Consider the following 65,660-nt stretch of genomic DNA (forward strand, 5'->3'; position numbering starts at 1 on the left):
TGAACCAATATTTTAATGGTACCTATTTAAAATCTTCCAAAACCTCGAGGCTCTAAATCCAATTATAATTAAGAATGATAATGACCTGGCTTTTAAATGACACCACTAATAATATTGTTAATGTCCTGGTTCTGGCAATCTATTCATCCTTTCTTGGCAAAGTGGCTATCTATTATCGATGGCTTTTTAGAAGTTCCCACAAACAACGCCATTGATTATGTCTATTTATATCTTATGGGCTTGAAGGCCAAGTTGAGGCCTTAGATAATATTGTTAATGTCCTGGTTCTAGCAATCTATTCATCATTCCTTGGCAAAACGGCTAGTAGATCATGCTTATTACATGTAAAATGTCATTTTTTATATATTTAGGCACTCTTCAACAATTAAATTAATGTCAGTTCAGAGGGAGATCAATTATACTTTTGAGAAAATAATTGTTTAAGATAGATCTACCATTGTAAAATAGAGAGAAGAAAATTGAACTTGCATAGAGATTATCTTCTTCTTTTTTTATAGCCCTTGAGGTCTTTTTCCCTGTTCTAGGGGAAATGGTTGGTGTATTAGCAAAATATATATGTCCTATCAAGATAAAGAATCTCTTACAAATCAAGATAAGATATCCTTGTCTTGTTAGGAAAAAAATATCCCTGACTTATCATGATAAATATCTTTGACCTACGGTCTTATTGGGGAGTTTGAGATTCTTTTGGAGTTAAAGAAAGCATAGGACTAGCATTGGTGAATCTGGTAGATTGTCAAACTCATAGACATTGGAAGATGGTGAGTCTGGTAGCTCACTAGACCCACGTGTGTCTAGGCTCAGCGCTTGGCTAAGCTTAGAGATAATGGGTTTGGCAACTCACCAAACTTATACACGCCTAGACTCAATGATTGACTGAGCCCAGAGATAATGAGTCTGACAACTCACTAGACCCTTGCATATTTAAGCTTAATGCTTGTCCATGCCTAGAGATGGTGGTTCATAACCCTCTCTTTAGCCATACTTCTGAAAGACAGTCCCACATAAACAAAAAACAATAAATATTGATCCATCACACACCTATAAAATATAAATTCTTTGCACAATACACACATACTCTCTAGTGTTGAATTCATGTGGGCTTTGAGTTATGAGATTTGTTCATGTTCTTTAGTTTTGGAACATATGGTGTAGATTTGGGATTTTAAACTAATTAGTTTTGGAATATCAAGAGATTTGACATTTTAAATTTTTGTTTTTTTATTTGATCAAAGATTAAGAGACTATAAAAAAAAGATTAGTGGAATTTAATTACTCAATTATTTGTTATTGGCAAGGAGATAAACTAGAAATAATATAGGTGGTTGTAGAGTTGGTTCAACTCATCTCTTCTCATTAAAAAAAAAAAAACCATAAAGAAAAAAAATAAGGACCTCATGAATTTATTAAATATTAATGAAAAAAAGGTAGATTTTATCATTTGAATTTTTTGAAAAAAAAATTATGTAAATGGATAAATAGGTGGCGTCAACAACACGTTTCTAAAAGAAAAGGAACGATAAAATAAAAGGATTTATTTCCCATCTTTTATGGCATTTTACAACAACAAAAAAATTATGTTCCACTTGGGGTAACTTTGTAAACCACGTGATAGTTTTCACCTAGAAAATAATAATAATAACCCCTAAACCAAACCAAAATAAAAGGCAAATAAAAGTAAGAACTGAAACTTGGAGGGTGGCGTCACACTATCAAATATTGCATAGTTAAGCTCAAGGAGAGGGGCTGTATCAATCAAAAGAGTGCAAACTCCTAGATAAATCCAAGGTTTGCCTAAATTGTGATATGCTGGACAAACTTGCAAGAGTCTGTGAAGGATTAAGACATCAATATTTTTTATTTTTTTTTGTATTTTGATATATTGATATTAAAAATAACAAATACAAAATCTGAAAAACAAATCATAAAAAATACTTTTAAAAAACTTGTACTCTAATACCAAACATACAAGCAAAGATTGCATGTGGACTCTAGGTCGCATGAAATCTGCCTCAAGAGATTTCAAATTAACAACGGAAATTGTTCGGCTAATTGAAAATAAATGACAAGAAGTTTGTTTGTGCTTCAAAAACTTGGGGAAGTCCGTGGAAGAAAGAATATAACAGTAACATTTAGTACCTGCATGCCACACATCTTTTGTACAAGCCATTTAACAAATAGAATCAATACTGGTAACAATAAGGAACTTTGTTGAATTTCTTATGGAACAACTGAGAAAGCACATTTTTGAATAGTTTAAAACGGGGGTAGCCTGCTGTTCAAGGACAACTGAGAAACCATGCAAACTAGGAAGAGCAGCAGCCAGTGTTCTGGTTAACAGGCTGTCCACGTATCTGCACGGTGGGTGGCCTCGCATTGTTCGCTGCAGGTTGACTTGCCATCCTGTGGAAGTAGAGGAAATTATGAGGAAAGGAAACTTGCAAAGAAACGTACTTGTTTCTTTACCGCTCAACAACAACTTTTTCTCCGTGCATCTGCTCACTTTAAATCTATGTTCTAGTATTTCACAAATATATATATATATATCACCAATTCATTTAAAAAGGTACCTGTTCTTGATGTCAGCAGCCATGGCCATAAAGGCTTGCTCCACATTGATGGCATTTTTTGCACTTGTTTCCATGAAGGGAATACCAATTTCATCTGCAAATGCCTTTTGAAAGCCAGATAAACAGTAGGAAAACAAGCATACTTTAGTAATCAGTAGTTCAGAAGCAACTATGGCGATAGATGATAGCAAGGGAGATCAGTTTTACCTTAGCTGTTTCATATGAAACAACTTTGTTGGCAGTGAGGTCAGACTTGTTCCCAACCAGAAGCTTATTAACATTTTCACTTGCATATCGATCAATTTCATTTAACCATTGCTTAACATTGTTGAAACTCTCTTGGTCTGTCACGTCATAAACTATCTGCGACATGATGCAGCATTAACAAAAACAAATTTAGGGATACAAGAGGTAAAATGCCAAAAATATAAAATGTATGCCAAACTCACTATAATGCCATGTGCCCCACGGTAGTAGCTGCTAGTGATTGTCCTGAACCGCTCTTGCCCTGCAGTGTCCCACTGGAAAAGGACACAAGGCAGACATAACCAGCAAACAGAAGAAAATTTGACATGAACATTGTTGTTATCCATTTTTGGCCACCCACATAAACAAAAAATCAGAAAAAAACAAAAAAACAAAAACAATTGAAAAAATGTTGGAAGAAAATAAAAAATATATCAATGAGAAGAATATACTAGAACACCCAGGAAATTGCCAAAAACTAATTGAGACTAATAAAAGATTAGGAAATTTGACAGTGTATTTTCAAGGGATTAAGGCTCTATTGGCAAAGAAAAACTCAATTTGAGAAAGGAAATTCAAAATTGAATGTTTAAGGACTCAATTGGAATCTTTCAAGGTCTAATTGAATTTATTGAGGGATTAATAGCATGAAAAATTGATTTTTTGAAGTCAATTTAAGCATTAATTAGAAGAAATTAGAGTCTGGGGGTTGAATTGCAATTTTTAAGAGTTATTTTAGTCAAATTAGGACCTTAATTACATAAATATTGAAGTTTGATGAGCAATTAGGGACATGATTGAAGAAATCCAAAATTAAAGATCAAACTGAAAAAGACGCGTGAATGTAAGGGCTGAAATTGATTATATCAAGGGTCAAATTGAATAAATTGAAAGTTTGTTGGTCAATTGAGGATCAGAATACACAAATTCAGAACCAAGAACTAAAATGAAAATAGCGATCAACTTTGGGGTTGCCAATTGATTTTGGCAAAGGTGAAATTGCATAAAATTAAAAGTCTGGAAGCAATTACGGATACAATTCAAAGCAATTGGAAGAATAGAAACTCAATTGAAATTTGTAACGACGTATCGTTCAGACTTAATGAAGAGAAGATGAATGGCACATCGTTTGTCACCTTGCACCTTTGTTTTGCTAATTTTGGCCGATCGAGTTGGAAACTTCAAACGCATGAATGTAGAGTTACAGACATCTAAAATGAGCGAGGTTGGATCTAAATGAAAGGTGTGCACGGTGCACCCCTTCTATCAATTTCAGGTGGTCTTAGGCAATGATAACATCAGAATTGCTCCAACATGGCCTCGAAAGTGGGCAACTCAGCCAACACCAACAGTGCAACTATCATGCAAAAACCGATTTGGTTTTCGCATGTTCACACACAAAGGCTCCTTGATGGGCTCTTATCAAAGGGTTTACAACACTTCTCTTAACACCAAGAGGTCAGAAATGGATTCAAGACCTCCTAAAACCCTAGAAAAAACCTATAAATACCCCTTTCAAGATCAAGAAAAAGGGCGGAAAAACGTAAAGAGAGGAAAAAGAAAAAAAATATTGACAAGGAAGCTAAGTGTGAAGGTTTGAGAGGCTAACACAAAATTTTCTCAAGTTTCTTAATCTTAGCAAGTTTGTGAGAGGCAAAACTTTCCAAATAAAAGAAAAGAGAGAGAATAGCTATTCTAGGTATATCATCTGATCCAAAAGCAAGCCTTTGTGGCCTACTTCAGGTGTTTTTTTATTTGTTTTGTTTTATATTAATGTTTACAAGTATAGAAAAGAGGTTTAGAATGTTTAACAAATGATGTTACATTCACCTCTTTGTTGCTGTGATATTTATTTAATGAAGTTATTTTGATATTTTTGATACATTAAAGTTTCTGTTTAAGTTTGTTTTTGATATCTATTAAAATTTCTGGGCTTGACAGTGGCTGCCCTTGCTAGAGATTTTCTGGGTTTTCTGGGTATGTTCTTCATGTTTTTTGAAAGAACATTGCCTTGACCCCTAGATTCGGACCATGTTTGGTCCATTTCTTTGCACAAACACCTTCATTATGCATAATTAGGAGATAATTTAGTGTTTATTTGCATCAATAACATGTTTTTTTTATAGGTTTTAATCCTAGGGTTTCGATTTTGAACCGAAACCCATTTTGAAAAAAATCATGATGTTTTAGTGATAATCGAAGAAAATGGATACAAGATTATTGGTCCTTGCATAATTTCCAACATGTATGTGCCTTTATTTTGACCAATTCTGGTCTTTTTGGAACCCATGTTGTAGGGTTCATGTTCGATGTTCTTGGTGTTCCATCTTTTTTGTGTGTTTGATCTATTTTGTTCAAGAATTTTTTTAGTTTGTGTTTTTTTGGGTGTTTAATCTATTTTTTGGCTTTAGTTTTGTTTTTGGGTTGTTTTCAGATCAAACCAGAATTTTTTGTTCGGTTTATGGTTGAATAAAAAATTTCGGATCAACCCCATCGGGTCGTATAAAAAAAAAATGGGTCAAAGGGTGTTTGGTTTGCCATAAATTTTTTTAAAGGGTTTTAATACCCACATGATATCGGGTAGTAGATCAAAGCAATCAAGTCACAAATACAACTAAAATTTGAAAATCAGAGGATCGCAATACTATTCATTATACCAGACGCACGAGGAGTTGAAGACACAAAAAAGTTAGTATAATAGAAACAGGAGACAAACATAAAATAAGTCTCGAACAATTCTCAAAATGATGTTATTGGGAGCTACCCTATTAAAACTTGAGGTGTTAACGGTAATAAGTTTCCCCTGAATACTAAACAAACAATATCTCAGAATATGAAAAGAGCATCTTACAATTTGAAGTTTAATGGTTTTTCCATCTTGCTCCACAGTGCGAATTTTCTGCAGAACAGAAAATCAAATTTATCAGTCGCATTCTCAAATCAAACCAACATTTGCGCAAGTCAATAACTCTCTAGATGCTTACGAAGTCAACTCCAATTGTGCTGATGTAACTTTCCAGATAGGAATCATCCTGCATTGAAAAGATTAAAAAAAAGCAAGTTCAACGCATCAAACCTTCACAATCTAATGAGCTTGCAATGACTGCAATCAGCAAAAAGAGAAGACAAGAGGCCAAAAAAATTTAATCTTACAGCAAATCTCAAAAGCAGACATGATTTGCCAACACCAGAATCCCCAATTAGCAAAAGCTTAAACAAATAATCACTGCCACCAAAACAAAATTATTCAATTTAATTACAACCCATATCATAAAACTGAAGCACACACAAAACCCACAAACCAGAACCAATGAATCACCCTTATTACTACAGATCCAATTAACCCCCTAAAATATTTTCACATATCCCAACAAAATCCAATTCTTTATACGAAAAGTTACAAAAAAAAGTCGAGATCTTTGTAACTTACTATTCAGGTGTCATGGCTGTTAGTAAATTCGACCGGGAATTGAACCGGTCTGGAGAGTAACGAATCTGAAATCTGACAGGCAAAGGTAAAAACTAAGAGAAAGACAGTTATGAGCGACGATAAAAATGGAAAACCAAGAAGTTTTGTTTATGTATGTATATAAATAAATATATATGGGACCGTCAGCTTGGGGGCTTTAAATAGTTAATATAACATAGGACCAGCCCGAGTGGCAGACTGATTGCTAATATATGGACCGTTCAACTTCAATACTAAAAAGGGAACAACCCGAAACTTACAAAGCCCAACAGACATTAAGAACACTTGTGTGTGATTACGTACTGTTTGTTTTTATATTTTAAAAGTATTTAAAAAAAATTAAATTTTTTTTTATATTTTAAATTAATATTTTTTAATATTTTTAGATTATTTTAATATACTATATTAAAAATAATTTTTAACTCACATAGTGGCATTACCTTCAACATCTTGAATGCAGCTGCTTGAGGGGACGTTAAAAGGAAGAAACCTTAGATAAATTTTAAGAGTCTCGAGCCATGGCTTCCTATGATTTTTGGCTCAGCTTCATGTTGGCAAAGTAGAATTGTTTTAAACATCTTGAATGCAGCTCAAGGGGATGCCAAAAGTAGGGGTGAGCAAAAAAACCGAAAAACTGAGAAAACCGGAAAAAAAATAACCGAGAAAACCGAACCGAAAAAAAAAACCAAATTAACCGATTAAAAAATCACAAAAAAAATCCGGTTCGGTTCGGTTTCGGTTTTCAAAGTCTGAAACCGATTGAACCGAACCAGTTCAACCAAGCCACCACTTAAAAATAAAACAAGTATAAATAGAAAGTTTTATAACCCTAAACCTACATTCAGCCGCCGCCCCCCCTCCCTCCCTTCCTTTGCTCTCTGTCTCTTCATCTCTCTCCCTCCCTTCCTTTGCTCTCTACATCTCCCCCTCATCTCTCCTCTCTTATTTTTCTTCATGCTCAGCTCCACGATTGTTACTCATTAGTTGTTAAACTCCTGCTCCATGCTCCTTTGCTTAAGCTCCATCTCCTTCAGCCGCCCCCTCTCCCTGTTCTTTGTCTCTCATCTCTCAACTGATTTGAGTTAAATATGTTTTATTCTCTTCCATGCTCTTTATCTCTGTTTCTCATCTCTCGGATCTGCATGTTCTTGGCCCAAATATTGTGGTTTTGTGGTGCTTGACAGTTTTATAATTGCTTTTGAAAATGCTTCTGGTTGAATCCAGTAATCATGGACTCGATCTAATCTTTGGTGACCTCAATATGATGAGATTTGGGTGCATGCATGATGCTGGGAATTGCTTTAATGCTTTCTATTTGTTTGCAATTCGTAGGCCTTGTAACATTCCCTCGAGAAGGAGTGGATTGAATCTGAAATTAGCTTGAGCATCATAATTTCGGTTTGAACCGGTTTGGAAGGGAAAAAAACCAAACCGAACCGAACCGAAATTAATCGGTTTAACTGGTTTTCGGTTCGGTTCGGTTCAAAAACTAAAAAAAAAAATTCGGTTTGGTTATTTATTTTGGTTCAAAACCGGACCGAACCGAAAATGCTCAGCCCTAGCCAAAAGGAAGAAACTTTAGACAAATTTTGAGCTTTACATGAGTCTCCGAGTCATGGCTTTCAATGATTTTTGGCTCAGCTTCATGGTGGCAGAGTGCAAAACCAGGAACATCTATAGTCATAATTTTTTTGCCTTCAATTTTATTTATTTTTTATTTATTTTGAAACAAAAGTATGTCCGAACAAAATTGAATTCAATTTTCAGCTCATAATATTGTGTCCAAACTCTATTAAAATAAACTATAGTGTCAAAACCATAGTTTGTAGACCCGGTTCAATGGCCGGCTCGGTCCAAGACCCGGGTATCGGGTTTTGACCGGGTCACCGGATCGTCCGGGTCAATTCTTAAAAAAAATCAAAATGACGTCATCAAAACAAAAGTCAACGGGTTGCAACCGAGTTTTTGACCGGGTCTTACTGGGTCGCCAGGTCACACCGGGATTTTTCTTTTCCTGTTTTTTCTTCAACCCGGCCCGGTTCCAGGCCCAGATCGGCCGGGTCACGAGTCAACCCGCCGGACTGGACCGGATTTTAAAACTACCGTCAAAACTGAAAACATATTTTATTTGTCGAATCAGATTGTACCTTGACCCAACCCAACTATGGACATCTTGTTTTTTACCTTGGTACAATTACAAGCAAGGCCTATCGTACATAATCAGCTTTTAACAGTAACTGACTTGAGCCCAATTACAAGCGCAAAATTGATTTGGCTTTTCTTGAAAAATGTCCAAATTAAGTTAAGAAAAACTAAAAGTTTTGGGGTTTTTGAACCGTACACTTACATTTTAGCGACGGTTACACATTATTGTCGTGGATTATAATAATGATTTTTATTTTATTTTTTCATCAAACTTTATTTTATTTTATTCTAGTATTGTGTTTTCTTTTGACGGTTTTTATCCTTTACATTTTCTTAAGATGTGAAGGTTTTGATAAAACTTTAGAGATTAAATGCTAGTGAATTTAATTATTTATTGTTTTAATTTGAAGCATTATGTTACGGTTAAAAAATAAGGAATACACTAAGAAATAAGAAAAAACTAGGGTGGCCTATCTCAAATTCATTTGGAAAAGCTAACTTAGTCCCCATATTTTATTGTGGCTTTGCTTTAGGTCCTTTTAGTTTTTGATATAAAAATTTATTTTATTTACGTTTTAGTTTGTGGATTGAGAAAGAGAGAAAAAGACACCGAAAAACAAGAAAGCAGAGAAAAAATTATTAGTTAACCACGTTTCGACAATGAAAAGAGTTGTTTTTAGTATCAGTGAGTTTTATTTGATGAGAGAAGTTTCATTAAACTATTTTTTACTCTTTTTCTTGCTGAAAAAGGCAAATCAAGTTTGAAAAAGCCTTTTTTTTTTATTTATTAAGAAAAACTAAACGGTTTGGGTTTTTTAAATAGTGCATGTGCACTATAACGTCTCTCACAAATCATCATGGACTACAATAGTTATTTTTTTTTCATTTTAAACCAAATATTTTTCTTTATTTTTTCCTTTTATTTTATGTTTCTGTATTTTTTAAATTGACAATTTCTAGTTTTTTGCATTTTCTTGAGATGTAAAGGTTTCAATAAGGTTTTAGAGCTTGATTGTAGGTCAATTTAAATAGGTGTTTTTTTTTTAATTTATAGCATCACGACATAATTAAAAGACTAAGAACCAAACAGAGAAAAAAAACTAGGGTGATCTATCTCAATCTCATGTGGAAAAGTTATCTTTACTCCTTACATTTTGTATTGGCATCGGTTTTGGTCCTTTAATTTTGAAATAATTTTTTATACAAAACTTAATTTTGTTTACTTTTTAGTTTTTGAGTTTAAGAGAAAATAGAGAAAGTTACCAAATAAAGAAGAAAAAAAAGAAAATTATGGTTGACCGCATTTCATAACTAAAAAAGTCGTTATTGGCAGGGGTGATAAAAAAACCAAACAACTTATTAAAATGAAAAAATCAAAAAATAAATTAACTGAAAAAATTGAATTGAAAAAAAAAATTCAAATTAACCGATTAAAAACATCATTATCTAAATATATATTAAAAAAAAGGTGAAACAATGGTGTATTGACAATATTTATCTTTAGTTATCGATTATATTAATCAAACACAGGTGTTAATTTTTCAATTCACAAAATAAATTTTTCTTGGTTTAAAAAAAAAGAGGTTAAAAGTACGCATATATTTTTTTTACGTTAGAAATTATTTTTTATCCAGTTTAGTCACAAAATGTATGGGTTGTACTCTTGGCATAGAACATTTGATCTTAGGATATTTTTAACAGTAAAACCAAATAATAATGAAGATAGAGTTATTAATATTAGGTTTAAGACAATGATGCATCCATTGAAATTGGGATTCCGAATTCCTTCTACCATCGGGCACCGATCAAACGGTGGAGGGAATTCGGAGATCCCAATTTTGGTGGACTGATCACAATTTTTAGATTTAACAAATTTGGTGAAATGAACTCCAAATTTGGAGGAATCTATTCAACTGCACAAAATGTAGGAGCATGCGGATACATTGCAATAGCATTTAGAACCGGGCATCTTCTTTCATTCTCAATAAAGAAAGCACAAAACTTTAATGAACATCACAAGATTTGCATACTTGCGAAGGCCCTCGATGATCATGTTAATTCCCAAATGCAAATTAATTAAAAAGAAAAAAAAAACCAGCAGGAATTATTTCCATGTCTAGAATATCAAAATCTTCAAAACAAGTAGCTAGCTTGCTAGGTAATCTCAATATAAAAATGTTTGCATACATCGAAAATAATTTTTCATCAGAACATTATTATGCATGCGCACCGAGTTCATCAATTTAGTGTCATAACAAACATTGAAAAATAAATAAAAACTCGAGATGGAAGGAAGTTCAAGAAATAAAACAACATCCTATATATTCTAAGAATTGCACTGCTAAAGAAAATGAAGATCAGTTTTGATCATTTTTCTGAGACTTTTGTGATGTTTTGTTTGTTTTGGCATGCCCGAATCTCCCTGATCGAGTGGTAGAAACCCTGTTTGCGTACCGTCACTATCAGTATCAATGTCTCCTTCAATTGTCAATCCTTCAATCCTTGCAGCTATGGAATCCATATTTCTAACTCCCACATTCACGTCTGCCAAAAATGTAAAAAGGAATTAAAAATCCACGAGGGACGAATTCTACGAGCTAGCAAGATTCATCCAATGATATCAATAAGAAGGAACTGATGTCAATCAAACTATAAACTCATTGGCCATATAATTTAATATACAGTCATTTGGATCATGTCTGTCATGCTCTAAACCCTATTATTACCTGGATTGGAAAAGAACCATAAAACAAGGCCACAAAGAAGCAGCACGAACGGAATAATATGGACAGCATTTTCTGCAAACTTCGCACGTGACTTCTCCTTCATAGCCAATTCCACCATTGGATCATAGGCTGGCAGCTGATTCAATTCTATGGACGATGACATTCTCATCCCTTGAGTTCCCTCATTGGGCGACGAGTGCATATAGTACTGATCAGCCATCCTGTGCTTGAAGTAATCGTCGTCGGCAACCCGGTTCCAGCTTGCTGATCTATGCATTTTTTGTGTTTGTTTGGCAAGAACAATGACAAGAAAAAAAAAAAAACGGAATGAAGAAGAAGGAGAAAGGGTATATATATATATATGGACAAAAATGGAAGTGTATTTTTTATGATGGTTCTTCGTTAATGAATTCAAGGAAAACGGCTTGGATTTGGGAGAATCTGTTTTTTTGGCTGTCCTCTTTTTCTATGTAAGAGGGTTTGTTAAGGTGAATTAGTCTTTGTTAGCTATTATTACAACCTAGTCATTAAATACAAGGAAATGTGTTCAAGGACGGACTTCTTTTTTGAGAAAATTATCAAATTATCTCATCATTTATTTTTAAGAAAACTATCCAAACTTGTCATAATTACATCCCATCTTAATCTATCATCTAATGAAAATTAAGAGTAGAGAAGGCCAAAGCCCCAACTCTATAAACCCACTAGACCTGGGTGGGTAATAACAGAGAAACATGGAAAAAGAGCAGAAGACCAAACCAGCACGGTTGACTCTAAACCAAAAGAACCAACCTGCTAAAATAAACTATGATCACCAAGAACTAATTAATACATAATCCTGACAACAAGCCAAGTAAAATAGCTATTTCATTTGCTACTTTGTTTCAACCCTGGATTGGTGAAAAAAAGAACACACTGTAGAGACAGAAGTTGCATCTAGGCCTTGATCTTTAGTTTATCGATGAAGTTCTTTCCTTCTGCGATGTCATTCTTGCATAGAAAATCCAGGAAATCTCTGAAGCTGCTCTCTTTATAGTTCTTAGGGTGTTGATCATCCACAAGCTCCTCTGCAGTCCCCATTTTCTCATCCATACCCATACTATGTAGGCTAGCGATTGAGATTCTAGTCCTTTCAGAATTCAGTATGGCCCTATGCACAACACTTTTGTACAAGCCATTGCTTAGTACCTCAAGATGGTCCCCTATGTGGACCTGAAGAGCACCATGAACTTCCGGGATTAGCTTCCACTTGCCTTCTCTTTTATCTATTACTTCAAGGCCAGCCGAGTTCTGGAGGACAATGCTTAAGCAAGTGTAGTCCGAATGCGGTGGCAATCCTAGTGCGAGTTCAGGGTTTGGGCATGGAGGGTAGCAATTAACTGCCATGACTTGCATTCCATCCTCCATCTGGTTGCTCAAGTAACCTGGACCCAGCCCAAGGCTCTCATTGATGGCTCCCATTACCTCCAAGGCTAGTTTCCTAACTTCTTTGCAATATTTTCCCATGTTTTCCCTGAAGTACAAAAATTCCTATATATGAGAAAATCTAGGAATTTGTTAAGAAAAGACAAGCAGAGATTTATGCAATTTGACCCCGAATTAATGAGATTCATCAATTATAAGCTGCTTTCCATTTGCATTGTTTTGCTGAGACAATTAATATAATTGGCATATAGTAAATTAAAATGCCAACTTGGGATTGAACCATGTATTTAGTTCAGTGGTATGCAGGGATGGAGTGAATGCAAGTGTACGGCAGTTGTTTTTATTTAAAAATATATTAAAATAATATTTTTTAAAAATTATTGTTGATATCAATATATTTTGAAAACATAAAAAAAAATTAATTTGAAGTAGATAAATAACTACATGTAATATCAAGTTTGAAGCATATTAAATATCAAGTTCTGCCTTTATGGCCTTAAGAATGAGAAGAAAAAAACAAGTGAAGATAAAAATAACTACCTGTAATGAGGTGGATTTTTTGGCCATAGATGAATCCAGTCAGATAAAGGATGTGCATAATGCTTGAGGAAAACCCTCCAAAACTGGAACTTGTCATCTCCATCTTTGAGGCTCGTCCCATACCTTACTGGCTTCTTTACATCATTAGACATGAACTTCACCTTCTCTTCGGTAGGTAATTTGAAAAAATCCGACGCCACAGAAAGTGCTCCATCCAATATTGATTGGCAAATTCCATGATTGACAATCTGTGTGATCAATATATAAGCAGAAAATAAAATAAAAAATGAATGCTGTCGAGTTCCATAAATTTATGCTGTACGCTTGTTACGCTAGTCCAAGCAATAGAGATCGATATCCCATTACCTGTACATGTTGAACAGCCATTATATATAACTTGAAAAAGCTTGTGTAAAATATTGCGATACTTACTTGAAAGAATCCCACTTGGTGACAAGCATTTCCAATTTCTTTAATGGCATTAGCCCTTTGTGTAGCATCCTGCCTCAACCTAGAAAAATCAATAACAGGCACATTGGCAGTCTCTGGAGTCAAACTCGGACGATTTGAAGATGGAATTACATAACAATCTGGCACGTATGACCAGCTTCTCTCTTGTGCACTGTTGCCAATTGTAAATGAACTTGAGCTATCCTTTTTTTCCATCTCAAAACCTCAACCAAAAAATGTCTCAAAAAAGGCTCAAAATAGTACCAAAATATGAGTAGAAGGATAAGCAGGTAAAATAAAAATTTGACGGTTTTTGGTAGAGTATCTAAGAGTGGGGTTTATAAAGGAGAGTTTTGAGTGTCAAAAGTAAGTTTGTTAGCACTTTGGAAACGCAGACCAGTTTCAAGAGTAAAAGCTGCAACGTTTTCCTGCTATTCTGATGTAGACATTATGTCAAAACTGGAAAAAATCATCTGTTCTCTCTATCCCATCCAGCAATTGATAAAAGCTAGAAAACAAAAACGAACTTTTTGCAGGAAAGTCATGGGAAGTTGTGGATTTATGTAGCCAGTTGATTGAATTGAACTTGCCATGCAACGCACCTTTAAAACCAACTAGGCTAAAGGGGGTCTCTCTGTTGAACATGTGTTAAGCCACAAGCCCACTTGCATTGTCGCCTCCTCAAAACTGCTGGTATTGAGGCCCGTTGTTTTTCAGATGAGGATAGAGCATCCTAATTATGACCAGCTTGATTCAATCACACACATGCAAAGCCTGTTTAATATATCTTTCTTGCAAGCAGCCAGGCCCTATCTCTATGGCTGCGTCATGAATATTATAACCAGAAATTGAGTATAGCCATAAGATTTTATTATTTATCTGGATACCCAGGAAAAGTTTGTTTTGAGCCAACAAATTTTGAAAGACACCATCCATTTTTTCCCACATCATGATCATGAAAAAGATTATAGTAGTTAAAAAGCATTAATCGTATTCAGTGAACAATTCGTGCACTCTTCCTAGAGACTGGAAAATTCCATCAGCATGTGTGTATATGACCGATGTCCAGAATTGACCCAGTGCATGTTGTCTTCAGACGGATTTATATATTTCGTTTTGATTATTTCCTCCATATTCTTGAAAATAAGGCTTAGACTGGTATGCTTACAGTACTGTGCATATTCGCATGCAAGAACGTGCATCTAAACCATTCGGATGTGTTGAAAAGCTGCCGCCCTCAACTTTCATGTAATTTCTTTTGGCTTTATAACGTTGGTCCAACGGTTTGGTGCGTAGACGCCATCCCTAAAATAATCCAAAGTGCAAATCCTAATCAGCTCCCATCTCCTGTTCTTCAAGCAATCATTCCAATGTGTTATTTGATTTGCTAGTGGACATGGAAATCAGTAAAATTGCTCAAGTCAAAAACTAAGAATTTGGAGTTGGAAGGGGGTTCAACTTCCTCATAGCAGGCAAGCCTTTTCTTCTCACCCACCTCACCAACTATAAAGAAAATGAATAGAACTTGCGACACAATATATAAAGGACGATGGTTCGACCACCCACGTCGGCTGATAAACTATACTGACCATATCTTGCCCCAATCCATCCACCACGTGACAAAAATGTTAAATTAGTGGATGTTATGGAGGTTAAACTACACATGTAGTCCCTCAATTCTTACATTTCAGTCATTTTAACCCCTCCACTACGAATTTCAGCTCAGCAACCCTTATATATACTTTCCATTTGTGTTTTTTCATGTCCTCATTTTCACTTAATTATAAGTTTATCTGTGGAAACACATGACATCCATATAATGACCATAATTTGTATTAAGGACTGAAACAACAATGAATTGAAAGTATAAGGGTTAGTGTGCCTAAAACTTTATTAAAGGGATTAAGATGACCAAAATAAAAAACATGGAGGACCACCTAAAAAAGTAATTTACCCTGTTTTTGATAGGTGGAGACCGCACCACAATTTCAATAAAGCTTGAGCACCGCAATCCCAATATTCACTTTGGACCGATGCTTTAATATGATTTAGATGAAGGAAAATGCTCCTTTCATGATGAATTGATGTTCGAAACAAGAATGTCTTTTGACAATTTTTTTTAGTCTTGAATCCCTTAAATTTGTAGTAGATATGTATATTGAAAAGATAATATTGATTTAAGGGTGGATAGTGAAGTTTATTCCTTCTCGATTTTTCAAACAAACCATGTTGTATAAAATAAACTCAATAAAAAAAAACACGAAACAAACACAAGTATCGCAAATTTGAAGTTAGGTCATCTAATCTTAATCAACCTTCATATATATATATACAAGCTGTGCCTAATCATCTTCTTCTCGTGTTTGCCATCACTATTCACATATCAATGGCTAAGCTGGTTTTGGTCTATTCTCTGGTTGTTCTTGGCCTAGCATTAACATGCAATGCAGCAACTTACATGGTAGGTGATAACTCTGGCTGGGACATAAGTACTGACCTTGATACATGGGCACAGAGCAAGACATTTGTCGTTGGGGATCTTCTATGTTAGTACTTCTACGTTATGGTCATAATTTAATGTTTCAATCACTAGAAAAAAAAAATTGAATGGCAACAGGACTGATCTCTCTCTCTCTCTGTTTTTTTTTTTTTTCCTGTCAATCGTTGTAGCGTTTCAATACTCATCATCCCACAGTCTTGAGGAGGTGAAGAAAGAAGATTTCGACAGCTGCAACACCACTAATGTTGCAAGAACATTCACAAATGGGAACACAACCGTGCCTTTGACAGAACCTGGGACGAGATACTTTGTTTGTGGTAACCAGTTACATTGTCTAGGAGGAATGAAGCTTCAGGTAAATGTAGAAGACAACCAAGCAAATCCACCGATTGGGGCGCCACAAGCACAGCCAGCAGGGGGTACTCTTACACAACCTTCTTCTAAGAGCAACAATCCTGCCTCTGTTATTCCAACTTCAGCGGGGTCTGTCTATGGGGGAAGGGATTGTATTGTGATGGCTTTTCTTGGTTTTGTGGCTACCATGTTCTGGGTGGTGCGAGTTTGATTAGTAAATGTTTGTAATCTTGTTTGTTTATTTATTTATTTATTATTATTTTATTAACATGAATATTCATGTCAGCTTGCGTATACTTCGACTAATTTCACGAACCTTGAAGTTAACGATTATATAAACCTCCAATAACTTTAAAGAAATTAAAACTTGTGAAGAAACAAATTCGAGACCCGATTAATTAAGTTACTACTCGGAGTTATTTTTTTATTTATTTTTCATGTATAGTGAGGTTGATCTTATTTTTTAATATGACAAATTGACAATTTCTTGTTCTTATAATTTTCTGATACGATGAAAAAAAATCTCAACTTTTTTTTTTTTGTGTGGTAATAGTCGAAAGAATCTCAAGCTTGTTTGTTGTATATACCAGTTGTATAACACCAGCTGTATATCACAAGAACTCAGCTTATTTAGCTGAGTTTAAGGAGACCATGTTAGCCAAGTTTTAGGCGGTTAGCTAGCAATTTCAATACAATATCTGTATCATATACGAGCAAAGTTTTAGGAGATTAGAAAAGTTTTAGGAATCCTTGTATATGTTTTCACACATGCATTACAGAATGGATGAGCAATATTTCTCTCCAACCTTTTTTTATCTTTTCTAATTTGGTATTGGAGCACCTGAAATGGCCTCGCCCTCAAGCCTCTAGCCTTACTCCGAATCCTGTATTTCCAAATGCCTTTCCTTCTACTCTAACTCATGCTCAAGATTCTCTCTACCAAAATCACCCTTGGAAATTTTCTGATCTGGAAGACTCAATTCACTCCCGTTCGTAATTGCTATAGATTGAATGGGCACACTAACTGCACCATTCCAGTACCACCAAAGCATATTTTCAATTCTGAAATCAATTCCCTTTGATGAAAATCCAGAATACAACAAATAGTTTCAGAGAGATCAACTGCTCCTTGGCTGGATCGTCTCCTCACTCACAGAGGAAGTCATTCCTTACGTAGTAGGGTTGGATAATTCTTATGATGTATGGCAAGCTCTTCTTCATGCTTTTGGTTCGGGTTCCAGTGCTAGACAAGTGCAAATCCACCTAGCTCTGCAAGAGCTCACCTTTGCAGACAAAATTATGGCTCAGTTTCTCAAGGAAGCTAAATTGATCTCTAATGAATTAGCAGCTGCCGGAACTCCTCTTGGTAAGGCTGAATTTAATGCAAATATATTCAGATTACTTCCCACTGAATATCATCCCCTTATTGCTGATGTCTCTGCAAGAAACGATCGCCTCTCTTTCCATGAGCTGTTAGGGAAATTAATTGCGCATGAAATATTACTTCAGAGTTCCAGACGCTTGATCACTGCTACTGTAAACATGACAAGTCACTCAACCTTTCATTATATCAATAATGGTAACAATAAGAGGAATAACAACTCCTCTAATCAGCAGCAAGGACAAAGAGGAAACAGGAGGTTCTTTAAAACACCATGTCAAAAATGTGGTTTGCGAAACGACTCTGCAAAGTGGTGTCGAAATCTTTATGAGAAGAACACTGGCACACCAACTACAAATATGATTGTCAAACAGTCCAGCAAGCCTTTCAGACTGGTTCCCAGACACTGCTACATCTCACCGCATGGCTCCAGACTTGGCTACCCTGAAAATTTCTGAAGAGTACAAAGGTAAAGACAAAATTCTAGTTGGTAATGGAAATGGCTTATCAATTAAACAAGTTGGACAGGCTAGCTTAAATTCCAATTCTCAGTAGTTCAAACTTAATCATAAAACACGTCCCTCGTATGCAAATACAATCACTATCTGTCAATAAATTTACAAAAGAAAATAATTGTTTCTTTCAATTCCATTCTAACCATTTTGTTGTGGAGGACGAGAAACACAGAAACCTTTGCGAGAAACACAGAAACCTTTGCTCCAAGGACCGACTGAAGATGGACTATACAGACTTCCTGGGGTTGCCTTGCAGTCACTACGCCAAGGAGCACAAGCATTCATCAGTGAAAAAGTCAGCGTGGAGGATTGGCATGCACACTTGGGACATCTTCATTATCCTTTTGTGGTTTCAGTTATTAATAACTTTCAATTGCCTGTTCTTCCCCTTCAATAAAAGTACTTGAACCAAGATGTTCTTCTTGTTACTTATGGAAGTTAACTGGAGTCACTCTGCCTAGATTCTATTACCAAGGTAGCTTTTGTAGATTTAGAAGTAGAAGCAAGTTAAAGACTAGGAAGCAAGGTGTCTATCAAAATTGTGGCAAGTTCTATCATTTCATAAGAAACTGCATAGGTCTATGAAAAACCGAGGGTAATTTTATAAATGTTGCTATTGAAGAGGTACATGAAGACTTGATTCTTGTTGTTTACAGTTTATTAGTTGATTGGGCTCTTGACTCAGATGCTTCATTCCATACTTCTCCACCCCAATGAATCTTGTAGAATTGTGCTGTCGATGATTATGGTGTGGACTGTGGTGTACCTAACTGATAGAGAACCATTGAATATTGTGGGCGTTAAAGATGCAAAAATCAAATTTTTGAATTGTTCTATATGGTATTTGTAAGTGGTGGGGCATGTTCCTGAACTTAAAAAGAACTCGATCTATGTAAAATCAGTAACGATAATTATTAATATCATTAGGCTACTGCCCCGCGCTATCTTGCGGGTTAGACCAAGTTTTTTTAATACAAAACCAAAAACTAGATGGCAAAAAAAAATATCCAAGAAACGTAGATTCAAAAATATTTAACACGACAACGCATTGAATTTTTCGAGTTTTGAATTTTTCAAGTTTTGAGGCAGTAATAACTCTTTAAAAAATAAATTAAAATCAATTAATCTGATTGAAATCAAAACAAAACATATAACAAGGACTGATTCATAATATTTTTAAAAAATTATTAAGATAATAATATATTAGATCAAATTGTATTCATGATTTAACTTGCTAAACTTGTGACTTGGATTAAATAATATAATTTTTTAAAATTTATTTTTTACCTATATAGTATAACAAAGATAGAGAATATTTTTTTAAAAAAATTAAAAGATGAAATTAAAAGAAACAATTAAATAGAAAAAAAAGTGACAACATATTGGATCGACCTGAATTTCATGATTTAATTTGTCAAACTTGTAACCTAAATCTTAAAATTCATTAAGTTTATTTTTTAAAATTTACTTTTCAGCTAAAGATATGATAACAAAAATAATGGAATTGTTCTTTTAAAAAGTTAAAGGATGTAATTGAAAGGAAAAAAATTGAAGGATAAAAAAAATTAAAAAAAAGTTCAGGCATATAGACCTTGTCTAAATGGCCTAATATGTATGGATCTTAAAAAAAGCCCAACCATATAGGCCTTTAGCCCAGACCCATGAACCTAAATCTTTTTTTTTTTTAAAGGGTAACAACATGTCATTCAAATTTTTTTTTTTAAAAAATAATACAACTGACATGTTGTTTACTCCTACTCAAATTTTGACAATTAATGGTGGCTTAAAAATCATGTGCTGATTTTTTGGGTCAAAAACCTAATTTTTACCTATTTTTACTTAAAACACCTAAATAACACCCTTGCAACATAAAAATAATAATTTATCAAGCTAAAAAATTCAAAAAATAATACAATAACACATATCAAATCAGGTAAGAATTGTTTTTCTCGGCTTTGAATTTTTTTTTTCCAGACAATAATAAGATTGAAAATAGCCACTATTAAATTTGTTTTGTCGAATAAAACTTATTGCCATCAAAATCAACCTTTTTAGTTACTGGAATCAATGAAAACCGACAAATCCTTTTCTCCTCGCCAAAATTTAGTGATTTTCTTTTTTATTTCAAACTCAAGAACTAAAACATAAGAAAATAAATTTTTGGATAAAAAATAATTTTTAAAAACTAAAAAGAATTTGAAAGTTAAGAAGAGAAAGTAGGAGGATACACATGAAATATTGAATTAAAATTTAGATTTTAAATTGGTAATGAAATTTCTCTATAGTTTGCACTAATTTATACCTTGGTCACCTATGTTTTAATTTGCTCAAAACTTAATAAATTATATCTCGATTTGGGTATAGAAGTACGCAATAAAAAAGAATTGAAGACAAAAAAAAAATACTAAAGTAAATGTCCTATAGTATATGCTATAATAATAATAATAATAATAATAATCATATTTGTATTTGTCAGAGATGGGTTAATCGGGGGGCTAGGACTAGGATACACATCCTCTCTTGAAAGAAGAAGAGACAGCTAGAGGCCTGTAGTTGACAATCGTCAATATATACATATACTTGAGGTATGGGCATGTTTTTGACAGGGCAAATACCAACCCATCTTCGACATAAATGACTCCTCCCTTACAATCTTAAATGGGCCCTTTTCTCTTTGAGATCTAAACTGAACAGTCACAATACCATGAAACCGGAAATGTTAACCTTTTTCTGTCATGAAGATCGACGGCAACTACCGTCCAAAGACGGGATCTAGAGGCCTTGAGTTTGACAGAATGAACAATGCTGTTCCAATAATGTTGACAGGGCTTCGACACCATTGTTGAATGTCAAACTAAATAATTGCTGCCATGGTTTGGAAAATTTACCTCCATCAGTAGTGTTTGTCAAGACCCTGTACGTAGAATCCAGCCAGAAATTAAAGGGGCGGTGAGTGTCATACGTGCATAAATAAACTAAGATGGGAATGAACCATATAGGAATTGATGTCAAATGTTTGATTTAAAAAATATTTTTACATAAAATATTTTATATGTAAATAAATTTCAATGAGATAATGATGGAGGTATGATATAGTAGTAATTGTAATCATGACACTGGTGAAATGGTAATGGTTGTGAGGTGATGGTGAGGGGAAAATGATGGTGGCAAAGTGAAACTTATCATAGAAAAGGTGGTGGTGAACCTGATGGAGATGAAGAAAACAAATGGTGACATAGCGGCGATAATGATGAAGGAGGTGGTGGTGCGGTGATCATCATAATGGTAATTGTAAGATAATGATAGTGGTAATATAAAAGATGGTGGTAAGGTGATTATGATTATAAGATGAAAATGATAGATGAAATAATTAGATGATAATATAATTGAATTATTATTTATAAAATATTTTATAAAATTTTATGAGCTGATAATATTTAACTAAATTTGAGAATTAACCATAAATTGATTAATTTTTTTATAAAATATTTTACAGAAACAAGTACAAACAAAATATTTTCCGCGAAACAGAGGTACCTTTGGACACATCTCTAACAGGGGGGGGGGGGGAATGCTTTATCCGATCAAATTATGTTAGCACCAAATTAATCATGTTTTAAACGCAACCTAAATAAAACAATGATTGGACTGACCGACTAATAACCTAAGAATAGAAAAAGTAAACAAGACAAGAGCTTAACCATCTCAATTAAATGTGAGGGTGCATATATCTCTTTATATTATCTGGTAAAAGATTACATTAACTGGCTTTAATTAAAATGGTTTGTTTTGTAATGGAAAAAATATATTTTCCATTCTTCAATTTCTCTATAACTAGAGTGTGAGCACGGTTCATTGGGGAATCTTATTACGACCTTATTGCCAAATATTAATTTCAAAGAAACTTTGTTTATTCTCAGTACATTTTCCTTGTTATTTTATTATATTCATCCTGATAATAATTCTTCTGCAAAACTTTCTATAAGAAGACATCATCAGTGATGGTATAGGACGACCAAGAATTTAATGGAAAGCGATTTTATAATTATAGTTCTGAAATATACATTTGGAAAACATTATATATAATCCCATGGCTTTGACTTTGTTAAAAAAATAAAAAAAATCTTGACCTTTTCCTCGTTGCTCTTGTTAATTAGAAAGCTTCACATGCATGTCTGCAATAATGAATTCTTTTCTAATTGAAACCCAGGTGATCTCCGTGGATTTTGCTCACCTGTCATGAGTGGATTTTTGCCCAGATTTCCCCAAATTAAGGCCTAGATCGTGTTTGACAGTGTGGTTGCGGGTGCTTTTCAAATAACTTTTTGTGTCAAAATACATACCAATGATATTTTTTTTCATTTTTTAAAAATTATTTTTGACATCAGCACATCAAAACGATCCAAAACGTACAAATCATATTAAATTTTAATAAAAAAAAATTAAATTTTTTGGGAACGCAGCCGCAACCACGTTCCCTTAGTCTTGCTGTACCCTTTGAACAATATTGTATATCTTTCCAAGGTACGTACTTCTCTTAAGATAAGCATTAAATATCCTTGCCTATATATGCTGGATCGATGCTTTAGGTCAAATATATATTTTGACAATTCTCTTAGTATATGTTAATTAATCAATCAAATTACTTGGGCCCTCAGTTGTAAGAACTCGTGTTCATTCAATTCACACATCTCTCTCATTTTCAGGAGAATTGCATGTATCCTTCTTGTACTGAGACCTGCTTCCATTTCAAGATCTCTTTCCACACACCTTTCCATGTTTCTTCTCGTAAGCTAAATATCTTACCTAAACAGCTAAACTAACTGGTTACTTACCATATATATATATATATGTGTTTGGTCCCACAAGAAAGACCCATCAATGTGCTTACTCAAAATTAACTTTCTTTCCCAGCCAATTAAAATGATGCCGTACAAAATCGAACAAAACCCTTGGAGGTCATGAAATTCAATATGAATCTTGGACACGTGATGCGTAGTTTCGTACTGTTGAAAGGAATTGTGCTGTCTCTGTTTAACTCGTTTTCTCCCCTACTTTTTTTTCTTTTCCACTCTGGCCATCCTAACTCGTCAGAGTGTTCCTATCAGGTGCGTACAGTCGGGCTAGAAAGAGCATGGCCTCTCCCTCCCTCCTTGGGAGGAGAAACTCCAGCTATCCGGCCGTCGCTCAATATTCCATCTATTTTTTTCTTACCTTAATTTCCCCGCCCTTGACATAACCACAGATACACATACAACGAATATTTGTAGAAAATCGTTGCCGATGAATATTAAAAATATTGCACAACACTTTGAAATAAATGTTACAATACAGGCATGTATACGTATGACACTAAAAATTTGTTGAAAAAGTTCAATCAAATAATATTGCAATCCTATTGAATTACATCAACCATATTAAATAATTTTTTTTTCTCTGGCCATGCTACAGAAACCATATTTTAATTAGTCGGGCCAAAAGGCATATTGGTAGAAGACGGCTTCTTGTTTATTTTTCGAACTGGTTAAGTTTTGTTTTTTTAAATAAAACTATAAAAGCATTTTAGAAGCCATCAAGGAATTGCTAAAGTTGTTTTTTTTGCATCAATATATATATAATTATACAAGATTAATTCCGTGAGTGAAGAAAACTCCCCAACCTATCATTTGCCATGCCCATGTTCCAGTTTCTTGTCCTTTAGTGAATGCACATCACAGGGAAAATATTAAAAAAAATTTAAAAAGGATGAAAATGGGAACATGCCTGATCAAGTTGTGCTTCAAGCCGCCAACAACGTGAAAGAATCAAGCTAAACATATGCTAATAGCATTTTTTAATGTTTACTTTGTAAGAAGTTCTGATTATTGGCTGCCGACGAGCCCTATGTTTTTGAATGGAATATGATAGAAAAATATATTAGGTTACTTTTTAAATCATAGACTTCAAAATTTTATCATGAACCACGTGCATGGGGATTAATATATATAGGTTTAACTAGTTTTTTTTCCGGGTATAAATAATTATTTGAAATTTATATTAAACTTAGTCTAAGTAATAAGTCTCGGAATATTATGATCTGACTTCTTGTATAATTTAAATTTAATATTAAACAGCGTGAGAGTTATTTCATTATAACCCCTTCAACTTGATCGATTCAAAGATAACCCGATCGGTCGATAAAAAAATTTTAAGGATAAAATTAAGATAAAAATAGGAAGAGATTGCCATAAAAAAAACCTTATGAATCAATTTTTTATCTAACTCGGGTTTAAAATTAAATCATGTGGAAATTACTCTAATGTGATCTAGTCAACTTGATCGGTTTAGAGGCAACCTGCCCTTCGGATAAAAAAGAAGAAGTCTAATTATGAAACTGAGAAAAAAAATATGAAATTAATAGGGAAAAAAACCTATCAACCTAATTCTTTGTTTAACCCGAGTTTAAAATTAAATCATATTAGGGTTGCCTTTAATATGATCTAATTGATTTGGTTAGTTCAAAATCAATCCTAACGATTGTTTAAAAAAAATCTGATGACATATAAAATTGAAAATAAAATAATGAGATTAAAATTAAAAAAAAGAGAAATGAAAAAAAATGAAGTGCATGAATTGAAAAACAAATAATTTTTTTTTATTGTTTATATGAATATGAAGTTCCATAAAAATTCTCAAAATTCTAAGTTGTTTTAGTATAGAAAAAAATTGATAAAGAATCCTATCATTTACATTGACTCGTGGAATGAGAGCACTCTATAATATTATACAATAAATTGATAGGTTTTAAAATGGTTCCCTCCTCACGTTTCATTAAAATTTGAGTTTTGTGAGATCCCAAATTAAATAATGCACTTAACAATTAAAATTAACTTCAAAGATAAATAAAAGAAAGCGTATAAAACACAAAAAGATAGTCATGGTAAAATATATTTATTTATGTGCATCTATTTTTTTTTCTTATAAAAAATAATTTTTTTATTTTTATTTTTAATTAGCATTCAATCAGGGGCGGAAGGAAGGGGAGCAAGCAGGGGTTCGGGCCCCCTATATATATATATATTGGGTAATTAAGTGTGAAGGAGGTTTTTTATTCTAAAAAGGAGGTTTTTTATTCTAAACAGGTGTGTTTTCTTACCGTAATTAAGTGCGATTTTTCAATTTGATTTTCTTTGAATTATTTTGCGTAGCACTAATATGAATCCTATAAATATAAAATCATTACTTTCCACAATAAATCCTGCAGCCGGTCAAAAATATAAATATAAATATAAATATAAATCACAAGTAAAATTTTTTAACAGAAAGATTGAAGCAGAGCCACCAATTAATTTATTTTTCATCAAACAAAATAAGGTAACTTAAATTTAAAATCTATTTTTGTTTTGTTTTGAGATGTTTGTTAATAATTTGGTGAGATTTTTTTTTATATAATTCTACCATTTTTGCTTAATTTTTTTCTCAGATCTGCTAGTTTTACCAATTGTTTTTTGAATTCTTATTATAGTGCTTTTTTTTTCTAATTAATTAGATATATTTATTGGTTTGTTTTGATTATACTTGGATTTTTTTTAATGTTTTGTTTTTAGCAGAGCCACCAAAATTATCAATTTTTTCTCACGATATATGTTTTGATTTTAGGTTGAACCGTGAACAAAATCAGAAGAATTTGATTTTTTTTTGAAAAAAAAATTGATAACTCGCAGCTTAGTGAACCAACTCTAATGTGTAATGTTAAAGTTATGGTTGAGCAACTCCAATGCGCTTAAGTTTACAAAGAACCCGCATTGATTAGTGAGAATTATTTTTTATTATTTTTTGCTTTATTTCAAAGTTTATCGAACATAAATAATGCTTCGCTTTAGCTAATGTTTTTTTATATACTTTGTATGTTTATAATTGATAGGTATAAAGAATAACAACATTAAAGTGATGAATATATTATGAAGATGAAATTAATTTCGTTGCTTTGACTTAATTTGGTGTTATTTCAAACCTTTTATCTTATATAAATGTTATTATATGTTTGAAGTAAGTTATTTGAATAAAACTAAATTATACAGGTTTTTTTTTACAACTCATGTACATTAAATTAAAATAAATATTATATCTTATTATATTATTTTGGCCCCTCCTAACAAATAATCCTAGCTCCATACACATTTTATGATTTATCAATCTATATACTTTTCAGTTTATTTTACTAAATATAAATATATTTTTTTTATTCTTCAATTGTAAAATATTACGATAACATCATAATGACGACGATGTCTTCTTTTCTTGAATCAAAGATTAATTTGGAATCTTATTGGCCATGTGGGTACGTACACTCGCCCATATATTGCTATATATATTTCATCCCATATATATTATATAATAGATACACACAAACCAACAAAGTTTATATAATTATTTCTTGAGATAAACCTTGTATTTCATAAAAATCTGATGATATATGAAATTGAAAATAAAATAATGAAATTAAAATTAAACAAACAGCTGGAGAAATGAAAAAAAATAAAGGAGATGAATTAAAAATAAATAAAAATGAGTTTCATTGTTTATATAAATAATAAAGCTCTATAAAAATCAAACAAGAAAGTTTTAGTAGTTATTTTTAGTAGTTATTTTCAGAGAAAAGTTAACAGATGCACTTAATTATCACATTAATTAAGGGCTAGCTAGTCAATTGGTGTTAGTATTGTTTAAATGCTAGCTGTAATAATTAACGGATTTTGAATTTAAAATTTTTTAATGTAATCACGATTGTTTTGTGATGTGAGTAAATAAAAAGTTTAAAACTCAAAATTAACTAATCATTATCACATTTAAATATTAATTAACCATCAAAAACTAACACTGGGCCAATAAGTAATCTCTTAATGAGCATCTTAATTAAAATTAAATACTAGTTAACGAAATCCTTATATTAAAAGGATTGACTCATTGTTTATTTTCTATATATCATTTATCATGTAGGGTTAATCTCATAATTAAATGTATTGGTGTCTAAAAACCGAATGGAAAGAAACTTGATTAATTTAATACAAGAAAGTTGATGTTTAAGCGATTAACTTTACTTGTTACTCTCGTTACCATTCCAATATCTATAACCAGATTGATGTGTAAAACCATAGAAGCCCATTTTGTCAAACAACCCCGAATTGTTTGCACAGATTTTTCAAAACGATCACATCAAGATATTTTCGTCGTCCTTTCTCTAATTTAAAAATCTCTATATGAAGACAAAAGAATTAAATTATGTTGAAAAATTCAAAATCATAAATAAATAATTGCATTCTTTAAGCTGTCAAAGCCGAGGACCTTGACCAAAACCTCTCCTCAAAGTGTATAAGAAGGTTATATAACAAGCATCATCAAATAATGAAGTAAACATTGAGAGGAAGGGAAATGGAGTTGGATAGGTTGAGTGCTAGTTCAAAAGACGTTGAAGAAGATGATGACATCCTGCTCCCAGGGTTTCGATTCCATCCAACCGATGAAGAACTTGTAGGATTTTATCTTAAAAAGAAAGTAGAGAAGAAGCCTATCAGGATTGACCTCATCAAACACGTTGATGTCTACAAATATGAGCCATGGGATCTTCCAAGTATGCATGCTCTTGCACTATTGCTCCTTTGTTCATCGATTCAAATATATTATAATGTTAATATATGTAGTTATAACTATGTGCAGGAAATACAAAAATGTTATCTAAACACCTTCAAAGTAATTAGTAGAACTATAATTTTCTTTTTTTATCACAGAGATTTACATAAAATCTACTATATAAAACTAGGACGAATTATAAGGGAAAAAAAATTCTTTAATTAAGTTGTTCTTAACTCTCTCAGGTTTACCATACCATTCTGTACAAGTGTTGCAGAAGACAAGAAATTCATGTCATTAAACTGCAAGAAAATTTCCTTTATCAATTTTATTTATTGCCTTTTTTTTTGTACAGAAGAAGCAAGTTGTAGTGCTGGAGAAAGGGAGTGGTACTTCTTCTGTAGAAGAGGAAGAAAGTACAAGAACAGCATCAGACCTAATAGGGTCACAAGATCTGGATTTTGGAAAGCTACAGGCATTGACAAGCCAATATATTCTGTTGGGAAAATCCATTACTGCATTGGCCTGAAAAAATCGTTAGTTTATTACCGAGGAAGTGCTGGAAAAGGCACGAAAACAGACTGGATGATGCACGAATTTCGCCTTCCTGCTTGTGAAAATACTGCTAGCCTCACCAATCCTGACGGCTGTGATATTCACGAAGCTGTAAGATTCGTCCATTCTTGTATTTTTTTTTTTTACTGAAAACTTGGGATGCTTAGTCCATTCGGTTTTTGATAGTTTTTATTTCTGTTTTTTAATGTTACAGGAAGTTTGGACACTTTGTCGAATATTCCAGAGAGAAGCTCCCTTTAACAAAAAATACCTCTCTTCCAAACAACAGTGTGTTAGTACTGATTCAAGTGCTAGCCCTTGTGAATCAGACAATCGTAGACATAACGATGAAAGCTTCGAAGTTTCAGCTAATAATAAGGTGATTGAAAGCCAAGCTACCACTGATCATTTCTATGGAAATAATAACCAGTCGTTTGCAGCCCAGATGAGCTTAACGAGTCAAGTTCCGTTTACAACATCATATCTAAGCTTTTTGAATCAAAATGGAGACCAACTTTTTGGAGATGAGAACTGGGATGAGCTTAGACCAATGGTTGAGTTTGCTCTTGATCCTTCAGAGATATATTGTATTAGATAAATGGAGGGCAGATGATGTTGCCGGTATCTTTTTCTCTAGTAAAGAAAAGTAGTCCGTCTAAACGTGATGGGGACGGGGTGGCATGGAATTCAAATAACAAATAGTTGCTCACTAGAGGGTGTAATTGTATTAGGCTTCTTGTTTTATGCAACTATTCTACACGTGTAATTTCACTTACGTTTTCTTAATTCCCCGCCACACCCTCATTGCTACTTTTTTAACCAGGACTTGTACCCCCACTATCACGGGTTGAATTGGATTTTCATTTATAATTCTATTTAATTTAATTTTTGATATTTTATAAATTTCAATTTAAATTCATTCAAATTATTTTAGATTCAAGCATGTTAAATATATAAATTAGACTAATTTTATGTGCATATTATAGATATTTATGAATTAAACTTATATTATTAATTTTCATGAGCTGAGCTGTGAAACTTGAAAGAGTTTCATGTTGGGAGGAATATTTACAACTCGAAAGAACCTAACAACTAAAAATATTTCAAAAGTTTTATATAATCTAAGTGTCTGAAGCACGAATTATTAAGAAATGATCGAGCACCAGGACAATGAGTAAGCTCCATCAACAATAACTTATGCTAAGATAATTATCATCTAAGCATTTGGTTATATCCAGCAACAGCTATATAAATCACTTCATAAAAGACTTATCCAGTCCTATTATGCTACTCAAGAAATGAGGGACAAGAGTCACGAATTTCCCAGAAGCAGAGAATACCATGCAAGGAATATATAAGGGATTGGAATGAACAAAAATAGCAACATAAAAACTAAGCTTCAAAGTAAGGTAAGTTTTGGTGTTTAAAATAATTGGTGTAAGGTGGTGAGTAAGGAAGAAAGAGAGTATCTGTACCAAGTAAGTTCTATGGGATATATGAAAAAAGTTGGATCGATTAAATTTCAAAAATCTTAACTTATCACCTGACTTATAATGTCTATTTCTTAATTAGGGTGTTTTTACGACTAGTATACATAATATCCACATTAATTGAGATTAGGTCGAGTCAGATAATATATATATATATATATATATATATATATATATATATATATATATATATATATATATATATAAATTGATTTTTTTTAACACTCTTACCAACTAATAGGAAAAAACTAAAGTTGCACTACCAGAAAATTATCAAATATAAATGGAAATACCGTCAGTAAATTATAGTGACATTTACTAACAAAATATTACCTCGCTACTTTCATAGGTATTCATATATGAAAATTGTTCATCAATGATTATAGAGGGAATTATAGTTGGAAATGAAAAAATAAATAAAATAGAGAAGGAAAAATAACGTTTTATTATTACATATAGAATTACCGAGGAAACATGTCCGTTGCTATTACCTGTCTATGAATACGTCAATAACATTAAGTTATAACCTAATAGATGACCTCCCCCTCCCCCTTCCCATTTCTTCTTCTTCCTTTTTAATACCCCATAAAACTTCACACAACACCCTCTTATTTTGTCACAAATCAAGCTCTCATCATCACAAATTTAGCCACCTCAACACTCAATCTAACAATATCCCTCTTATAGTTCAATTTTTTCTTAAGATTTGTTTCATCAAGTAAGACAAACTACCTATTTTTTGTTATAACCTATTTTTAAAATTTGACTTTATGGTATTTTGATGTAGTATATGTAGTTTGTTTATGTGTTTACTCCTTTTATAGCTTTTTCTCATAGAACTTTGTTATATGAATGTATGATTTGTACATGTTAGGGTTTGTTTAAGATTTTGAAAAACTGTATTTATTTTTTATTTAATGAAATTGAGTTTGATTTTGTAACTTAGGTGTTTTATAATGAACTAAATAATGGTTTATTTAATGGATACACTTCAAAATTTTTTTAATTTTATTGTTAAGTTAAAAATTTCAGTAAATTTGGAGGGATTTGAATTTTTATAGAAAATTGATAATGATTTAAAGGTACTATTAAAATAGATTGAATAATTTTGAGTTAAACCAATAATAGCTAATTAGTTGGATATCGATAATTTGTTTAGTTTACATTATTAATTAGTACATGTTGTCATCAATATTCTATATAGGTTTCATATAAATAATGGATGATCGTTCTTGGATATATCTAGTTTCACCTGAAGGGTCGTACAAGATGGATTATTTTAATAGAGCTGATGGTTTTATTAATTACGCACTATCTAATTTGAAAAATATTAGTGGAGGTGTTATTAGATGTCTATGTAAGGGGTGTAAAAATAAAAAGTTTGTCGATTAAGATGTTGTTATGATGTATCTTCTATAAAAAGAATTCATAGAGAAATACTTATGTTGATTTACACACAGATAATCATATATTTCTTATGAGACCATGGTAGAAAAAATGGTTGGGTCAACTTTTAGTTCTAGCAACATGCATGGAGTTGTAGATGATAATAGTAATCGTCATAGGAGTATTGTTATGGATTCAATGGGAATGAATCAGAGTGATGCAGGTGAATGTTCGATCATAGATGAAAAATCAAATACAAACTCAACCAACTTTTTAATCTTTTGAAAGATTCTAACTAACCATTACGGGACGAGTGAATAAAATCACAGTAAATTATCGTCTGTTACACATGTATTTGTCATAAAGTCAAATCATAAGCTAAACGAGACCAATTACGAGAAAATCATTGAATGAGAAAAAACATTGTACTTAAAAAGAATAAGCTGAAAGATAATTTTTATATTGTTAAATCCATGATGAAACTCTTTGGCCTAAGATATTAAAAAATTGACAAGTGTTCAAACTTATGCATGTTGTACTACCTAGAAAATACATATTTGACCGAGTAAAAAACTTATGGGCATGCTCGGTATAAACTCAAAACTAGCAAGGGAAGGACTTTTATCGCACATAGAAAATAAGATACTTTCCAATCACTTCTAGACTGTAAAAGGTTATTTATGTCTCCAAAAACTACTGAGCACATGATATGACATCATTCATTTGATGTAGTGGATGAAGTCATGATGCGCTCATGGTGTGCCCTTCCAATAGTGAAGCCTGAAAACAATTTAATAAGGTGTATCCTTAATTTTCAATGGAATCATGGAACGTACATGTTATGTTATGTACAAACAATTCAATTCATTCAAGTCATTTGTTGCACCATATTCTTGTTGGTTGGTGATACTCATGATGTGGTCTTGTAGTATGAGAGCATCGTGTTTGGTTTTTTATCTAGTAAGTAGAAGTTTCCTGGTTTTGTTGTGACCCACAACTGAGTTAAGCGAAGTATTTTTTAGGAGCTTCCTTATTAGAAGACTAATATCTTCCGTCATAATTTTGATGTCATGAATATCGAAAAAAATATGTTTGAAAATATTTTTAACACAGTGATGGATGTAAAAAGAAAGACAAAGGGCAAAATAAAGGTTAGAATGTATATACTTTTGTTTTGTCATCATAAAAATATGGAGTTGGTTTATGATGGGTCATGGATCGCAAAGCCTAAAGCCAACTTCACCTTCGACAATAATGCACAATTACTTATCTACCAATGACTTAAAAGTTTGTGCTTTCTTGATTAATATGCTTGGAACATATCTAGATTGGTGAATTTGGAGGATGACAAATTATATAGAATGAAGAGTCATGACTACCACATATTTATGCAAACACTCATTCCACTTGTTTACCGATATTTATTGCTAAAAAGAATATGAGATGCACTCACGGAGATCAATTATTTTTTTAGAGATATATGCTTTAACAAGTTATATACACAACACATGGAGAAGTTTTAAATGAATATCATCTAAACAATCTACAAACTTAAGATGATATTCCCTCTATTTGTTTTTACTCATTGGAGCATTTAACCATACATTTATCATTTGAGATAAAATTTTGAGGCCTTGTCTAATACAGATGGATGTATCCATTCGAGAAGTTATGGATTGTACATGTATTCTAATTACAATTATATTATCTTTTTTAAAAATTAAAATATTTATTTAATTTCATGTAGATACTTATTTAACCTAAAAAAAGAGATTAAAAACAGGATGTATGTTGAGGTTTCGATATGCGAGGCTTATATTGTTGTGGAGATCTCAACATTTATCTTGTACTATTTTGAGCTTCACTTGAAAACAAGAATCAACCGCATTCCAAGACACAATGACAGTGGGAGAGTGCATTTGAGCGAGCATTTGTCAATATTTTCTCATCCTAGATGACCTTTACCAAAAAATACAGTGAGGGAAAGATACTTGACAAAAATCGAATCCAGACATGCACATAATTATATGTTATTTAACTACGATGAATCGAGATTTTTTATTCAGGAAGTACAATATTAGCATGTTGTTATTTTTAAATAATTTTTTTCTTGTACTGTTATAAATTGATAGATTGAAAAAATTTTCGTAGGCAACATCGTCAATTTTTACTTTCTCAAAATTCACATATGATTGAATCTTAAATTTTTCAATTGCAAGATGAACAATTTTCCATGTGGTTCAGAACACATGTAAGCATTACTTAATAATTCTTATCTCTCATAATATTTAATTTCACTAAACCTTTCTCTTTAACTGTTAATGATTGTAATCTTGTACTAGGTTTATCAATTGGGAGGGAATGTTAGTGGTGGTTTTAATGTACTATGTTTTGGTTCTTAAAGAAATGTTAAGTGCTGTAATGAGTATTTCATCAATGAATATGTTTTTCATACTGAAGAATATAGTCAAGGTAGAAGACATATAATAATGGAGTTTGTGTTGAGGGATCAACTTCTAATGAGTTTGAAGTTGATTATTATGGAAAGTTAGAAGAGGTGATCGAACTGCAATATCATAACGAGCTTAATAAAGTCTTTTTATTCAAATGTTATTGGTATGATACCACCGATAGAGAAATCAAAGTAGATCCTCATTATGGTTTGGTCGAAATTAATATAAAGGCTACACTTCATAACATCGACAATATCTTTATTTTTGTTAAGCAATGCACACAAGTTTATTACATATACACTCTTTTATTTAGAAAGAATCGTTCAATGGTTGATTAGTTATCCATAGTGAAATCAAACCTAGAGATCGTGTCCAAATTATTCAGGAACAATGATCCTCGTCTTCTCGTCTTTATTCATCCCCCTAAAGATGCATCAGACTTGCAAATCGTTAATTGCCAACGATGAAAGGCTTGTTTAGGAGCGTGATAAAAATTATTTTTAAAAGTTTTTTTTACTCAAAAATATATTAAAATAATATATATTTTTTATTTTTTAAATTCTATTTTAATATTAACCTATCAAAAAAATCAAAAAAATATTAAAAATAATTTTAAAACTAAATTTTTTAAAAAATACAATTGTACTGGAATGTTAAACTAGCCGAAAACCTAGAAGTTGAGCGCTACTTGCAAGGAGCTTGATTCATGGAAATTACACGGATGTTATAAATCGCATATCTTCCATGTGCCAAATTACAAAGAGACCTGATATATGTGCGGCTGCGGCTGCGGCTGCGGCTGCGGGAAAGCATAAAGAGAGTCCTCGTAAATTAAATTTTCTTTCTGACTCAGGCACTATCAAGTTACTATACAAAATAAAAATAAATAAGGGGATAGGAAGGAAAATTCAGTCACTCATTTGCTTAGACAAAACAGTAGTAAACAAAAATCAGCTCCTAACAAAGCAAACTGGGGCCAGCTAAGATAAAGGTAAATCTACAACCTAAAACCATTGACAAACCCGGTTCTTCTCTGCTCCATAATACAAGAAAATATTTGCTTAAAGCACTAGTCTGTTATTCTCCAGAACTTCATGCTTTCTTGGTCCAAGTTAGTGACGTCCTTCCTCTTTTTGGATAACTTGGCTGGATTCTGGAAACCATTTTGCTCCTCGGTAAATTGTGCTGCCAGCCGTGCGAGGCTGCGAGCCCGTAATTCTTCCAAGCTCTCACCTTCCTTCGCTCTCTCCAGAACCTGAAAAATAGAGCATTGGTTATAAACGTTTAGTCCTATTGATTGGATAATAAGCATGGTTTAGAAATTTTCTGAAATAAAATAATCACCTGGCCAAATGGGCTAAATAGTTGTGTGAGATCTTTCTCTGTTGCCTCAAAAGCTACATTTCTCACAAGTAGTTTTGTAGAACTCTTATCCTTCCCAGCCTTTTTCACTGCATGTTCATCCTTCTGGGCATGGCAAAGTTGCAAAATATGAGCATGGCCATCCAAAACAGTTCCCTGAACAAAAGATTGGAAAAATAAGGTGAGCAAAAACAGCAGCAGATTTCAACAACTATACACAATGTCTGGATTTGTAATTACTTGTAGATCTCTGCAGATATTTGTAGCTGTTTCCACAGAATCAATTAACTCTATAAAGCCAAAACCCATTGAAACATTCTTCCCTTTTTTTCATGTGCTTCTTTATCTGCATGAGAAACGAATGAAATGAAATCCAACATAAGAGTGATACAGAATATACAATACAGTTAAGGTTACAATGATCTAGATTATTACCCTGACACTTTGGATTCTCCCTTCTTTCATGTGTTCACCAAAGTGCTTTTTCAAAATTTCATCAGCAGTCTTGAGATTCAGGTTCTTGACAAACAAAGATCGCGACTGTAGCAAAACAGACAACAAACCAAAAAATGAAAAATAAAGAATGAAGTTGGGAAACCACAGCTATAAAATCAATCTCTTATAATTCACAATCTTTTGTGGTATCATATAATTCACAACCTTGCAGTAGTATAGTTCCAAAATTGAAGGAGATTGATTTACTATATCTATAACTTCAAAAAAAAAAAGAAAAAAAAAGATAAGGAAACAAATGCAGAGGAGAAATGATATGTGTCTAACCTTAATTCTATCAGGATCCATTTCGGATATTTCTTCCAAACTTTGCACCAGTTTCATCCTTTTGGGTTACCCGATTCACGGGTTTTTCGGATTTATCCATCAAATTTGATATGTTTTTTTTTTTTCAATTTTTTTAATTGTTTTTTTTTATTTTACTTTTCTTCAATATTGAATTGGTTGGAAAATAGAATTCATGATTTATTTTTATGTATTTTCTATAGGATTATCACGATCTCAAATAAATATATTTTTTAGGGTTGATGCCTGATTTTACAAGCATTTATTTTTATAATAAAAATAATTTATAAAAATAACAAATTTATTAAACTCATTAAAGTTCATGATCTAGATCGCAGGGTGACCGATGTCGATCCAATCTGGTATCGTCTCAATATTTTTTTAAAAATTTATTGTGTTAAAGGTTTTTTAAAATTATGTCATGTTTTTACCAATCATCCAAGTTGTTTTTAAACCCATTAAATTAATTGATTCACTTTAGGTCAACTTTCATACGGGTTAATTGGAACTCGGGTTACGCAAAGAGCAGAGTTGACTGGTTTCAAGATCGAACCGCTTGATTAAATTTAAAAATACTAATTTTTTTTTTTTATTCTTAATATTTTTTAAATTAAAAAAATAATAATCAGACTGCATCGAAGTAGAGGCTAATATACTATTATGGCTCTAAGCCAGATGCCTGGAGCCATACAAATTAATAAAAGCGTCAGGGGCCTGGCGACTTTATAAGCCAGCGCCATATATATATATATACACGAAAGGTACCAGGTCAAGTGGCCGGCACTGAACATGGAACCCAGGCTTCGCGCCTGTGTCTAAGATCCGTGTCTGGATCTTTTTCAGGCCTCGCTCGTTGTAAGAAAAAATGGGCTTTGAGCCAATAAAATACTCCATTTTCATCAGATAACATTAAAGATTAGATAAGTAGAGGACCTATAATTTACGACCAAACCCAACTAGTTTTTTTATAAAATAAAAAATAAAAAATGAGGGAGAACTTGTAGCTTGCGGAGCTTGAACCTGATACTTCCTCCTGAAAAAAAGACACTTTATACTTCATTAATTCTTTTTATTATTATTATTATACTTTTATATGTAGTAAGATATATGTATAAAATGTCACAATGGCCTTTTGCATTGACCAGTAACCCACTGGTTCAATAACTTAACCGAGTCATTATTCAAATCAGGTTCTTCAATAACGAGACTAAGATTCTAAAGGCAAGTCGTCAGCTCCTAAAGTCCTCAAACGACAAGTCGTCATCCTTGAAAATAACTACATGATAACTCACTCACATCAGACAAGAACAAGTGAACAACAACGAAAAATAAAAAAAAGGAGTCAATGCCTTCCTCGTACTTGCCATCAGCATATTACAAGTGAACGACAACAACAACAACAACAAAAGATAAAACGATGGCTTCCTCGTACTTGCCATCAGCATATTCTGCAACTCAGAGAAGATCATCTCAAACGTCAGACAACCCAATAACTGCCGGACCCCTTTATCCGGGTCTAGTTCCGGCTCCAAATCCAAGACCCATATTTCAGTTTCTAGCTTTTGGACTGTTTATACTCCTTGGTTTGCTTCAGTTACTACCTGCCACTCATTTTCGAGACCCATTTGACCCTTCCAGAAATTGGGTTCCTCTCCATTCTAATCTTGCTTCTCCAGTTAAGTTCATTCTATGCACTTTTTTTGTTCAAGCTCGAAACTTTATGGTGTTTGTGTAGTCAAGATTGATGGTGTATTGTATACACTCGTGGCTAATAGTTCTGTTTTTATTTTATTTTATTTTATTTATTTATTTATTTATTTATTTTTATGGTTGTAGTTAAGAGAGTTTGATGCAAGAAATGGTGATGGAGGTGGAGATGATGGAATGGTGCATGTTGTATCATGGATGGATTGTTTAGACCTTAGAGTTCTTGCAGTACTTGCAAATTCAACTCTGTCTAGCTCAAGGTTTGTTTGAACTCATCCTTGTATAGTTTTGTTGAAAAAAGGATCAAAGCTAGCTGCTTGGTTTCAAATTTTCAGCATTAGATGATAGATCCTTCTGCATGTTTATTGTTTGTACCTGTAATTTAAATTGGATATTGTGTATTAGAGTTATTGTTTTGTCTTTTCATTGGCTTATTCAATTGCTTGTTATTCTTTGTTTTTGGAGTTTGGATTTGTTGTAGAAGGCTTGTTCTATTTTGTTAAACTTTTTTCTCAGTTCTTATTTCTTGTTGTTGATGATCAGCTATCCAGAACTGGTTTCTTTTCATTTCTTTATCCCTGGAGGGAATGAAGACAAAGTGCCTTTCTATAAGTTGAAGGTCTTGTTTCCACATTCAAACCTTGAAATTCACGGGTAACACTATTACTTTTATGTTTTCATACTAAATAATACTTTTGGGGAGCACGTAATCTGTTTGTTTGTATTGATGTTGTTATGAAATAATGTAGGCAGGAAGAGGTTAAAGAAATTGTGAGGATTGCCTTTTCTGATGAACAATATGCTAAACCCAGGTACGAGGAAATAGTACCGTTTATCATACCAACTGTGCACCAGTTCTTGAGCAAATTCATATACGTTTCAGCGAATGTAATTATGAAGGTTAGTTCTATATGTTTAACAATCGCCTTTCTTTTTCTGTATTGCTGGTGTTTATAGTAGTTTTTTCCTGTTTTGTTTATCTTTGGATGAAATGGGGAATTCTTTTGAAATTAGCAATAAGCAAAAATGAAGCTGTAGAAAAAACTGAACTTGTTGTAATACTATCTTAGGCAAGTGGCATCAAAATATATACTTTTCTCAGTCATAGGATAATTCATGATATCTATATGTGGCTATAGACCATTTCTCCAGTCGATGTTTCTCCTGAAAGAGCAGTGTCATCAAGTTCCTTTACTTGTATTGCAGGCTAGAGTTGAAGAACTCATTGGAGTTGACTTGGACGATTATGCTATAGCAACTGCTGAAGACTGCTCTCAGAGATTAAAAACTTATGTGAATTCAGAAGTGTTGGATGCTATTCAGAGATCAGTTTCAAAGCCTTGGGTATCAGAGACACCTTATGCAAAGGATACTTGTTTGCCAGACTTAAGTGTGCTTGTGATTAATGCGAGGAAATTAGGCAAAGATATTGTTGAGACCGTCTTATGGTGGAGCAAAGCTCTGAATTTGAGAGAAAGGTTTCATTTTCTCCTCTATTTCTGATTTTCTTTTCTTCAATTAGGAATCTGACATGGTACCAGTTGACAATTGTCTGTTTATAAGACTAGTGACTCGGAATATAATTCTATGGGCTTGATTTTTGGAGCAGTGTGTTTTAACAGCAGGAAATTGAATGTTTATCAATTTGTTATTATTTCATCATTTTGCCTAGTGTTTGGGGTAGAACAATAGCAATACAAAAGTAATTCAGGATTAGCTTTAACATTCTATGGAGTGTTGATGCACCCTTAAGTTTCAATTTTGAAAGCAGCATCGCCATTTAGGCAGGACCAAAATGCTGTAGTTTTTTCGCTCTTTGTTATCACCTGGCCTCATACTGTTTCATTAGATTCTGGTTGCTGGAGAACATATATTTTCTTATGGAATTGCTCATCTCTTTCCACTTGTCTTTTTTCCTGTCTTGGGTTATTTGCAGGACCGATCAAAAAAATCTAGCACTTGCGCTAGCACTTTACAACAGATATCTCAAGCTTTCTTCTTCTTGGTTGGTCAAGGATATCACATCACCTGAAGTTAACAACAGCATGATTATCTACTATGATGGGCCCAAGACTAGTTGCATCAAATCCATCAGTGGCGCTGCCTCGGAATACAGTCATGGCAATGTCTGGACTCAGTACCTTCCTTCAATCTCAGATCGAATCTTGGGCAGCTAACATAGTACCTATACAACAATGCAGGGCATGGGATGAAATTTGCTGTTGATGTATTATAAGGCACTTGATATTGCAAGTCAAATTAAACATGAAAATGCATATTTTTTTAGGTAATTTGAACATTTACTTATATTTTTTCTTTGCTCTGATGTAATTGATAAATATCCAATATGAATGGAAATGTTCTCTGCAGTAAAACCATTCTTTTGATTTAGAGGTCAGCCATTTTGTGAAGGAAATTGGTTACAAGCTTCTCTTGAGGATCATATGAGCATATTAGCAGCATAAAGTTCGTAGACGTTGGTTCTTATCGACTAGAATCGACTTCTGACATAAAGCAGTTGAAGATCATTTGAGATTAAAGATACTGTTAGTAGCACAGCATTAGCAGGTCTGAAGTTTCTGGAAAAAAACATATGCACTTTTGATGGGATGAAATTCTTGTGTGTAGCTGGATCATTGTGCTCCTAGATAATATAATGCTCGGTTCACTAGACAAAACTATTGTCTGGCGGTAGGCACCTGGTTGTTGTGTAATTATGTTGGATGATGCTTGAAGCAAGATATGGAGTTTCCTTGAGGTCAAACAAAAACAATTAGGACAAAAAAACGGACAGTTCAAGATAGTCGTCTTCAACATTGTATATCCAGGAAAGGGAGCATAGAAGCGATGTGTTTAATGCAGAAAGCACTTTGGCCGGCTGCTTCTGGATTTGTGTTTGAGGTCGAGGGATTGTTTGATTTGTACTTAGTAGTTCAATATTTTTCTGGAAAAAAAAAGTAGCCGTTGGTTTCAATGTCCTTTTTTCAATTGTTTTTATTTCCCTTCACAAAGTTACCAAGTTTATTCTATTCTCTAATCTTATTCCGAATGGAATCCATTTCGTAGCCGGCTATCAAATTATATTCTAATTGCATTAAAAACTCCATCTGTTCTACTGATTTTCTTAATTCTGCATCAGATTCTTCTACATCTTCTGGTTGATGTTCACGTATCATATTGTAATCAGAGCCCAACCAATAGTGGCATTAAAATAATTCGTACATATTTCTATAGGAATGGAAATGGAATGATAGAAAGCAATATTTTAACTCAAGGACACAAATAGCATGTACTGCCATTCGTCTACCTCCGGCACCGTTGACTACAATGTTAAGTTTTGTTTAATAATGCAACAACCATGAAAAGTGGGGATTTATGAATTTTTTAGTAGGTGATGATAAGATGAACATAGACATGTGAACGTTTGTACCGCTAATTTAATATCTCAGATTCGAAGGAAAGTTTACAAGATTTGGCTCGCAGATCTAGAGGCAGTGCAGAGTGATATTAAATTAACTAGCATATCATTTCTGATAAAGAGGCTAGCTTAAATTTGCAGTAACCATGTGTTTTTCTTGGTATTTTCACCTAGTGTTGATCGATTTTGGAAATTTCGAAGGTGTGCATAAAGAAGTTGGCATTTGTTATGTTCAGATGAGAGAGTTCTGAAGTATGTGTGAGTTTCACCCAGTCAAAGGCTGGCATGCTTCAAGAAAGTACAAATTATAGCATTGTTATTATCTTTCTCAGAAAAGATTAGTGATGGTGAAAGGTCATTGAGAAAATGAAGAATCTCAATAAACAAAGAAAGGAATTATTTTAAAAGGTTGACATTTCCAATATGATGTGGGCTGTTTTTGGCACCCACTGTTTTATGTCGAGTTCTATCCAAGGTAGATGAAGACAAACTACACTCACTCAGCTATTAAAATCATCAGGGTTCGTCTTGAAAATTCTGGTTTTGGTGAAATGATAGAGCAAGTTACAATTTCTTATCGTTGAAGGTTTTTTTTTTCTTTGTTTTTCTATATCATACTGAATTAACAGAAATTTGTGTGGTGAGAAAGATGCACGGGTCATCTAGGAGAACAAAGGGGAAGGTAAGATGGAGCAAACTGTATTCATTTTCGTGCTTTCGACCACACACATCCGATCCTGATTCTGCTCAGGAGCTCATCGGTCAGCCAGGATTTTCTCGGGTGGTTTTCTGCAATGAACCTCAAGTGCACAAGAGAAAACCTTACAAGTACACGAACAACTCGGTATCCACAAAAAAGTACACTGCTGTCACTTTTCTACCCAAAGCACTTTTCGAGCAGTTCCGCAGAGTTGCCAATTTGTATTTTCTTTTGACAGCAGCGTTGTCCATCACTTCTTTGGCTCCTGTTAAACCTGTAAGTTTGATTGCTCCGTTGGTATTTGTGGTGGGGATCAGCATGCTCAAAGAGGCTGTTGAGGATTGGTATCGGTTTTTGCAGGTAACTTCTTGCAAAACATAGCATGAATTCTGATTTTTCTCCTTGTATCATTTGAAAACTTATATCACCAATTAATTATTAATTATTCACTTTATTTTCCATCATCTTTACATTTCAGAATTTGATTATATTTTTACTTTAAAGTGAAATTTAGATGGATTTTCTTGCTATGGTTATGTTACCATTAATTCTGTGCAGGACTTGAATGTGAACACTCGAACAGTAAAGGCTCATGCAGGAAATGGCTTATTTGTGGATAAATTATGGAGAGAGATTTCTGTAGGAGATGTTGTTAAGGTTAACAAGGATGAATACTTTTCGAGCGATCTTCTCTTGCTATCGTCCAGCTATGAAGATGGTGTTTGTTATGTGGAGACTATGAACCTTGATGGAGAAACGAATCTAAAAATCAAGAGATGTTTAGAGGTCACACTTGATTTGAATGAGGATGCAAAATTCAGTGAATTCAAAGCCACCACCCGTTGCGAGGATCCCAATCCAAGCCTTTACACCTTTGTGGGGAATTTAGAGTTTGAGAATAAAATATACCCCTTGAGCCCTTCTCAAATACTTTTAAGAGATTCAAAGCTTCGAAACACTGATTATGTTTATGGAGCTGTGATCTTTAGCGGGCATGATACGAAAGTAGTAAGGAATTCCACCATGTCACCATCTAAACGAAGCAGGCTTGAGAAAAAGATGGATAAAGTCATCTACCTTCTTTTCTCTATGCTTCTTCTGATCTCACTAGTGACTTCCATCGGGTCTGCTGTGGTCATAAAATCTGATATGAGTCAATGGTGGTATCTTAGTTTGGAAGATTCTGATCCACTCTTCGATCCATCAAATCCTTTAAAATCAGGTTTTCTTCAGTTCATAAGGGCTCTAATATTGTATGGTTACTTGATTCCCATTTCTCTGTATGTCTCCATTGAAATTGTCAAGGTTCTACAAGCTAAGTTCATTAACAAGGATAAAAAAATGTATGATGAAGCAACCTGTAAGTCTGTCCAGGCTCGAACTTCAAATTTGAATGAAGAACTTGGTCAAGTAGAAATCATTCTGTCAGATAAAACAGGAACTTTGACTTGTAATCAGATGGAGTTTAGGAAATGCTCGATTGCTGGAATTTCGTATGGGGGTAACATAAATGAAGTTGATATTGCTGCTTCAAAGCGAATGAATACTGACATTGAGGCATATCGATCTAGTATCGACCAATCTGATACAACAAGTCAGAGCCTTGAAATGTCTGAGTTTTCCGTGGCTGATATTATCACTCAAGAGGCTATTCTTAGGGGTCAAGAAAATGCAGATAATTTGAATGCTAGAAACTCAAGACTCTCTGATGTGAGGAAAGAATCAGTTATCAGGGTCATCAAGGGTTTCAACTTCAGGGATGACAGGTTAATGAACAACCAGTGGATTTACAGGTCTGACTTGTTTGATATGACAATGTTCTTCAGAGTCATGGCTCTATGTCACACAGGTATACCCGTTGAAGATGGCCAAACTGACAAGCTTAAATATGAAGCAGAGTCCCCAGAAGAAGTTGCTTTTTTGATTGCTTCACAAGAATTTGGATTCCAATTTTTCCAGCGGACACAATCCCTAATGACCCTCAAAGAGCTTGATCCTTCCTCCGGGAAGCAGGTGAAGAGGTATGCCCACCCCCAAACACCCCCCCCCCCCCCCCCCATGTCAAAAAGCGTTAAGCTAATGTCATGGTTTATGTTCAGGGAGTACAAGCTGTTGAATTTGTTGGAGTTCAGTAGTTTTCGTAAAAGAATGTCTGTAATAGTAAGAGATGAAGATGGTAAAATCTATCTTCTCTGCAAAGGGGCAGATAGGTAAGTCGCCCACTCACTCATTCCATTATTTGAATCCAGTTCTGTACAACAGCGAATGAATTCCACTTAAGTCATTCTGTTCTCATTTTTCAACATTTTTTTTCCAGCATCATCTTCGATAGGCTTGCAGATAATGGTGGGGCATACCAAGAAGCAACAACCTCACACCTTTCAAATTATGCAGAAGATGGATTTCGGACTCTAGCATTTGCTTACCGAGTACTTGAGCTGGCTGAGTACGAACAGTGGAACTCAATATTTATGCAGGCAAAGACTACAGTAGGTCCTGAAAGAGAAGAATTACTGGAGCATGCAACTGAAATGATAGAAAAAGAACTAATTTTATTAGGAGTTGCTGCTGTTGAAGACAAGTTACAGAAAGGGGTTAGCCTTTTCTCTTTCTGAGCGAGTACATGCATGCTTGGGATTGAAAGTAGAGAGTCTGTTTTATGGAACTGATGCATCTTTCTTGACTTATGCATCAGGTTGTAGAATGCATAGATAAACTTGCTCAAGCAGGGATGAAAATATGGCTGCTCACTGGTGACAAGAAGGAAACTGCTATAAACATCGGGTAAGGTTTGTGATTTGTGAACTTTTCTTGAAAGATACAAGCCCAATAGGAAAACAAAAGAAATGTGGACTGCCTTACTAATGCGCTCTTTTTTCTTCCTGTTTTCTCTTCTGTTCTGCAGATTTTCTTGCAGCTTGCTTCGGCAGGACATGAAACAGTTCCATGTATGTTTGAGCAAAGAAACCGAGTCTAAAAACCAACTGAAGGTGACAATTTCAAAGAGTGATGTCATTAGTGCACCATCTGAAAACTAATAAGTTAGTGGAAAAGATAACAGAATGGTTACGCAAACCCCAAATACACTTAATGATGGATTGTTGTTTCCTTACTGTGAATTTGATTGGTAATTACAGATTTTCTTAGCTAGTAATAGATTGCATTTTCCTATTTTTTCAGGCTATGAAAGAGGAGATTTTGCACCAGATTGAAAGTTCATACCAAGTGATGTGCCAAGATAGCAATAAATATTCACCCTTTGCTTTGGTACTGGATGGAAGAGCTCTTGAAATTGCTTTGAAATCTGATGTGAGGGACCAGTTCTTACAGTTAGCTGTTAATTGTGCTTCTGTTATATGCTGCCGAGTATCTCCAAAACAGAAGGCTTTGGTAGGTTTTGCATCTATTGAATACACTGATCACTGATGTATGTAGAATTGACACAATTTGGATGCACTACAAACAAGATTTGACTCAAGTCCACTTTGTTTCTAGTTTTTTTTTCTTTTTACTGAACAAGTTCTATTAATTTTTCCTCCAACTGGTTCGAATAAGAAATCCTTATGATTTCTTAAACATCTTTCGATGAGCTTCAATGACTAGCATTTTCGAAATATTAGTTGCTCACAGACATTGGCATATCCAGATTACTCGATTGGTGAAGGAGTACACTGGTAAGACAACCTTGGCAATTGGGGATGGGGCAAATGATGTTGGCATGATTCAAGAAGCTGATATTGGAGTTGGAATCAGTGGAATGGAAGGGATGCAAGTAAGCCTCGCAATTCATTGCAGGAAAACCTTTCTGGCATCCTCTTTTGTCATTTTAAGCCGAATATTAAGTTTCATATCTCCGTTATTGCTTGCAGGCAGTCATGGCTAGTGACTTCTCATTGCCTCAGTTCCGATTTCTGGAGAGATTACTCATAGTCCATGGGCATTGGTGTTACAAGAGAATCTCTAAGATGGTGAGTTTCCATTTCTACCATATGTTAATTTACTATCTACATGTTAAGGCTGCATCTCTTCCTTTGGACTCAAATTTCCATCCTCCTGCTATAGGTTCTATACTTTGTATACAAGAACATTGCTTTCGGCCTCACTCTATTCTACTACGAAATATTCACAAATTTCTCTGGGGATTCCTTATATGATGATTGGTATATGGTAATGTTCAATGTCCTTTTGACGTCATTGCCAGTTATATCACTTGGAGTCTTTGAGCAGGACGTTTCGTCAGATGTATGCCTCCAGGTAATGCTCAAGCAAGAGAACCTACATTTCCCTATAAACAAGAGAGAAGGAAGACTTCTAATGCATTTACATTTTCTGTCAAATGAAACAGTTTCCATCCCTTTACAGACAAGGGCAGAGGAACATAATTTTTTCTTGGAGCCGTATTGTTGGTTGGATACTGAATGGCACAGTTGCTGCCTCAGTCGTATTCCTTGCAAACATATACATATTCTCTCCTGCTGCATTCAGACAAGAAGGAAATGTAGCAGACATCACACATTTTGGTGCCATTATGTACACATGTATAATATGGACTGTCAACTGCCAAATTGCTCTCATCATCACTCACTTCACTTGGATCCAACATCTTTTCATCTGGGGCAGCATCCTGTTATGGTACATTTTCGCAGTCGCCTACGGTGCACTCCCTCCTGACTACTCTCAACGAGGATTCAACATCATCACAGAATCGATCGGATCAACACCTAAGTACTGGATTGCTACATTTCTTGTTATAGTTGTTGCATTGCTTCCATACTTCACACACATTGCCTTTCAAAGACTGCTCTATCCGATGGACGATCACATAATCCAAGAAATGAAACACTGCAAGAAAGATGTTACAGAAAATCAGATGTGGCTGAGAGAACAACGAAACTCGCAGAGGAGCACTCAGGTTGGATTTTCAGCAAGAGTCGATGCAAGAATTCGGTCATTCAAAGAAGGGTTGAGCCTAAAGAGGATATCAATCTATAAGTCTGTGACAAACACTCCTTTTTATAAATCATGGACAAGCAGTCCAATATTTTCTTAAGTTGGCTGAAGAATGTATTCTTTTTGTTCCTTTTTAAAAAAAAATTATAATTCATTCATAGATTTACCTTGTAAGCTAGGTTCACACCTCTCGATACCTCAATGACAAATTTACGTTAGTATATCCGTTTATTCTAAATGCTTGAATTGGGCGAACTATGCATATGGTCCTCTAAGTCTCAGATTTTGATCACATTGACCATTGTACCACAATTTTGGGTATTGCCAACCCTCATTAATTCCAATTTGTGATCACACATGGTCCTCATGTGCAATCATCCTAACTAGATTGCTGCCGTATACAAAACTTTTAATAATATAACTAGCAAGTTGCTTACGTGTTATAGCGGAAAACCATAGTTTTAAAATTTGGTCTGACTCGGCGGGTCGACTCGAAACTCAATTGATTTGAAGTTGGAACCGGATCAGATTTGTAAAAAAATAAGGGTAGTTAAAAACTTGACTTGCCTGAAGGGTTGACCCGGTCGACCCGGCAAGACCCAGTAAAAAATTCGCTTGCAATCCGTTGACTATTTTTTTATTTTTTACCAAAACAACATCGTTTAGATTTGTAAAAAAAATTGAGGTTGACCCGGGCCTTGGGCCGGGTTTAAAAGCACTACGAAAAACATTTCAATAGTGATTTAAATTTCATGTTTATTTTTGTATTTTAAAATTATTTTTGAAAAAAAAATTAAAAAAAATATTTTTTTCTTTGTTTCAAATTAATTTTTTTTTTAGTATTTTTAGATCATTTTAATATGTTGATGTCAAAAATAATTTTTTTTTAAATAAAAAAATATATTATTTTAATGTATTTTCAAGTAAAAAACACTTTAAAAAGCAATCGTTATCACACTTTCTAACACTCCCTAAATCTAGCCAAGCTTTACATGTTAATATTGTAATCGTTTATCTGGTGAGAGTTGATTTAGTATTACCTAGCCAACCCGGCAGGTGCAATCAGGACTCGATCAACGAAAGCTTAGTTTGATTTTTTTTAAAATTTAAAAACAACATTAATTTAATGTTTTTTATAAAATAAAATATATATTAAAACAATGATATTCTAAATTGAAAAAAAAACTAAATAAAAAGAAGAAAAAGATTGAGTTGTTGGAGGGTGAAATAAAAAAATTATTTAATTAAAAAAGAGATACAAAAAAAGTTAACTCAATCAACCCGGGTCAATCTATCAAACCTGTGATCCGGGTCATGAGATTTGGATAATACCTAGAAAGCAAATAAAAAAATTTATGAAGTTTAATTCTCAATCAATCCCATATTAAATGATGAAATCAAAGAAAAAAAATCAAATAGAAAAGGTGATAAGAAAAAAAAACCTTATTCAACCTGGATTAACTTGTTAAACTCATGATCTGAGTTATGAGATAGTGATAAATTTATAAAAAACAAATAGAAAAAAATTATGAATTTCTACTTCCAACAAATCTAATGTTGAAGATTGAAATCGTGAGAAAAAAAAACTAAATTCGTAAAATTAATATATAACTCAATAGAAAAAAAAATTGAAATAAAATTATAAAATATAATTTTCAAAATAGTGAAGTATTAAATTGAAAAAAAAACTAATAAAAAAAAGATCGAGTTATTGAATAATAAAATTATATATATATATATATTATTTTAATAAATAATGTTATGTAAAAGTGATACAATGATTGAGCAAGTATTTGTTAAATATAATTATTGTAGATCCTCCGACAAAAGAGGAACACGTGGAAGTCAAATGAAAAAGAAAAAGAAAAGAATCCAAAGCAAGGATGCATTTCTTATAGCATAATTTGCAAGTAATTAAGATGTTGAAAAGAGACCAAAGACTTGTTTTGGAATTGAGCACTCATAGTTTCTTTAGCCTTAAAATTTTATCTCCTTTTTCTTTCTAATTTAAGATTTGAGTTTAACACCTTTGTCTTTGAGGTGTTAGGGGGAAAAAAAAAAAAAAACCTTTTTCACCCTGTAAGAAAAGATAAAGCAATAATGTAAAACCTCAATATAGTCCCTAAGCTATATATATCGGTTCTCGATTGAGTCCTAAAGAAAAAGATTTTATCAATTGAATCCCTAATGTCTTAGACACTTAGGTAAAAAAAACAAAAACAAAAGAAAAAACAAATTCTAATTTAACGGACTGCAAGTCTGTAACTGTATAGCCGCCACAACCCAAACGTCGCCGTTTCCTGTCATCTCAGCTTGCTTATTAGGTTTTTCTCGCAACCTCAAAACACAACCGCCACCGCCATCTCCTGCACCTGAGGCAGCAGACGGAGCTAAAGATTCACAAGCCCTCTCTCACATGGATAACAGACAAGACATTTTGGGGAACAACAGTCCCGAAGTCATACGCTGGCTCTGTAACCTATCAGAATCTGAGCTTGTAAGTTAAACATGAGTTTTGTCTTTTATTTCCTTCTTCTTCTTCTTCTTATGATTCTTGATGAACTAAATAGTTTATTTTTTTAATTTGTGTTTGAAGGATATGCTAATTAGGTTAAAATCACTAATTCTCCATCGCGCCAAAGTACTCGGTCATGATGAACTCGCCAAGAATTTCGATTTGCCCACGCTTCGAGCCATCGGTATCTTTTCTGCTCTCTCTCTCTCTCTCCCTCCCCCCTCTTTAATTGTCATTTAATTCTTAACGATTGTAAATAGATATGGAGTTAGAGTGAACTGTTGAAACTTTTAATTCGGAGCCTGTTCCTCGTCATATATATATATATATATGCCTGTTGTGATTGTTGCATTTCAATCGTGTGTGTACTACATGCATTGCTCGTAGTTCTTTCGTATGAGGTTGTCCTTTTTTCTCTCTCCTTATTGAAATTGGATTGATTTGGTCTCCAGGATTCTTCATATTAGGGTTTGTACTCCTTTTGACTTGTTCTTAATGGTGAATGACATTGGAACTGTAGTAAAGTGTTGTAAGATTAATTTGGTAGCCACATTGTTATCTTATGCGGAATTTGCTTTTGCAGTGATATACCAAACCCAAATATGATCTCTACTGCATGCTTTAAATCGTGGACTTGTAGTTGAGAATCCACTGAGTCTTCTAGCCCTTTAAGGATCATAGAGTGCTTGTCTCTGTAAGCTTGTGACTGCAAACATGATGTCCAGATTCCAATAAAAATTTGATCTCTCTGCTTTATTTTAGGTGTTTGATATGATTAAGAATGAAGGGTAATTGAGCATGATAAAAATTGGTCATTTTGTGGAGCAGTGGTAAATTTTTCAGGCTGCTAAGCAAATGCATGGTTCAAATCCTGAAACATTGTGACACGCTCTTGATCATTTGTTTGAATCCTTCTTTGGAAGCTCCAACAATAAAAGATGCCCTTACATGCAGAATATTATAACAGGATGTCTGCATCCTTTCACTGGTTGAATGTAGCTTCCTTCCTTGTAGAATTGAATTAATTCTGTGAAGTTCTCAACTCTTATAGTGGCTAAGAAAGTCTTGTATTTTCTCTGAGCTATATGCAGCGCTCCTTTTGATGGAATATCTGAAAGGAAAGTTTAAACATTCATCACAAGTTCAAGGCTTGACTAAGCTTGTTGTATTCCCTGAGTGTTGCAATCTATTAGAAGGTAATCCTGGGGAAGATTCCAGCATGGAAGAGCTGAAGGCTTGTATTGGTATTGATGAAAGAAAGAGACCAACCGAAAGGTATGAAGAATCTCAGAGTGCAGTTGTTAATGAATTTCTGTTAAGTTATGATATATATTTTTTATGGGTGTTTGGACCTTACTGATAATTCTAGAATCATTGTTAATTAATTCATTTCCCTACCTTCATTGGCAAGCTAGTGATGCATAAAGAAAACAACTTATGATTTTGTGCGAGATATTATCGTTCTAGATGTAGTATCCGATATTTGTTGAAGTATTGATGTCCTTTCTGTCTTTCTTTGTGCCTTTTTCCCTGCCACAGCAAGAACTTGCATCCAAAATTACATCTAATGACTGATCAGGATCTGGTTCAATTTGGTACTCTGCTCATAAGCTTAGAGACAATGCTTGAGGAGTTATGTACTCACTGAGAGCTATTCTCGTTTTTTATTTCTGCTTGGTGAACTGATATTGGTTCCAGCAGATTTGAAGTTAAAATTAGAAGTGAAGTTTGCATTTCTTTGGCAAACTATGGATTTTTTGCAGCCCTGTTATCGCTTCCTTTACAACCAAATTCTACATCCTTGAAAATTATCCAACCACGACCATACAAGCTATTTAGCAATTGTCACTTAATGTTTCTAGATTGCAAAATCCATCCTGGGCAAGGAATTAGTTTCCTGCCTCTTGAATATGTGAAAAGGCTTTTCTGGATACCAGTTTGTATAATTGGTGAACTGATTGCTTGCTGGTTCCTTGCTGTAATTTGTTACTATTAACTCAATGGCAGGAATAATGCTCTACTGTCTGCTCGTCATTTCTGATACATCTATTAATCTCTCTGTTAATCCATTTGTTTGTAGACCAGGTGAAGAGGCAACCAAACAGAAGAAACAGAGATTATGACTTTGTGTCAGCCTATTGAAGGCAATCACAGTTGGCAAACTGCACTCCACCAATTTCTCAGAGGAAGGCAGGCGTTTTCGCTGAGGCTGGCTTCAAAGATGTAAAACTGTATCATATATTTTTGCCACAAACTAGTCTTCCTACCCTCCGGTTTGGAGGCTGTATGCAAACTTGGAAATATCTATACCTAAAGCAGTCAAAAGAGTCATATGTATCTCCTAGAGATTGTTGTTTATTGATATGTTGATCAGCCCAATTTTGAAATCCTTTGTTGTTTTCAAGCCAAAATTCTTATTTTACAAGTCATTTATCTGCGATTCCTGGCGCAACGAAGCTTTTCACGTACCGTTGACCTGAGATGTGATTCTATTGGATTATAAGCCCACATATAGGCAAGTATAGAACATTTGGCTGAAAGCGAACACAAAACACAACAGAAATGCCAAGTAACCAGGGAAGTCCTGAACCAGCTCAAAGCTGCTGGCTTCTACAGAGCAAGCCAACTGGGGTCCAAGTTCTGGTGTGAAGAGGGATGAGGGGAAGAGTTTTAAGCATGCTGTCGAAGTATAAATCAATATGCATGCCATTCTTGAGCTGCATGTCGTGATGAGCTGAAATTTCATGATGGGATTCATGGGATTCTTGGGGTGGGAGGGGACAGGGGTGGGGATGTGATGGAAGAAACCACTGAAATAGATCAAACAGCCTTTTTGAGGATGTGGGCTTTAGTCATTTCCTCACTCCTCCTGTTGTGGCCACAGCATGATTTTCATGGCGGTCGTGCTTGTTTCTTTGTACCAACAAACGCATGGCAATAAGGGGTCATGGGGACCCTCTTGTTCTTTCAAGATCTTGAAAGGAGATGTCCATTTCCCCTTTCACGTACAGCACAGTTTTTTATTTTAATGTCTAATAAATAAATGATTAAAAAAAAGGCTTTTATGGTCTCAAGTGCACTTCACACATGCCATTTATTATACAACAAGCCTTATTTGATATCCTGATTCCTAACCCAATAGATTGCTTCACCTGAAAAAGTAGTTCTTAGTTTAAGAAACTATTTCCTAACCCAATTCAACATACTTTGCTTCAACGAGTTAAAGATAGTGGAGAGCCTCTCTTGTGGAATCTCTATATGGATGAGAGTGAGTCCACTGTCCACTAAAGCCAGTAGAATTAATTTCTTCCCCCCAAAGTCAAACTCTCCATGCCCTTTATCAAAACAACCCCCATGCTTTGCAACCTCCAAAGAGAAGATCATAAATAGGTTCCATTCAAAAAAGGTAGGTTTAGGGCCAAAAGAAATGATTAAAGATACACCACATTGTCCCCCTTCACGATCCGAATCATATTCCTGTTCTTTTCTTTTCTTTTCCTCGTCGATTATCCCACAACTTACACCCACAAGCTTCCATTTATACGGAGAAAATAACAGAGCAGATAGAAAATAACAGAGCTCTTGAAACAGTTGCAATGGCTTGAATAAAATTCATAAAAAACCTTGGTGTTATTCGATACGTACCAGGATAAAAAAAAACAAGTGGTCATGATGCTACTCATGGACAATTAATGGGTTAAAAAGTTAGGTCTACAAGGCATGCGAGCGAATCTTATCGTATCGTAACCTTGTTCAACATTATAACATGGTGTCGATTTAAAAATGAATAAACACACACACTAATCACTTTTAATTAGTGGATAATGGTCATTGAACCTAAAGAAGATTAAGTTGCTTAAGCATCAAGGTACTCACTCCCAATGATGTTATCCTCCCATAAGACTTTATCCCCTCCATGAGATCACCCAAAACAAGAACATGTCAATTGTCTCAGATGGTAAAGCAATTCCACCAATGAAGCTTAATTTCTGCTTTTGAAAAGTATTCTTAATTCGTATTATTGATCAACAAACATGGCCTTATGACTTTGGATTAATTGCTAGAGGGAGGTGTTCTTATTAATAACATATATTTCCAAGGTCAATGTCATTACATCATATCTGTGATTTTGTTCATGCCAAGCTCCAGGCAGAATCTTACAATTGAAATCAATCAAGGGAAAATCTTGGTGACAATACTTCACTATTATTTCTTTCTTTTAATAAGAAGAAAAGGGGCAATAAGATCACATCTCGCGTTCATACTATATTTCGAAAGAAAAGTGTGAAGAATCACTGATTAGATTTGCATCAACAGCAATTCACTATTGACTGCTCTATTATTATCTCCAAAATTTTTTTATTATTATTAGCCATTTTGTGCCGGCAACGGAATCGGTTCTATGATTCTATGTTATTGTAGATGTGAAATTGATTTTGCAGTAACAATTATTATACTAGGCCTGTCATGATCATCCTTATCCTCGAAGACAGAAGGCAAGAACATGCCAACATAACTTTTTATCTGTCTGTTTCATTTTTCTAATGTTTCTATTTTATATTTCTCCATGTTCAATTTTTGTTACCTCGGTATGGATGACAATGAATGACCTCCTTCGTCTCCGAGTTACAAACACACACACACACACACACACACACACACACACGGCTTAATATTTATAGACGGCAGCCCAAAACACACACACAACCTCTAGTTAATAGTGTTATAGTTTATTAATCCCAACACTAATTGGGTGCTGCTGTTTCAGTAATCCAAGTCTGTCTATCATTTTACCAAGAGAAGAGAAATTGTTATGTATACGTACCGATTCATGTTCATCAAACCAATTATATTACTGGCTGGTTTACAGTAATATTATAATATATACGAGAGTGTACTGCAACTTCCACATATAAATCATTTTAGTTCATGCTAGATATATATGTTGCTTGTCCGTTGGGCTGAATAATCTTCTTTCTAATATATATATATAAAAAAAATGATAGATTAAAAAAAATTCAAATCACAAATCATTGGTTAAATTGACAATTTAAATATTTTTAAAAAACAACAATAAATAAATTGAAAAAAAGCAACAACAAAAAATCACATCCAAGCTTATTCGGATTATCAAATAACATTAATTTTTTTAAAAAAATAGGACAAACCTCTTAAACCTGGTCTCATCTCTAAAAACCGCATCATGTGAGAGTTTTTACCCAGATTTAATTAAGAAGCATAATTCTCAACTAATTTAATTTTGAAGAATGAGATCGGTAGAAAAGTATTAATAAAAATACTTGCAAAAAGCAATAAAAAAATAAGAATAAAATTTGATAGAAAAAACCTAAAGAGGATGTAATTTAATGAAAAAAATCATTCAAAATAAAATAAATATCAATTAAAAGAATAAGGATCAAATTTTAAATATTAAAAAAAGTCATAGGTGGTGAAATTCAAAACATATGTAGAAACCAACTAAACCCGGATAGAAACCAAGTAAACCCGGATAAACATTCCAAACATGACCACATTTTAAAAAGCTCGCAACCTATAAAATCTTGGATTCGGGTTCATCAAGAAGTTTATTACAAGTCAATTTAAAATTATAAATTTAAAAAATTTATCAAAGCAAAAAAAACCTCGAACACATGACATAAAATTATAGGATGACACTATAAATAGAATATAAATTTTTTTTTTAAGAAAAACAGAAATCAACTTGAGCTAACCCTTTAGATATATTACCCGAATTAAAAGCTAAAAGTAAAATGAATAAAAATCAAAATAGTACCTATATTATTATAATGAATAGTATTTTTCATGGGAATTAGTGTTTTGGATAATAAACTGGGTTAATACAAAGGTTATTCTATGTTATTATATACCATGTGAGTTCAAACCGGTGAAAATCCACCACAGGAATATTCACCGGTAAAATCACTGTATTGCATGGACGAACAGTTGAAATTTCTGGGTTGTTGGGCACCGCCGGTGCATAGTTATATACAGCTCATTATAACACACCATGTTCCGAAACCTTAGTTTATGAACAGATCGACAAAAACGGAATCGTATTGTTTACCTACTCATAGCATTTAATTTCTTGAACAGATGCAGCCGTTAATGTCACTCTAGCTAGATTTAGATCTTAAATTTACCTAGCTAGCTAGGTCCTAGCTAGACCATATGATTTTGACATAATTTAGGTGAAGAAAATTTGAAAATTTTAATAGGGTTGTAATTAACTTGGTTAATTTTGACCTATAAATTAATTTTAACCTGTCAATTTTCTCTTAAGGTTTCAAGAAAAAGCGAAGCTTCAACTATCATTGACCAATTCATATGTGTGTTGTGACTCTTGTAAATGTTAGAATTTAACGATGAATTAAGTGTTAGTATAATAATTAATTAGAAGGCATACTCTTTTAATCATTAGAGTTTAAATATAAGAGTGGTCCTTAAAAGGTAAGATTTTTTACTGATTCTTTAATTAATTTTAGTGCTGATGGATTGCCTTTAATCGATCTGAACAGATAAAGTTTAATTAATTTGGATTCTATAAGAAATCTCACCACTTCACTAGAAAATGAAAAAAGACTATGAACTGGCCACTTGCCCTTAATTATCTAACACATGTAACATGCAAGAGGTGTTAATTAGGGAAGACTTTGGGTGGATTAATTAATTAATTAAACTCGCCCATGTCTTAGTGTGGATTTAATAAGATACTGGCTTTGGAGTTAGGTTAAAATTAAGAATATTCCGACAATCAAGAAATTAAACTCAATGATTCTTTTCGATACAGATCCTAAACCCTAATAATAGCCTATTACCCTCTCGATCGTTTCATATCACGCAGTGCCTTGTTGGACTAGCAGCCCGACATGAACACATAAAAAGGAAGTTTGAAATTTCGTAGCTCTGAGAAGTTTTTCACTCATGTTACACGATGATCATACACTATAGAATAGGGTTTTTTTTTCTCACGACATGCTGTATAATAACATGCTGTAATTATACTATTTTGTTTCAATGAGAGACTTTAAGCATCCTTCAGCTGGCTTTTTTTTTCCTTAACAAAGAACATGCTAGCCTAGTAGTCCTCGATCTTGCAGCTTTATTAGGTGGACCAGTCAAATTGCTTACAAATTTGCTTGAAATGGAAATTGCATGTTCCCACCTCTGTGGAGAGACCTTGTTTACGTATTTTGTTTTTAATGGAGATTGCAGCTTTTTTTTTAGATTTGGCGAGTAATTATAGCAGTTTTCTCATTTTTTTCATGGGAAACTTTATTCGTTTTCTTATGATTAAATATAAGCTCGCCACGATATGATTTGTGGAAAAAAAAAGGATATAAATTAATTAGAATTTGATAATAAAGTATTTATTCACTTATCAGTTTTGATAATGCTAATTAGAAGTTAATTTATATGGGAATTATATAAATCGGTGAAAGGTGTTTTGGAAAAGGTAAAGAAAAGGCAGCATTTCTTCCATGTCGGGGACCCTCTTTGCTTTGAATTTCATGGCTTTTATTGTTTCTAAAAAATTGAAATTCTTGTTGCCGCCTCTCCTTTTCTTTATACCAACCGAAAGAGATTCTCTTTTTTCCCCTTCCAACGGTAGAAAGGGTGTCCCTGTATGGGTTGACTAAATGACTATACATCAAGGTACCATACTAATTAAACATCATCACCATTATGCAATACTTACATTTTGTTGACCAGAAAAACACCTACTTGAGTTGTCTCTAAACGGCGGGTTGTAGATTTATTCTTCCATGATAGAATAATTGCTTCACCTAATTCACCTGCCAAGGTGAATTGTTTTTTTTTTGTTCTTGTTCTTGTTCTTGCAAAGGATGCCGAGGAGAGCAATTGTTCTATCATCCAATTGCATTCTTGGATGGTGAGAGTTAGTGGACTTAGATTAATGATGTTTAAGACATGGCCTTGAAATTATACAAGACAATTGAACAATGGGTTATAAAGTAACACTGTCGGGTAATAAAGTGATTCCATGTTTTTTTGACATGAAATTAAGACCAATTAATTAGTTCTTTGAACTTTATGTTTTTTCTCTTCTCTAAATTAATCTCTCTTTGTCACGGCTACCTAGCCTCGAGGTTCGCTAAATTTGCATTTCAAAATCTTGACGACGAGCTTGATGTTTTGTTCTAAGATAAAAGGAATGGTGGTTATAAATATGGGGCTTTTAAATTATAAAATTTTAAATTAAATGTATTATAGATAATTATATAAATTATATTTTGAAACTTCACCTAACAACTTAACTTTTTAGGTTGAGATGATTTTTTGACATTGTATTAAAATCTTATTGATCAAGCGGTTACGAGTTCGAATCTTACTATTCTCATTTTATTTGATAAAAATTAAGTATTAGATAGTATGGATATATATAAATTTTAAACTTTTGAGTTCAGATAATTTTTTAATATTTTTTATTATTATTATTATTATTATTAGTATTCATCGGGATATATCCCAAAAAGAAAGAAAACAAAGAGCTTATTCCAGAGAAAAAGCAAACCCTGCCATGTTAGCCAGCAGTAAAGAGGTGGACTGTTGGAAGAACGAATTCCAATGCTCTAGCCATTATCATAATTAGCAAGCTAATCCATTCATCTATTATCTTTACGATCGAGTGAGAAGCTATCTTATTTTTCTGTATGATGCGCTTCCTCGTTAATAATTAGAATTTAAATCTTAGGTAAGACTTAAGAGTATAATAAGTCATGCTTTTACGAATTTTTTAATTCGGACACAAATATTCTATAGATCGCATAATAAGCCGTTGTGTTTTTTTTTGGTTTAAAGTAAAGGACAAAGTAATTTGTTTTAAACGTAAAATAGTTTCTTTCAAGAAAGATATACGTTTGAGTTTCAAAACAAAGCAATTATCAATCAAACATAATTTTTAGACCAAAACAACTAAAATTTATGCACTTTAAAAAACTTAAGTTTTTGAGTTTAGATAATTCTTTGATATGGTATCAGAATCTTAATAATCAAGTGGTCACGAGTTTAAATCCTATCATTCTTATTTATTAGATAAAAATTAAGCACAAAACATAAATACTATTATATTATTTAAAAAATAATATAAATCATATTTTATAATCTTATTTAAAAACTTAAATTTTTATTTTGAGATAATTCTTTAAATAAATCTGGTAATTTTACCAGCAAAATTAGGACGCGCGTGTAAATTATATATAAAAATCCAATTATGGCAGTAGAGTTTATACAATTTCAGCAGGGAGAAAGGTAAAATTCATTAAATTTCTTAACATAGGCAACCTCGATTGACTTTAGCAGCCAGCCGTCACCTGTAGATTGGTTTATTGATCTTGATTGTGTGAAAACAATCATATCAGATCCTAATGATCACGGCCATTGAGATCATCATATTGGAGACAACATGATCAGTTAGTTAGGAAATTATGAAAATCTTGTCAAGAAACAGGTAACCATCTACATTTGGAAATGCAAGACCGTTTACTGCTTTCTAGCACTTCATTAGAAAAAGAACCACCTTGGCTTAATCAAATTCATTAATCCTGTGGTAGCCAGCGCTGGACCCATGAATCTAATTAACACAGATCCCTCCCATGACAGGGAGCTTGAAAATACATCCAATTAAGAGCTTGCATCACCTCTTCAAAAATATATCGATGAAACTGGGTGTTTTTCAAAGATTATTTCATGACTGAATAATTAATGGATAAATAAGTAAGTAAATGGAGGAGGGAATAACGCTTGGAAAGGCTAATTAAGCAATACAGGTAAGTAGAAAATATATAGTATACAGCTAGCGTGTAAGAAAGTACCCCATCTCAGACCTTAAATCCCAAACTTGTTTGTATAATTGCATGTATGTTTTGTCTTGATGCGGCTAGGATATCGTTGTGTCAACATTTTAGCACCATGCTCCTTTTCTTTTAGGTAAAAATAACTTTTAGATTTAAATAAACGCATTATTCGTATCTGTGATTGGTGAAGATTAGGTTGGGTCTCTTCGAGTTTTGATTGGACACGTCTATCTATGCATACACTTTGATGTTTCCTTGGCTCTGTCTCCAAATAAGACATAATCGTCCAAGCTTATCTTGAGCATGTTATTTGTGTAATATATATATATATATATATATTATGAAGATCGATTCCATGTAGAGGAGCCTTGGTGGGAGCTGATGGGCTCACAAGAATACACATGTAACCCGAGTAACTCACGAATCTAGCAGCAGTTGGTTTCATCTTTAGTTGGTTTTGATTTCCAGTAACAATTAATATTATTTTTTTAGTATTAGTTTATTTGGGAGTATGTTAGAGGTTGTTTTTAAAATATTTTTTATTTGAAAATATATTAAAATAATATTTTATTATTATCTTAAATTGTAATATAATAAAATTGTTAATCGAAATGTACATTGGATTTTTTTTTCATTCAATGTAATGGAAGATTTTAAAAAAGAAATTTCTCGTGTGTGCAGTGTCTCAGTTATTTTTTCCAATAATAAGATTATCTAGTAATGTTCAGTTTCTTCTTGTCTAATTATCCAACCGTCAGCTTATAAGAAAGAAAAATCTAATCGAAGAGACCTCTATTTTTGAAAAAAAAAAAATTACAGCCATTGAAGAGCTGTCGCAAATCTGGGAATTAATGTTGTATCAACTCATTTATAATCTTCAAGGAATAACTAGTGATATATTATTAGTTATTTCTTGAACTCATGTTAAAAAATATATATAAAAAAAAATAAAAAAGATAAAACCCATGATCCACTCAGAATATTTCTATTTAAAATATTTTTTTAGTTGAATCTATTTTTTAAAAAAGATTAAAAAAAACTAATAAAATACTATTAATAATATTATCAGTTACTTTCTAAACACTGTAAAATTACTTGTTTTCGTCAAAAAAACAGAGCAACAGACGTAGGAGTGCCTGGTGATCTTTATCTAAAGCAATAAAAGTAAACACGGTTTTTGTAATCCGAAGACGTTTTGCAAAATTCTCAACTATGTTTTTAATTAGGGTTAGTGGGAGATGTAATTAGTGTGTTCTTGAAGCATATTCATTGACCAAATGCTAGGAAACCCCACAGTTGACTAAAATACAATTATTGTATCCATTAACTCAAAAGATTTTGCCATTGAGAACTTCATTATGAGTTAGTTTAACGGGGGCCACCTAAGATTGATTTACCCACCACATATGGTTATTTTTATAAAAATTGGATTTAATTGGACCATTTTGATGTTTTTAATCTCTTTCTTGTCATTGTAAAAGGACATGAAATTTGCATGCGCTGGCTAAAGCTAAAGTAACTTCTTCATTTAATTAATCATATATTGATCTACAAGTTTAGTAATCATTGCTTTTAAATCTCAATTTACTTACTTAATACACAACAGTTTTCTCTTTAATGATCATATCGCTCGATTTTGAGCTACACTTACTAATATTCATTTTTGGCTAACAATATAATGCCTCGAATTAATTATAAATCGTCCTAAGCTAAATTAATCTACTTGCCAAATCATTTATATATATATATATATATATATATATATATATATATATATATATATATATATGTATGTGTATATATATATGTATGTATGTGTATATATATATGTATGTATGTATGTGTATGATAAGTTATTTGAAAGAGAGGAATACAATTTCCGACACAATGAATATTTCCTTTGTTATTTATTATTATGCTTGTTGGGAATTGTTAAGCATGGGCTACTTCTGCATGGATAAATATATTTGATTAAGGTTGGGTATTATAGCAAGGCTTTCCTAATGCTAATGGCTACTAGACTTGGAGATACTTGTCAAATGTACTAATATTCCATGGTGTCTTGTATTTATGACGCTAAAGCCAACTAAGTTGTTTGTTACCAGAAAACTGGCAAACATAAATGTACACATTAAAATAATATTTTCGATAAATTACGGTGAATTTTTCCGATTGAATATGTCCTTGTAATATTCATCGGAAAACACTGATATAAATATTCTTTCAGTAAATACTAAAAGAATTACAATAATAAAAGAAAGAATATAAAAAAAAGAGAGACAAAAGGTACAATAACATGTCGTTTTTACAGACAGAATTATTGACAGATTAAAATCCGTCGGTAAATCTGTCTGTAATATTTAATTTATGACCTGGCAAGTGACCCTTCTCTCTCCCTCCCTATTTCTTCTTCTTTCTCCATTTCTCTGTGCATCAAACAACACAACCCCTTTATTTTGTCAAAAATCAACCCCTCACTACCAATTCCGTCATCCCAACACTCAGTTTGTCAGCATCCCTGTTCTGATTCAAATTTTATTAAGGATTCTCCGCTTCAAGTAAGCAAAACTGCCCAATTTTTTTATTTGAACTCAATTATAAAATGTTAATTTTTATTACATATTTTTGTAGTATATGCATTTTATTTGGGTGTTTACTTGTTTGATAGCTTTTTCCCATAAAAATTTGTTGTATGAATGTATGATTTTCTAAAAAAAATTTTCAAGATACATATAACACCCGGTTGAAGGAGAGATACTGTGACGTTCCTTCAATCCATCCAGATCTTGATCCGGATTTGTGATTGAGGGCAAGACCATCCAGTAGACTCGATAGAAATTAGATGTACAGTATCTCTAACACTACGGCCGAAAACTTGCGAAGGACCACAATATTTCAACCATTGGATGCTCACAATTGGTTTCGAGCACTCAAGCTCTAGAGTTCAAGGTGATTTTAGACTAATAAGTTCAAGCCCAGACGACCCATTTTGTTGCTGATTATGAATGACTCAGTGCTGAGATGGTTGAACTCCACCGATTGGTAATAAAGATGAGATCACAGATGGGTGGTACATATGATCCCTCTTATTCGTCCTACGATCCCGGCAAAGACCTATCTCCTCCTCCTCCTACTCCTTTAGCGCCTTTATTCTAGATTAATTGTATTTGAATATATAAATGTTTAAATTTGTAATAAATATTTGATGTTTATATTAATTTAGTTTATTTTTTTAATAGATTTTTTAAGAAAAAAATATTTTTAAATTATTACTGACAGGGTTAACGATAGACTTCATTCATTGGTATATTCCATATAGTTGGAAAAGAATTGCTGTAAATATCACTGTCATTATTTACTCACTGACGAAAACAGACGGTCTGTTTAACGGTTATATGTCAAATTCATCGAAGGAAATACCGATGGGAAAAAAAATTCACCCGATGGAATGACATATGATTTTTCTTTTGTTGATATGTTATATTCATTGATGAAAATATTGATGAAATGAACCAGGTAAAAAAAAAAATTAGAGCGCTTTTGCCGTTAATAAATTCATCGGTAAAATTATCACTGACAGACCATAAATCACCAACGAGAGTTTTTTGAACGAATTATTTTTATCTGCGAGCCCATCGATAAAATTCATACCGATAAATTATGAGTATAGATACCAACAAAAAATTACATCGATAAATCTTAAAATTCTGGTTGTGGTTATATTGATCAAGTTGACACGCCTGCTTTCTAAATAAGCTACTGACTTAATAATGATACTCATATCATAAACTTAATTGACGCACCTACTTGCTCGATGATGATAAAAAAAATCTAATGAAGTTGAGGTATTGGCAATTCAAAAGGCATTTCATTTGATTATTGATTGTTGTTATACTTTTTAATTAAAGACTGAGTTGTGAAATTTGATTCATACAATGTCATTACTTGGATAAAGAGAGTCAATAAAATATGGTTATGACACTTACAAGGTGAATTCAATTATATTTCCAACGTCTGCAATATGCTTTCTTCTATGATTTTTGAAAATAATAATAATAATGATTACTTTTTTCATGTGATATGGCCATGCAATTTGACTTTTTGAATTTCATTATAATATTTTTTTTCATTTTTTCGGTATATACCAACTAATTTTTTTGTCGGTGTTTATTGATGAATATATAGATAGAAATTAAATTATGTCGGCAAAGGTTATTGCAATTTACTGACGGAATTTTTTTATCAATATTTTTATTTGTATTTATTAATTTTTAATAATGGATGAAAGTAAAAGTTTGATTTTGTGGGTTTTTTAAGAACAATATCAAATGATTTTATGAACTATTTGATAATTGGCACCGACAAGTAAAGTGAACGCTAACTCTAACTGGGATATATATCCAAGTCATTAAAACCTCAAAGGATCGAGCAGCTTAGTGTTAGGTGCATGCTAGAACTTGTGATGAGACTTTGAGAGGTTTATTGGGACCAAAATGCTCTTCATCATACAAAAAGAAATTAAAAAATAAAGTGGAGAATATGCTCATATGATGCTGTCAACCGAAATCGTTCTTTAGTCAGTATTTTAGAGCTTGAATTAATGGTCCCTACGTACTGTAAAATGACGCATGAGGAAATTTCATTTCTTTTGTTTTCTTCAATGAGCCTGCTGCTATACATGGTGGAGCAAAAATGGGGTCAACTTCAGGATCTAATCTTGCCCTAACGTGCAATGGTATTTTAGTTGGCAAACCACGTGTAATGGCTAGAGTGAAAACAACGTTCTAACCAGTAGTCTCATGCAAAGTGTCAAGAAGACATCAAGACAATCTCTCCAGCACATGTCGGAGGATTCATTATTTGAACAAGACTGGAAGGTTTAGCCAGGAGATGGCTAGATAGATCAACTCTGTTACAATCTGCCGACTGTTTGAACGCATGTGGGCAGTATAGGTTGTACAGATCAAAGAACAAACACGTAGGGATCACTCAAATTTGATGATAGTAACATGATTCTGGTTTGAATTGGTTACATAAATTTGGAAAGCATTTTTCTCTCTTATCTATTATGCTTGTTTGTTAGTTTATGTTATAAATCATTATACGCAAGAACCCATGTTCTGAGACCTATGGAAAGTTAGGACAGTTTTCATTAAAATAAATAAATAAAAATTAGGACAGATATTAATGTGATTTCAATGTGAACAATACTGATTAAGATCCTTTTGTGTAAATAATTTTTTTTTCAATTTTATTCTTCAATATTTGATTTATTAGGAATTAGACTCCATGGTTTTTCAAATATGGTGTTTTGGATCTAATGACTTGGATCATAGATTTAAAAAGTTAACACATTTTTTTTTGTAAGAAAAAAGGCTTATTATGTATTTATTTTATTCTCATGATCTGAGGTACGAATTTGGAAGGATATCCTAGATTGGCTCAACACTGATTACCAGAGTTACAGATTTATCATGTTAACTCAAGTTAATTGAGACTGATTGTTTTATTTCCTTTTTTCATCTCATTTTGTTCTTTTGTATTTAATAAACTATGAATTGAGATACATTGTTTGTTCCCTTTGAAAAAATATTTTTTCCCCCAGGTTATCCTAATCACTTTTCTTTTTAAATTTGACCCATTTATTTTATTTCTTTTCTTTTTTTCTAATTCAAATAAAATCAGCTTATTCGACCCAATCAAGTCTATGATCCAAGTCGCATATTTTTCTTTCTTTTTTAAAACACATATATAGTACCTCATCATCATTTTTTGCACAAAAAATAGTTTAGCCCCGCGGTGAAATGCAGACACAAAGGCTAGTATTTATGAAATACAATGTATAAAAACTATCCCTGTAATACATTTACTTTACTGATAAACTCAAAAAACATGGATATTTATGGCATTTGAGCATGGAGGATGGTCGCGGTTTGATGACATTAGCTAAGGTCAATGGTCTTTCTTTTTCTTTTTCTTTTTCTTTTTCTTTTTTCTTTTTTCTTTTTGTTTTAGAGGGAAGAAAAATAAAATTAGTGGTGATATACTTTCTCTTTACAGCTTTGCCCACATGTTTAATTGATGTGGAAATTTTTTCTTTAACACGTAACTTTATGTTATTGGGCATAATTATTTATTTAACCGTTGGATTGAACTGAAATTTTGCTCAAAAATTTTAGAAGTCATGCTTTTTATAAGATTAAGATTTCGTAGCCATCGGATATCAAAAAAATCTTTCAATAAGTCCTAGAAGTTATTATTTAGGATTTGCAATATTTTTCCTAGTTTGTTTAGAATATTTTTCCATATTTAGCTTAAAACTCTTTTATTATTTTTCTAGATTTGTGTAGGAATTTTTTACTAGTGTAAATGGGGTTGTTTAGCATGTATTTCAGGAGACTAATAAAAGAAAAAATTTCTAGTCAAAAAATTGAATTAGGGTTTATATGCGATCCCTATTCAATACAATTTTATGTTACTGTACTTGCTGTCTTTCTTGTGCTACTTCTGTCTATGTTAGTAGGTATCAAAGTCCAACA

The 65,660-nt window shown here is 33.2% G+C and overlaps 9 protein-coding genes across 12 annotated transcripts; 5 read left to right on the forward strand and 4 right to left on the reverse strand.

Moving 5' to 3' along the window:
- Positions 1–2,094: 2,094 nt before the first annotated feature.
- LOC7477801 (GTP-binding protein YPTM2) lies at positions 2,095–6,468 on the reverse strand. Its single transcript, XM_002299374.4, has 8 exons — positions 6,268–6,468; positions 5,991–6,063; positions 5,822–5,869; positions 5,689–5,736; positions 3,041–3,112; positions 2,799–2,954; positions 2,592–2,695; positions 2,095–2,424 (listed from the first exon to the last, which is right to left on the reverse strand). Exons 1-8 carry the CDS (start codon positions 6,279–6,281, stop codon positions 2,328–2,330), a joined length of 612 nt encoding a protein of 203 aa, XP_002299410.3. The 5' UTR covers positions 6,282–6,468; the 3' UTR covers positions 2,095–2,327.
- A 4,115-nt stretch (positions 6,469–10,583) lies between these two features.
- Positions 10,584–11,564, reverse strand: LOC7491493 (uncharacterized). Its single transcript, XM_002299375.4, has 2 exons — positions 11,178–11,564; positions 10,584–10,995 (listed from the first exon to the last, which is right to left on the reverse strand). Exons 1-2 carry the CDS (start codon positions 11,452–11,454, stop codon positions 10,793–10,795), a joined length of 480 nt encoding a protein of 159 aa, XP_002299411.3. The 5' UTR covers positions 11,455–11,564; the 3' UTR covers positions 10,584–10,792.
- Positions 11,565–11,669: 105 nt separating this feature from the next.
- Positions 11,670–14,311, reverse strand: LOC7491494 (flavanone 3-dioxygenase 3). Its single transcript, XM_002299376.3, has 3 exons — positions 13,575–14,311; positions 13,143–13,390; positions 11,670–12,690 (listed from the first exon to the last, which is right to left on the reverse strand). The coding sequence occupies exons 1-3, from the start codon at positions 13,806–13,808 to the stop codon at positions 12,114–12,116; spliced, it is 1,059 nt and encodes a 352-aa protein (XP_002299412.1). The 5' UTR covers positions 13,809–14,311; the 3' UTR covers positions 11,670–12,113.
- Positions 14,312–15,923: 1,612 nt separating this feature from the next.
- LOC7491495 (mavicyanin) lies at positions 15,924–16,731 on the forward strand. Its single transcript, XM_002297893.4, has 2 exons — positions 15,924–16,138; positions 16,263–16,731. The coding sequence occupies exons 1-2, from the start codon at positions 15,979–15,981 to the stop codon at positions 16,655–16,657; spliced, it is 555 nt and encodes a 184-aa protein (XP_002297929.1). The 5' UTR covers positions 15,924–15,978; the 3' UTR covers positions 16,658–16,731.
- A 10,995-nt stretch (positions 16,732–27,726) lies between these two features.
- On the forward strand, positions 27,727–29,409 carry LOC7477803 (transcription factor JUNGBRUNNEN 1). Of its 2 annotated transcripts, none has more exons than XM_024610390.2 (3): positions 27,727–27,952; positions 28,307–28,617; positions 28,721–29,409. In XM_024610390.2, exons 1-3 carry the CDS (start codon positions 27,754–27,756, stop codon positions 29,102–29,104), a joined length of 894 nt encoding a protein of 297 aa, XP_024466158.1. In that variant the 5' UTR covers positions 27,727–27,753; the 3' UTR covers positions 29,105–29,409. The 2 variants fall into 2 exon arrangements, with proteins under 2 accessions (XP_024466158.1, XP_024466166.1); XM_024610398.2 differs by having other exon boundaries at positions 28,310–28,617.
- Positions 29,410–34,733: 5,324 nt separating this feature from the next.
- Positions 34,734–35,917, reverse strand: LOC7477804 (multiple RNA-binding domain-containing protein 1). Its single transcript, XM_024600080.2, has 4 exons — positions 35,633–35,917; positions 35,438–35,543; positions 35,180–35,353; positions 34,734–35,090 (listed from the first exon to the last, which is right to left on the reverse strand). Exons 2-4 carry the CDS (start codon positions 35,504–35,506, stop codon positions 34,905–34,907), a joined length of 429 nt encoding a protein of 142 aa, XP_024455848.1. The 5' UTR covers positions 35,507–35,543; positions 35,633–35,917; the 3' UTR covers positions 34,734–34,904.
- Positions 35,918–37,310: 1,393 nt separating this feature from the next.
- Positions 37,311–40,077, forward strand: LOC7459823 (uncharacterized). Of its 2 annotated transcripts, none has more exons than XM_052451823.1 (6): positions 37,311–37,670; positions 37,832–37,962; positions 38,246–38,356; positions 38,515–38,602; positions 38,909–39,180; positions 39,639–40,077. In XM_052451823.1, the coding sequence occupies exons 1-6, from the start codon at positions 37,413–37,415 to the stop codon at positions 39,877–39,879; spliced, it is 1,101 nt and encodes a 366-aa protein (XP_052307783.1). In that variant the 5' UTR covers positions 37,311–37,412; the 3' UTR covers positions 39,880–40,077. The 2 variants fall into 2 exon arrangements, with proteins under 2 accessions (XP_052307783.1, XP_002297932.1); XM_002297896.4 differs by having other exon boundaries at positions 37,313–37,670; positions 38,452–38,602.
- A 1,423-nt stretch (positions 40,078–41,500) lies between these two features.
- On the forward strand, positions 41,501–47,008 carry LOC7477805 (probable phospholipid-transporting ATPase 4). Its single transcript, XM_002297897.3, has 11 exons — positions 41,501–42,180; positions 42,379–43,841; positions 43,920–44,030; positions 44,138–44,414; positions 44,516–44,604; positions 44,726–44,810; positions 45,001–45,210; positions 45,467–45,592; positions 45,690–45,788; positions 45,883–46,074; positions 46,166–47,008. The coding sequence occupies exons 1-11, from the start codon at positions 41,770–41,772 to the stop codon at positions 46,868–46,870; spliced, it is 3,768 nt and encodes a 1,255-aa protein (XP_002297933.1). The 5' UTR covers positions 41,501–41,769; the 3' UTR covers positions 46,871–47,008.
- Positions 47,009–49,019: 2,011 nt separating this feature from the next.
- On the forward strand, positions 49,020–51,672 carry LOC7477806 (uncharacterized). 2 transcript variants are annotated; one of them, XM_024606001.2, is made up of 4 exons: positions 49,020–49,267; positions 49,367–49,469; positions 50,377–50,560; positions 51,371–51,672. In XM_024606001.2, the coding sequence occupies exons 1-4, from the start codon at positions 49,187–49,189 to the stop codon at positions 51,372–51,374; spliced, it is 372 nt and encodes a 123-aa protein (XP_024461769.1). In that variant the 5' UTR covers positions 49,020–49,186; the 3' UTR covers positions 51,375–51,672. The 2 variants fall into 2 exon arrangements, with proteins under 2 accessions (XP_024461769.1, XP_002297934.1); XM_002297898.4 differs by having other exon boundaries at positions 49,024–49,267; positions 51,366–51,672.
- The last annotated feature ends 13,988 nt before the right edge of the window (positions 51,673–65,660 follow it).

This window comes from Populus trichocarpa, chromosome 1, assembly GCF_000002775.5.
Source record: "Populus trichocarpa isolate Nisqually-1 chromosome 1, P.trichocarpa_v4.1, whole genome shotgun sequence".
Taxonomy (NCBI): domain Eukaryota; kingdom Viridiplantae; phylum Streptophyta; class Magnoliopsida; order Malpighiales; family Salicaceae; genus Populus; species Populus trichocarpa.

What these genes read in the sequence shown, in the direction of transcription:
- LOC7477801 (XM_002299374.4), bottom strand. An exon ending in GTGGGGCACATGGCATTATA is followed by an intron (nt 2,955 to 3,040) that starts GTGAGTTTGGCA and finishes ATCATGTCGCAG; the next exon opens with ATAGTTTATGACGTGACAGA. An exon ending in GCTGCTGACATCAAGAACAG is followed by an intron (nt 2,425 to 2,591) that starts GTACCTTTTTAA and finishes CTACTTCCACAG; the next exon opens with GATGGCAAGTCAACCTGCAG.
- LOC7491493 (XM_002299375.4), bottom strand. Translation starts at nt 11,454, where the DNA reads ATGCATAGATCAGCAAGCTGGAACCGGGTTGCCGACGACGATTACTTC. An exon ending in ATGGTTCTTTTCCAATCCAG is followed by an intron (nt 10,996 to 11,177) that starts GTAATAATAGGG and finishes CATTTTTGGCAG; the next exon opens with ACGTGAATGTGGGAGTTAGA.
- LOC7491494 (XM_002299376.3), bottom strand. Translation starts at nt 13,808, where the DNA reads ATGGAAAAAAAGGATAGCTCAAGTTCATTTACAATTGGCAACAGTGCA. An exon ending in ACCAAGTGGGATTCTTTCAA is followed by an intron (nt 13,391 to 13,574) that starts GTAAGTATCGCA and finishes TTGATCACACAG; the next exon opens with ATTGTCAATCATGGAATTTG. An exon ending in AAAAATCCACCTCATTACAG is followed by an intron (nt 12,691 to 13,142) that starts GTAGTTATTTTT and finishes TTTGTACTTCAG; the next exon opens with GGAAAACATGGGAAAATATT.
- LOC7491495 (XM_002297893.4), top strand. Translation starts at nt 15,979, where the DNA reads ATGGCTAAGCTGGTTTTGGTCTATTCTCTGGTTGTTCTTGGCCTAGCA. An exon ending in TGTCGTTGGGGATCTTCTAT is followed by an intron (nt 16,139 to 16,262) that starts GTTAGTACTTCT and finishes CAATCGTTGTAG; the next exon opens with CGTTTCAATACTCATCATCC.
- LOC7477803 (XM_024610390.2), top strand. Translation starts at nt 27,754, where the DNA reads ATGGAGTTGGATAGGTTGAGTGCTAGTTCAAAAGACGTTGAAGAAGAT. An exon ending in TGAGCCATGGGATCTTCCAA is followed by an intron (nt 27,953 to 28,306) that starts GTATGCATGCTC and finishes TTTTTTGTACAG; the next exon opens with AAGAAGCAAGTTGTAGTGCT. An exon ending in GCTGTGATATTCACGAAGCT is followed by an intron (nt 28,618 to 28,720) that starts GTAAGATTCGTC and finishes TTAATGTTACAG; the next exon opens with GAAGTTTGGACACTTTGTCG.
- LOC7477804 (XM_024600080.2), bottom strand. Translation starts at nt 35,506, where the DNA reads ATGGGTTTTGGCTTTATAGAGTTAATTGATTCTGTGGAAACAGCTACA. An exon ending in ATATCTGCAGAGATCTACAA is followed by an intron (nt 35,354 to 35,437) that starts GTAATTACAAAT and finishes TCTTTTGTTCAG; the next exon opens with GGAACTGTTTTGGATGGCCA. An exon ending in TATTTAGCCCATTTGGCCAG is followed by an intron (nt 35,091 to 35,179) that starts GTGATTATTTTA and finishes TCTATTTTTCAG; the next exon opens with GTTCTGGAGAGAGCGAAGGA.
- LOC7459823 (XM_002297896.4), top strand. Translation starts at nt 37,413, where the DNA reads ATGGCTTCCTCGTACTTGCCATCAGCATATTCTGCAACTCAGAGAAGA. An exon ending in TCAAACCTTGAAATTCACGG is followed by an intron (nt 38,357 to 38,451) that starts GTAACACTATTA and finishes GAAATAATGTAG; the next exon opens with GCAGGAAGAGGTTAAAGAAA. An exon ending in GCTCTGAATTTGAGAGAAAG is followed by an intron (nt 39,181 to 39,638) that starts GTTTCATTTTCT and finishes GGTTATTTGCAG; the next exon opens with GACCGATCAAAAAAATCTAG.
- LOC7477805 (XM_002297897.3), top strand. Translation starts at nt 41,770, where the DNA reads ATGCACGGGTCATCTAGGAGAACAAAGGGGAAGGTAAGATGGAGCAAA. An exon ending in ATTGGTATCGGTTTTTGCAG is followed by an intron (nt 42,181 to 42,378) that starts GTAACTTCTTGC and finishes AATTCTGTGCAG; the next exon opens with GACTTGAATGTGAACACTCG. An exon ending in CTCCAAAACAGAAGGCTTTG is followed by an intron (nt 45,211 to 45,466) that starts GTAGGTTTTGCA and finishes TGGCATATCCAG; the next exon opens with ATTACTCGATTGGTGAAGGA.
- LOC7477806 (XM_002297898.4), top strand. Translation starts at nt 49,187, where the DNA reads ATGGATAACAGACAAGACATTTTGGGGAACAACAGTCCCGAAGTCATA. An exon ending in ACCTATCAGAATCTGAGCTT is followed by an intron (nt 49,268 to 49,366) that starts GTAAGTTAAACA and finishes TTGTGTTTGAAG; the next exon opens with GATATGCTAATTAGGTTAAA. An exon ending in GCCCACGCTTCGAGCCATCG is followed by an intron (nt 49,470 to 50,376) that starts GTATCTTTTCTG and finishes AGCTATATGCAG; the next exon opens with CGCTCCTTTTGATGGAATAT.